Source organism: Amblyomma americanum, chromosome 5 (genome assembly GCF_052857255.1).
Source record: "Amblyomma americanum isolate KBUSLIRL-KWMA chromosome 5, ASM5285725v1, whole genome shotgun sequence".
Classification (NCBI taxonomy): Eukaryota; Metazoa; Arthropoda; class Arachnida; order Ixodida; family Ixodidae; genus Amblyomma; species Amblyomma americanum.
The window spans coordinates 72,398,299-72,470,387 of NC_135501.1; the positions used below are offsets into that span (position 1 = coordinate 72,398,299).

A 72,089-nucleotide genomic window follows, 5' to 3' on the forward strand; every position below is an offset into this window, starting at 1 on the left:
TTAATTACAAAATTTACGGGGACAATGATTGATCCAATTTGTGCCCACCTGGCCTCATCACCAACGTGCAAAAGCGTTATTAGCATACAGCGTTTCACTTTTTCTTTTTAAATCAGGAAAATGTAATTCTGAACACTCTGTATACATGCTTGGGCTTGTGAAGATGAAGAGCGACACAGCTGCTTCTTCTCCTTCTTGGATATACGTTCATATGGATCAGTCGGGCTAATATGGTTTGTTAAGTATCGGTGGCCATATACCCGCTCTGCAGGAATGTAGGCTTACTCTTCATGTAGAGGTATTTGAGAAGCCGACCGCCTGTTTTGCTGTTAGATATTCCTGTATGTGTGGAGAAATTAGCCTTGACAGGTCTCCTGTAGAGTGCCATGAACTCCTATTTTAAACAATTTAGCGATGCTGGCGTTCTCTGGTAGGCCTCGTGCTGTCAGACCGCTTTTCGTATAATTTTTGTAAGTTTCTTTTCTCCCGTTCATTCCACGTTAAGTACCGTGGTGAGTATGCGAACCTACTAGGGGTGGTTGTTGTTGTTGCCTCAAATACGATGGCACACACCCACGGTAGGGGATTGGCCAGTGTTTGGTGCAGATCCAGACAGAAAAAAACTTATCCACGTTTATCTTAACGGCTATTAAATATATTTTGACAGGAAAGTAAAGGCATCTAGAAGTTAACAAAAATCTCCCGGTTTCAATAATATGCTTGTAAAGAAGCTGCCACACCTGCCTAATGGCATGACCTTTGATGTTTCCACCGAAGCAGAAGTGCACCGGAAGTGTAAACGGCAGCGCTTATTGAGTGAGAGGATTTTGTAAAAACTGAATTCTCAGCGGTGCAAACCGCCGGCAGTACAGGATGAAATGATCAATCGTTTCAACGTACCAGCAGGACGAACTTAGATTCGACGGCGTATACACAGAACGGCATAAATATAGATTAAGGCGAGCAATCCTGCAGCGCAACAGCGTTATGGAAACCTCACATTGTCTTGATGCGCAAGAACATATGTTTCATGGGAATTTTAAATGTTCCAAATCCGTTGTGTCAAGGATGGTCTCGTGGCTCAGGCAATGGTGTATTTGATAACGTTCATAACGGGACGTGGTCAGGAGGATGAGGTTCGGAACGATATGGGCAGCAGGCCTATTGATGGTTGATTTCGCTAAGAAATAGGCCGTCGAATTTGAAGTAATGCCACAGTGCCTTGAGGTCCACTGAAAACGCACCTCTTGGCTAATGTCGTGGCACAAAGCAGATTAGGGATTGGTACAAGAGACTAGTTGACGAATTTTGTAGTGCTGCCAAAACTGAGAGGCAGTCCGAGGGAATGATAACTTGAGAAATAATGTGGGGAAGTTTTTGAACTGCACAACAAATAGCGATAAATTCAGCCGCGAAAATTGTTGTATAATCAGGGACCCGCATAGAATAACTCCAACCTAGTGTGTGGGAATAAACACTTACTGCTGCCTTTTCGCCTTGTTGAGGGGCATCTGGGAAAATTGCAGCATGACTCGAATACTGGAACATATATTATTCCAGGAGACCATTTAGCACATTGGCAGATAAGTGCTTTGCATTTAGCAGCAGCATATTTTCGAAGCAAACAGCTGGTGCAGCCTGCAAATTGCTGACGCATTTCACGGACCTAAGCGACACTGAAATTTTAGACAAGAGGCCCTAAGTAAACACAAATTGAGGCAGTTTGTAAAGCGGCCCATGTTTAGCTAGAAAAAAAGCTGGGCTAGTCAAAAAAATTGGAGGAGCCACTCCAGGCATTGGCTCAATTCTCCGTAAGAAGGTGCGCACTGTGAGTAGCTGTAAGCGAGAGTTCGTCTAGTATGCGAGCTTCTAGGAAGAGGACACAATTTGCCACTGATTTTTGTAAACCCAGGCCAAGGCGTATAGCGCGCCTATCCAAAAGGACCAAAGGTTTAATTTTGTACCTAGGGCAACCGGAGAACAGAACGCAACCAAACTCCAAAATTGGTCTTACGTAAGCCTTATAGAGAAATAAGAGAGTGTCTCTGCGCATAACGAATTTCTTATTGCTGATTCGCGTCAGGCGACCAAGAGTTCGCTCACATTTGAGGACTATACTTCTGACATGAGTTCGCCATTCTAGACGAGACACGTATATTACTCCTAGGTACTCTAAGGACTGAAATAGCGGCATTGGGGCGCCACATTACTGTAGACAGATGTAAAGAGGGGTCGCTGGAGGCAAAGCGAGAACGGAAGATTTGTTCACGTTGAGAGTTTAATGTAACTTGCCCAGCCGTACCTTCCGGTCATTGAGGTAGGCCTGCAATAGCTGGTAAAGTGAATGAATGTCGCCAAAAGAAGCAAAAAAGGTGATGTCGTTCGCAAACAAATACACTTTGATGTCATCCTGAATTGGTATGTCCCCCCTAAGTATTTTTAAAAGTAAAGGAGACAGGAGCGATCCCTGGGGCACACCCCTAATATGTGAAAAAGTTCTGAAGAAAAGGAACCGTGAGAATAGAAGAAACGTCTATTTTTTAGAAATTCCTGCACCAATGCAAGAATGAAAAAGGCAGTAGAATTTCGTTAAGCTTGTTCAATAGTATTAAATGAGCTACGCTGTCATATGCTTTAGCGATATCCAAAGTGACTAAAGCCGCGACCTCTTTGTTCTCAATTGGAACTCTAATTCTGCTTTCAAAATCTATATGCGCAGTCCAAATTGAGCACCCCCGATGAAACCCTATCTCAGAAGCACTGAAGGCTTGTATTTTAAAGAACGTGGTCTGTAAGACGGCTGTGAACAATGTGTTCAATAATAAAACTGCATTGGACAAGAGGGAAATCACCCGAATAATATCAATCACAGAACAGTGCTTGGTATCTTTCAGAAGTAAGATTATTTTCGCAATTTCTCTTTCAGGAGGTAGCCAAGCAGCCTCCAGGGACATGTTAACAACATGCAATACATCAGAGTTAAATATTCCACAAGAGACTTCAACATACCGAAAGAGATATCATCGCAACCAGTAGCTGCAGGTTAGGGGCCTGTAACAATAGAAAATATTTCAGACAGTGTAACCGCAATGAAGTCTGTGCCCGGAAGGGGATAGGACGAATGGAACCACCAACCGCGCTTGAAAGCGCACAGCAAGGCCTTGTGGTATCTGGTCAAGTTGTGTTTTTCTTTTTGCATCCAGCGGTTGTAACACTACTGACTGTGTAACAAAAAAGGACGTCGTATTAAGGTTGCGTTCCATGAATCGGTAAAAAGCTTTGCGGTTATTTCGCCTGGATGACTGTTCAAATTCGCATTGTACTCCTCCTTCACCTTAACAAAGGTCCTGTTAAACGAAACCGCAAAAATGTGTGACTTATCCAATTCCGCGGGCAGTGGTTATGAGAGAGGCTTTTCCAGGCAGCTTTTCCAAGTCGGTATGCTCTCTCACCCTCATCATTAAACCACAAGGAGGGCTGTTTGTTGTTGGCCGTAGGTTGCACCGTGAACACATAACGCTCAGAGGCCCCTAACACGGAATAGAGAACTTGGCTAGTGCGATCCAAGTTATCCGATGATGAAATGGAGGAGAAAGTGGACTGCAGAAGTTTTTGATACGTGTGTGGTTTACGAATTTTTGTGCATAAGCAGTCGCCCTGAGGGGAGAAGTTGCTCTAATGAAAGTTACCAGAAAGCGATCACTGGAAGTACCACAATCCACTGTAGACCACGAAGAAACCTGCACTCCGTTCACAGCCAATGTTAAGTCAATGACAGACTGAGAATAGGAACGCATGAAAGTAACTCCTGGACTGTTAGAGCAATGCACATTCTTTGCCGACATCCATGACAAAAGATGCTGCCCACATGCATCAGTACGAAAACCCCAAATTACGTGATGAGAACTGAGGTCACCAGCAACCACCACTATATATAGTTAGACCTCTAAAGAACATTTAAATGATCTGTGCTGTGGACACCTGAAGGAAAGAAAACATTAGCAATGGTAAGGGGAGCACACTGTGGAATTGCGATAACCGCCAAGAATTCACTGTCAGGTCTTTGAATTTGTTGTGCAACATGCGCCAAATAAAAACAATTAGAAGAGAATAGTGTTAACAAGCCACCACTCAGGCCTCAATTGCTATCGGCTCGGAATACCGGGAAATTTTTGAGAGCAGATGACCGTATAGGATTAAGCCATGTTTCTTGAAGTAAAATTATCTGGGTCAATTTATGACACGAGGTCTTTTAAATCGTGAAAAGAAGATGCGACTTAACGGCAATTCTACTGTTGTACTTTTATCCCCGCCATTGCTACTGTAAAAGCAGAGAGGCTGTGACAGCCTCATTTAACACATCAATTTTATGTGGATTACTGAGGGAAACTTTCTTTCGTTTGTTGCTTGGGAGGGCAGACATAGACGGAGAGGTTGGAGCTCGGCGCTTCTGGGAAGGATATGCCATATCGACGTCTGTAGTGCCAACGGTAGAGAGGCTGGTACCCCGGCGCCATGTACAGGCAAAGACGAGGACTCAGCAGGAATAGGAGCCAGGGGAGAGACACCAGAGAGGCTATGGGATGGACTAGTTAATGGAATGGGAAAGCCAAAGTTGAATGGGCAACCTGATTTGAAATGACCTGGGATATAGCTTCACTGAAAGCAGTCAACATACGGTCCACAACACCTGCAAGCGCGTTCTCGACAGCTGACTCCACAGAATTTGTCAGCAACGCCTCTGCCTCAGACCCAGATGGCCTAGCAAGACCGCATAAGATTGCCTCTTCCGGTCGAATTGTGCATAAGCAACAGCTTCCTGCTGAATGAAGTCCAGAAAATTCTGCTTATCTGAACTTTTCGACAGTCAGTATCATCATCCGGATGAACACCACCACAAAGACTACATATGGGACCCTCGGATGTGCAGAGGTCTGCCGAATGGTTCTCCCCAGATAGTCGGCAACGCGTCGCAGATTTGCAAGCTCTGCTGCTAGGACGAAAGCGCCAGCAAATCCAGCATTGCAACGGACGAGAATGTAGCGGCTTGACTCGGTACACAATGCACCAAACCTTAGGCTCAGACCGGCAAGATAATGCAGATGTTGCAATCACACTCTGTGAGAACATGTGAGCCATTAGCATCTGTGGTACAGCGGTAAACTGATGAGATGCCAGCACCGGCGCCTGAAAGTCGTCAAGTAGTTCCTGAGGAGAGGCCAATGGGTCCACGCCACGGATGATACCTCATGAAAATGCGAGTTGCTGTGGAATGAAAGGCTTAACTGGAAATGAGGCAAATGATGTGCAATGCAGCAACTCCGTCACGCACTGCACGTCCGAGGGACGGCACATAATGCTCCTACGGCTTAAAGGGCGCAATTCAGAGATTTCCAGGCGGCGGCTGGTAATAGCCTTCAGCTTCTCCTGGATCATTTTTGAATTTTTCAATTTTAGGGCCCCGTCTCCAATAGGTACAAGCGCCACTTGGATGCCACTGACGCCATTCCGACCGAAAGAATTCAACGGCAAACTTTGCCCGGCAGGCTGGTGAACCAGGGAACCGGACCCCCACCCGGGGAAGCTGAAGACATTGCACGAGGCCGAAGGGGCTTTGAACCTAACTCTCGCTACAGGAATAAAAAACACCTGGCCAACACACAAACACGCGGAAAGGCCTCACGGCAGAAGGAAGAAGAGGGAGTCCTGAGGAGGCAACAAGATCAAAGACAAGAACAGCGGCAGGAACTGACAGGCAACATAGCAGCACCAGCAGCAGCAGCAGCAGACGCACTGGAAGGAAGGAAGGCCTCAGACGTTGCTGGCAGATGGTGGTGGCGTGAACTAGCCTTTCACTTATTTCTCCTTGACCCCGAGCCTCCAGCCCGACACCAAACTGACCATGCGTGCTGCTTGACCCGTTGTAGTTTTTAGATTCCTATTTCTACGTTGCTCTTTTTTTATTAATAGCCCTAGAACGTTATTTTTTAGACTTCAGCGATCACGCATACTGTTGAAGGATAAGTGAGCATGATTGTATTTTTCTCTAAAATTAATCAGTTTTGATTTATCAGGAATAATTAAGGATAATCTCAAAGCAAACATTACAGAGTACGCAGTAGTAGTAGCCAGTAGGAGGATTAGACAGGATCTCTGCAGCTCTCTCAGGAGACGAAAGATCTGAAGAAGCTTCAGAGCACAAAAGCTTTTAAGCACACAGGAGGAATATAGCAGGCAATGCTTTCAAAAGTAATCGGTTAGCGTAAGGTAACCGATACAAGGAAGTATAGGTTGAGTATCGAGCATGCTCTAAAGAATGGCGGTAGACTACAAGTGGTCAAGAATATGTTTTGAATTGCAACAATCAGACGTGCTCTAATATGTATCAAATTAGAGAAGATCAGACAAAGAAAAACACATGCGAGTGGAAATAGTGAAGAATTGGACTTGGGCAGGGCATTTAATGTCAAGTCAGGACAAACCGATGTTTGTGAAGGGTAGTGCAATCAATTCCAAGGGAATGCACGTGGTTCAGCAGTCGGCAGAGGATTCGGTGGGTAAATGACATTAAAAAGTTTTCGTGGATAAATTGGCTGTTGCTGTCAAAAGACAGGGATTACTTTAGAGGTATGGGCAGGATTTACTCCTAGGCTGGTGATGATGGTTTTAATCGCTTAAAAGCCGCGTGCAGTATTCTAAATTAGAAGTTGTTATTTGAGGTGCCTTTCTTCTATAACCGCTTTTCCGTACCATTCGTGCGCGCCCCTTCAGACTAGAACGATGTCTGTCTATCCATATACTCTCTTGCCTGCATCCCTGTGCCTGTGCGGTTTGAAAACAAGACAGTTCTAGAAGTGAAATTTTACCATTAGTGATTGTTCGAAAATTCGTTACCTCTATTGGTAAAACCTCGCTTGTAAAACAAGACATTTTCAGGACAAGTGATAGATTTTTTCCTATATTCGTTCTTCAAAAATTCATGATCAATATTAATAGGCTCGGTAAACTACCCACTTCAGCATAGATGTGGCCGCAGGTTTTAAACATGCGTACGGCTGCAAAGGCGCCAGAGGCCTGCGGAGCGACATGTACGGCTACCGAAAATGGGTTAAAACAGGCCAAATACATCATGTTAGCACTAGCTCTGACTGGTCAGAAGTTGCAGTAGTTCGTTTTTATTTACCGTGAGCAGGAATGTATCCTCTTGCTAAAGCCTGTAACAGTAATGCAGTTTTCCCAGCTGAATAAAAACCTACATAACATCATATTGTCACGTGCTGCGCATGGGCTCTGAGGAATAAAGAAGACGTGCGGCGGCTGGAAGTAGAAGAGAAAGTCAAGTATCCTGCCGCCGGCGCACCAGGCTCCTCTCGACCTGCCTTGTAAATATTATTTGTAAATAGAACCTGTAACAGTGTGGTGGAGGTGCTGGGTTGATCACCACGGACCCCTCTCGCAACCGCTGCAGCCGAAGAATCGCCGGATTGCCACCGTTGCCCGTGCAAATGCCGCTCGCCTTCCCCCCAACGTCGTTCCCCACCGTCCCCGGGAAACTAGCGTGTGCGGCCGATGGAGGTGCGGTCGCCGGATCATCGATAGTGCCAATTCCTCTGCCCATTGTTATGTTAAGGAACCGCCTTGAAGTTTTAGTGGACGGTATTTGCGTCATGGCCTTAGTGGACACTGGTGCCACGGTGTCAGTGATGAGTTCAACTTTTAAGAACCGTCTGGGTCGTAAAATAATGTTCGCTTGGGATCGTGCTGTTATATTCCGGGGTGTAGGGGGAGAATCATTGGTTCCGATTGGTATTTGTTTTGTGAATGTAGTGATCGCTGGCCACATGTTCCGAACTGAATTCACGGTGCTCCCTCGTTCTACGCATGACATCATCCTCGGTATTGACTTTTTGCACCAGTGCGGCGCTACTCTCGACTTCCGCAGTGGTGGCATATCGTTAAGTCCTGGCCTTCGGTCAGCTCTCATGGAAGACTCGCCAGTGGTTGCCCAAGTGTTTTCTGTCTCTGAAGATAGCGTCGTTCCAGCAATGTCTGCCATATTCGTTCCCGTTGTGTCCTCGAGCACGATTTCTGATGCCTTCGATGCTGTGGTAGAACCTTGTTCCCTTAACTGTGCAAAGAAAAGTGTGCTAGTACCCCGCAGCGTCGTCCATGTGACCAAGGGCCATGCCACTCTTTGGATTGTCAATCATTCCAACGAACCTGCAGTATTGCCATGTGGTTTAAAAGTTTTTCTGTACCAGTTGCCGCGATCACTGACAACGTGTCTCGTCCAACTAGACGCCGCGATCTGAGCGACTCTCAATTCCTAGCCATGGTCAACAAATCCCTACCCACTAGCGACCGCCAGGTACTAGTGGCCGTTCTTATGAAGCATGCGGACGTGTTTGACTTTGGTCGCGACCAACCGCCGATTCCAGCTTCCCGTACCCATCACATGATCAATACTGGATCTGCACAGCCGATTCGCCAGAAGCCATACCGCGTCTCGCCTTCCGAACGTCAGATAATCGATGAACACGTCCGTGACATGTTGCACCGCGGCATCATTCAGGAATCTTCAAGCCCGTGGGCTGCTCCAGTGATCCTTGTCAAAAAGAAAGATGGCACTTGGCGATTTTGTGTCGACTACCGCCGGCTTAACACTGTCACAAAGAAGGATGTTTACCCGCTCCCGCGCGTTGATGATGCCATTGACTGCCTCCACTCAGCCTCCTACTTTTCCTCGGTGGATCAACGGTCCGGGTACTGGCAGATCCCGATGCACCCGCAAGACAAAGACAGCATTCGTGTCACCTGACGGGTTGTATGAATTTAATGTTATGCCTTTCGGCCTTTGCAACGCTCCTGCCACTTTTGAACGATTTATGGATACGCTTTTACGTGGCCTGAAGTGGCAAGTTTGCATGTGTTATCTGGACGATGTTGTTATTTTTGGTAGGACCTTCGCCGAACATAACAGCCGCTTAGCCATTGTCGTAGACTGCATAGAGAGAGCGGGCCTCGTGCTGAACTCGAAGAAGTGTCGCTTCGGTGAACGCCAAATTACTGTGCTTGGTCATCTCGTTGACAAGGATGGCCTCAGACCCGACCCGCAGAAGGTTGAAGCTGTAAGCAGTGTCAAAGAACCCAAATCAGTGAAAGAGCTCAGGAGTTTCCTAGGACTTTGCTCATATTTTCGGCGTTTCGTTCCCAAGTTTTCTGATTTAGCCTACCCGCTTACAAGTCTCCTGCAGAAAGACACCCCTTTCCACTGGACTCCCGAATGCGACTCCGCGTTTCGGCAGCTCAAGTTTCTCCTCACGTCGCGGCCAATATTGCGTCATTTCTGCCCGACAGCACCGTCTGAACTCCACACTGACGCCAGCGGCATCGGCGTGGGTGCTGTGCTTATCCAACGCCATGAGGGCAATCAACACGTTGTCGCTTATGCAAGTCGCACCCTCAGCAAGTAGGAACGCAATTACACTGTAACAGAGCAAGAGTGTCTCGCCGTTGTTTTCGGCGTACAACGGTTTCGTTCGTACCTTTATGGACGTGCTTTTACAGTCGTCACAGACCATCACTCTCTGTGCTGGCTGGTCAATCTACGCGACCCCTGCGGTCGGTTGGCCCGCTGGGCGTTACGCCTCCAATAGTTTAACTTCAAAGTGTCTTACAAAAGTGGCCGCCAACACGCCGACGCAGATTGCCTCTCGCGGTTGCCGCTCACGGTTACTACTTCCGATGATGAAAACTTCGATGACTATCTCGCTGCCGTTTCACAAGAGTTTCCAGATCTTGGCACCTTCCAGATGGAACAACGCAAGGATCAGCACTTGGCGCCGCTTTTTGCCGAAGCCCGTGACCCGACATCCGCAAGCCCTTTCTGCGTTCGCGACGGTTTACTCTACAGAACGAATTACTCGCCTGGAGGTGCGCGCTTTCTCCTCGTCGTTCCGGCTACTCTGTACTCCTCTGTTCTGCAGGCAATGCACGATGACGTCACGGCTGGGCACTTGGGGTTTGCCAGGACCCTTAACCGCATCAAAGAACGTTTTTACTGGCCAAAATGCGTCACATGGTTCAGCGCTACGTGGCCACCTGCGTGCAGTGTTAGCGGTTCAAGCTTCCCACGACTTCTCCGCCTGGACGCCTGCATCCTTTGCCACCTCCAAGCACGCCATATGAACAAGTTGGACTCGATCTGCTCGGCCCGTTTCCCCGCTCGTTCAACGGTAACCGCTGGATTATAGTGTGCGTTGATCACCACACCCGTTACTGTGAGACCGCCGCCCTACCTTGCGCCACCGCTGCTGAGGTCTCGCTCTTCCTTCTTCGTGCTATCATCCTCCGGCATGGACCTCCTCGAGTTGTTATCAGTGACCGCGGTCGCCAGTTTACGGCAGACGTTGTGGAAGAGCTTCTGCGTCTTAGTTCATGCCATTTTCGCCACTCTACGCCGTACCACCCCCCGACTAATGGACTGGTTGAACGTACCAATCGGACACTCACGACCATGCTGGCCATGTATGTCGATTCCCGCCATAAGAACTGGGACGACGTGCTTCCCTTCATTACATACGCCTATAACACGTCGAGGCATGAAATAACTGGTTACAGCCCATTCTTCCTTCTTTATGCCCGTCCGCCTCGAAGCTCCCTCGACAGCATCTTACCTTTCTCTCTCGACACCGAGCCTTCTATTGCCAACACTCTATGTCGCGCTGAAGAAGCCCGTCGGATTGCCCGGATACGCACCTTGGCATCACAGCATCGCTCTAAGCAGCGTTATGACCGCCGGCGCAAGGATGTCTCCTACCTGCCCGGTGACGTTGTATGGTTGTGGACGCCCCTACGCAAGCGTGGCTTATCAGAAAAGCTGATATCCCACTACACAGGCCCGTTCATCGTTGTTGCTCGCCTCAATGACCTCAACTATGTCATCTCTCCCCAATAAACGCAAGGACGCCGCTCAAGGACAACCCAGGTCGTGCATGTCGCACGGCTGAAGCCATTCCACTCTCGGGACCCCGATTGATTGACTGGCCCAGAGGGCTTTGTCTGCGAACGGGGAAATGTCACGTGCTGCGCATGGGCTCTGAGGAATAAAGAAGACGTGCGGCGGCTGGAAGTAGAAGAGAAAGTCAAGTATCCTGCCGCCGGCGCACCAGGCTCCTCTCGACCTGCCTTGTAAATATTATTTGTAAATAGAACCTGTAACAATATCAATACTACGGGATCCAGTAACATTAATGCACAGCAGTTCCGCCTCTGTAAGAAGAAAGGGAAAAAGGTTCCGGTCTTCAAATTGAAGCAAAGTACTTTTAGTTGATTTCCCTCAACTTGATAACAGTGAATTATTTATGTGAAAAAGGGGCCTCAGAGATCCAAGCATCGCGTTTATTTCAACTCCTGAAATTTTAGTCGAAAGGGTAGAGGGTGTAATATGAGCTTGCAATGCATTTTTTTCGAATAATATGGTTAAATGCGCCACCACCTATCAGTTCCTCGACGCCAAAGGTGGCAACTCTCTTAGCCGAGGAAATAAGTTATTACCAACATGTTTTTTTTTTATTTCTTGCATAGACAGCACTAGGGCGGATGCTACGGCGTCTCGTGGACGGAAATAACCGCGCCGAATGAAGTTACTGACCTCAGTGCAGTAAATTCGCCAACGTCGGTTTAAGATCGAGTGCTGCCAGGAAGAGGCCAAAAAACAGGAAACGCCTGCACGTTGACGTCAGAAGAACGGTCTCGGAATGCTGTTTTTTCGCAGTATCTAAGGTTAAACCTGTGAGCCATTTCCTTCAATAAAGCTGTCCTCGCATCAGTCCATTACTTTTTTTTCGCGCTTTTTTTGTCGGCACGCAGTGGGTAGTAGAGAAAAAGAATGGGCGAAAGTCCTTTGTTGTTTGATGCCGCGTGGCTGGATCGCAGCGCATGTACTTTTATAGATACATGACACAGCGTACTGATGGCCGGAAGCGGGCTTAAATTTCGCACAGCTGCTCTCGGCTGGATCGGCGCAGCTGGACAAAAGTGAGACAGGACAATGCAACACAGACCGGATGCGCAGCTTCACCCGATGTGCTCTAGGATTCGAAATTGTGCTAGCACTGTATTGAGCGTTAACGTTCCTGGAATAGTCACTGGCAAGCCAACACACACGCGAGGGGAGAAAACAAGACAAGTCCTTGCTGAAAATCACCTTTACTTCATAACAAGGCGCACAGGTAAGGTACGTACTCAGCCATGTTTCTATCTGCGAATGAAGCTTCGCGTAAATCAGAAAACACGAAGAGTGAACTGAACAACTAAGCATGATAAACATGGCTCGTGTGCTGTAGCATCAGGCCTATGCTACAGGTGCCCGTTCAAGAAACCGAATTGCAGTCCACGAACGTATTTCCGCACGGATGTAAACAGGGATGTGGCTTTTTTCCCTCTCATTTTATCATACGTGAGCATGAATTTCTCTAAAAATATCGTGGTAAATTATGCACTGTGAAGACAATGGCCAGCGCGTTTCTTTAAAGCCACAGTACCCCAACTGCAATTAGCCAGAAATCGGTCATACCAACCATGAGATCTATGGCACGTAAAGTGTATAAAGAACACCTCTGCATAAAGAACACCTGCGTGCGCATAACGAACCCAGAGGTGTGATGAATTTGGGCACCACTATAGATGCGTTGTGTCTTACATTAGTCCGAGTTCAAGCAAGCGCCTGAACGAAATTTGATGACTGCTCAAGGACACGCGCACAAAAAAGTAGAAACCCAGGCACTGACTGTATACTAGTCAATTAATTGTGGATTACTCAACAAGTGACTGTTAAGAAGTGTACAGTCAGCGCCCGTGCTGGTCGCTCTTTCGGTCTCTCATGTCTTTAGGCTGTATTCAGGTCCAAAGCATGAACCATCTAGCCAGCCTTCATGATTGGCCTTGAGCCCTGCACTCCTACAAATATTGGGAGCGCGTTTTAGTGCACAATGCGGGATTCTTCACTTAACCATGACAATGTCGACTTACTCTTTTTGTTTCTATCGCTGCCACTACGTGCCGCATGGCGTGAACATCGAACACAAGCATCGGAATTAGTTTCTGTTACACCTTACAGAATCCTTTGCACTCAGGTCTGCTAGGTGCCAGCGTAGGAGGAATATTGCAAGTCAGACTTTGCAGAGCGTATGACGATTAGCCAGCTGTTATCATTATGCATGTGAACCAGTCCCTCGCATAATATAACTTTCACAAAGTTACACGTGACACTATACCACCGTTTAGTCACGGGGCGTTGGCTGCGAGAGCCAGAACGATGCAGCTATTCAGTAAGGCCAAGAAGAGCTGCACTCTCGTGCGTTTGCTTCTCCGTTTTTCAAGGCCGCACTTTATAGACTATGTGCTCTCAAGCTGTATGCGTCGCGCACCTTATTTGCTGCCCTACGATGCCTCTCTTTTTTCTCCTTCCACATAACTCCTTCCTATGGGTTCCACATTGGTGGGATGTAGCACATCCTGATTTGACAACGAAGCTATGATTCCAATTTGGGTTGATGGCCTTCTTATACCTTTTGCCGAAACACGTGACTGCAACCATTAGCACAGATAAGTCGAAAGCTCTCGCGTAAATCCGAAACTGTGCACGGAAACTTCTACCTTTCATCTCTTCTACTGTGTCCGCGCTGGTCTACTTGCGTTTTTGTTAGCGCTTGGCTTGTCGACTGTTTGTTAATTCTCGCAGAATCACCGTACACCGATCGACCGCTTCACCTCCTCTCACAACAAACTGAACGAATTTCGTATGCGCAGACCTTTTGTTTCGATCAGATTCGGTAAGTTTGGTCCGCCTAAGTTACAGGCGTAGTTTGAACAAGTGTGCCTACTTAGTCCTGCTGGCGAGACTGATGGGGCCTAAAAATCTGAGAGCAGTGACATCGATTTCAGAATGCTCGAAATGGTATCCAGGTGTCTCGAATCATCTGTTTTCGACGATATTAAGTACGCAAGTAGATATTATCTTCAATACTCTTCCACACCCATATAGAGGGCTATGCGGTGATATTTGAGGGTATCATATTGATTTCAATGGCCTGGCATTCATGACTGTGAAACGAATTTTCACCGCAGGTCTTTACCTGAATATCATAAGTGCTCAAATGATACCGTCGCTTTTAAGTTTGGTATACTTAAATACTTGGGAAATAGGAAACTCTCATATGGAGTCAGGCCTCTTGTCAGGAAAGTATGCTCGATTGATACAGTAATGACAGCTGAGAAACTCCTAGGTTGTTTCTCTAAAGGGATATTTTTGTACAGACGTGACCACAGCTTCATAAAATTTTCACGCGCCGTACTGCGAGACAAATGAAGGAACATCTTAATGCTCTTGCCACTTAGGGCCGGCGCATCTGCCTCTCTCCTTCTACAGGTATGCGAAAGGATGTTCTGATCGAAAGGATGTTCTAAGCGAAACCAAAACCGGTTTAAAAATATTGCAACATTGGCTACGTAGTGCTCAGCACAAGCGCTATCGATTTTTTGCTGGACAGGCATTTTTAGGATACAGGTACAGAAATCATTCCTTCAGAGGCAAATTTCCCTCAAAAAAATTGCAATTGATTCGGAACGAGCGTACTTTTAAGGCACATGGTAACCTGCGCCAATCATTTCGCTCAACCGAGTCTTTAATTGTTGCTGTCATTATCTTCAATGAATTTATTTGCTTATGTATTCTCTTTATGCAAACAGTCTTTAGGTATGACCGCTGGGTATGGAGGGGTGGTGTAACCCAATTGCTGTAAAAACCTACATAATGGCTGGTGTAAACATCTACACCTACACTGATTCGTTCTAACCGGATTACATTTTTGCTACTTGTTTGTTCATATGCAGGAAATATCCAGCCATGAAGTGAGTGCACTTCAGCAGGAAAGAAAATTACGAAGGAAAGAGGATAACTATGCTAAGGGCAGGCTTGGGAAAACCCAGGAAAGCAGTAAAGTAAACTCGACAGCGTGCATTGGGCTCGTGCACTAAATCGATGGTCTGTGAAAGCAAAAGAGGATTTATGTGTCTTTAAACACAAAATATTTAGTATCTCTAACGTAAGGTGAGCGTGCAGCTTTGAGGCCCAGCTGTAAGAATCAAGCTCTACGGAAGCATGAAAAGGTGGATTCGGTTTTTCCTGACTCGCACTTAGAATTGCTGCAGGGCAGGAAAAACTAACAAACAACCGGAAAGGAGTGTGTTGGCCTTGTTTAGAATTTATTGGCTCTTTCCTGTGTTTTGGCGCAGAGCCCACTGTACTGGATGCGTAGTCTTTCTTATCATCGGTGTCTGCAACAAAGCAGGTTGCTTTCCTCCTCAACAGCTGGACTGAAGCACTGCCGTAAAACAACCTTGGGAGAGTACTCGAGGTGGCCTTAAATGTACATGAAACAAAATATTTTACCTTTTCGTGCTATTTGACTGACCACCTCAAGAAGTATATCGCCACAATTGTATCATAAGGCTGTCTGGTACAGTGAGCCTGCATGCATACGCTTCATTTTAGAATCCCAGCTTTCCAATGGCAACTGACGCACACGTCCTGTCCGGCCGCCTGGCTGTCGTGATCGGCGGCGGAGGCGGAATTGGTGGCGCTGTCTGTCAGCTGCTTGCAGAAAAGGGAGCCCGGATCGTCGCTGCCGGACGCCGATTGGAAACGGTTGCCGCTGTAGCTGCATCGTTACCAGGTAATAGACGGTGCATTACCATGGGCGGTCGCTTCTTCGATCCGGATAGTGTTGGGAATTCGTATATCGCTCCTTATTAAATACAATTAAATATTATTTCTATTCCATTGCACATACTTTAAATATAAAAAAATGGCAATAAGTAGACAATTCCGTAAAGCCTACTCTGTCTTTTGTGCACAAAAAGGAACCGCTTTCATAAAGCATCTAAGTAAGTTCAAACATTTTACCTGTAAACACAAGGGATGGACGAAAAAACGGCAAATGGATCTCGATATCTTTATTTTCATTCAAATTTGAAAACCACGTAAAAAATTAGCATACATTGATTACTTAAATCAAGCTCTGAGAAAAGAATATATCAAACAACCTGCTGTCGCGCTGAGTGTTTTATCATACATCCTTTACTGCGATAGTCAGTTAAAATAAAGGAGCGCCGAAAGATCCGGGTTTGAACCTGGCTGCGGCTGTCGAATTTTGATGGAGGCGAATTACTTGACGCCCGTCTAATCTGCGATGTCAGTGAATGTTAAAGAAGTTTAGGTGGTCGAATTTTCCGCACCCCTTCACTACAGCGGCCCTCATAGCACGAATAGTTTTGGGACGTTAAACGTATTCAAACCACAAAAAAGTAGCGCAAGAGCGGCAAGAAGAGTATGCATTTCTGTGAACCAAAACAATCAAGACTGGGCGTAGCCCGCTTCCCTAAAGAGCTGCGAGGTCGCTGTGCACAGAAAAGCATACACAGCCAGTGCATTCTATTATGTTCGTCAACTTTCCTCGTGATGATTTCAATTGCTTAATAATCAATGATCATTCCTATTTTCGCGCTTCATAGGAATAGAAATTGATTGGAGACTATCTGATAGACCTGGAAAGCAGGCGAGTAACTGTGATAAGGTCTTGGGGAAGTAAGGGGCGTTCCACGCAAGTGAATAAAGTGGTGGACCGGCTGGTTCTGGCATGAACTGGAGAAGCACACGCCACAAAGCCGTGCAGCCATACTCCAAGAAGTTTTCAACAAGGAGTGAGCAAAGATATTGTCTGTATCACATCAGCTGAGGGCGTCCGTGAATTTCCTAATACGAGCTGGTTTGTGCGAATGAGAGCATATATTTCTTGCTTCCCTTAACTTGAAGGCATTAAGAAATAAGGTTTTTACAGTGTTGTCTTTAGGTTAATAGGAGTATGAGTGAGATTTCGCCGCTCTTTAGCTAATGGCGTATCGAAGGTTATTCATCAGCACATCACATCCGGCTGAAGGTGTGCTTAATTGCAGGGAAGCTATAGAACTGCATTCCTATTGAACAGCTGTCGGCCGCAGTAGCGGAGCTCTTTGCGCAGCTCCAAGTTCAATGCATAGTTGCTTGGACTTTTGTAACTTGCATCTTGTATCTTTATTCCAAAAAGACCCACATATTATAATGTCTTCAGATGCTTCTGCTTGTGCTCTGTCTGCGATACTGCCCCGAGTCCTATATTTGCCGAATGTTCAAACTGAAAGCTGCATGGAGGTGACAAATACATTTCGTTATCAGACTAAGTTGGTTTATAGTCCGCGGCTAGAAATGTGGAGGCTAGCGAAAATGGTTCAGCTTTAGTTGAGTTCCACGCAGCGAGCTACGGAACAAAAATTGATGGGTGTAACTTGAAGCGATCGGAACAGGGCAGAGAGGGTCAGGGAACAGAAGCGGGTAATAGTCATCCTGATCAATATCAAGAAGAAATGGGCTTGAGCGGACTATGTAATTCAAATACCAGAAAGCGATTTCATTTAAGGTTAACACACTGAATTCCGAGGGAAGGTTAGCTTAGCTGAGAACGGCAGAAACTTTATAAGGCCTGTATTGTGCCGCTGCTGGCATAGGAAAGTGTTAAACTGAAAAATATGGGATAGTTTCCTGTCCTGCAGTGGTAATAACTAGGCTGATGATGATGAATTCTCCTTGGCCGATTAATGTAAAAGCTGTCTTCTTCTTTGATGTCCAAGCAGTTTGAAAAACGCCGTTTAGTGATATTCGTGCAATGTCTTCCAATCGCAGTGGTCCTCTGGCATTGTTCTTTCTCCCATAAAAATGGAGTATCAACACAGTCATACAGGAAAACCATTTCAAGAGTTCAAAAACATGCAGCCGAAATTGCTGAAACTGATTCACAAAGGAGACTTCAGCGCAATATTGCAACATCAGTTCAACGCAAATTTCAATGGTTAAGCGAGAACTGAAGCAGTTCGCATTAGCAGGGTACTCTAAGCAATAGCAGGCCCTGAAGACATAGAAAGTTTGGTTACCTAAGGGTATTATGCCATATTTGGAATTTCGCCTCACTCGTTCCCTCTTCCTCTTTACATCCCTTCATTCCACAAACCCAGCACAGAATAGCCATCTTAGACATCATTTTGACTAACCTTTCTGCTTTCTGTCTGCCTCTATTCTTCTCTCTTCGTTGCGTATTTGGGAAGGTGTGTGAATAATTTTGATCATAAAATATGTATTTTTTGAACTAGTTTCCTAAAAAGTAAAAAAATTTCTCAGTGGAAAAAGATATATCAAAAGTGTTTATCGCTAAGCCAGCAGTTATCAAAAATTTTTCCCTCTCAGTGTGTTTACCAAAAAAAAAACCTGAAAGAAAAAACACAATACTAGAAGTTTAGATTAGTATCATGGTGCTTGCATAGTACTTTTTAGTATATGTGAGAAAAATCTAGCAGACCCATGGTTCCAAGTACAAGCAAACAATCTTCAACTGAACATAGAATACTGTTGAATGAACTTCCAAATATAAGATAATTCTTTAAAACTGCGAAGCAACCAAGCTGCCGAAAACTTTTCATCGCGCGCCTTCGTGGCTCCTTGTGTGTTGACGGTGCCGAATTAAATGCCACACAAGCTAAAAGGCAGGACTGCGCGAATGGGACAAGACTGGAGAAAGAAGAACGGAAACGATAACACAAGCACATTGACGTACTTGTGTTTTAAGCAGTACGCCAAGACACGGGACTGACAGTTGGTCACAGCGACGAGGCCTACACGCGACTACGCAGCGTCGTGCTTCGTTTGGACACACAAAACCGAGCCCACGATAGAAGAAATGTGGTGTAGTAGAAAGTTCGTGCGGGCTGGTTGGTTCATTCCAGATTAAAGGTAGAGTGAAACAGATTTTGCGCTGTTTTATCTCTTACCATTTATCTGGAATGAACCAACTAGCCCACAAGAACGTTCCAAAACTTCACATTTTTCACATTTGTGATGCTACGTTGTCATGTGTGAGCCTCAGCCCTGACACCACCTGTCAGTCCCGTGTCCTAGCGTGCTGCTTGAAACGCAAGATAGTTCCTCCACACCAGCGTCTGCACTTGAACATTACGAAAAATGTGGTGCCTGGCATCACGAATCCTCGGAAGTGTTGCTTGGAATCTCATTCAGTGCAACTAATAATTTACATGGCTGCACGACTTGTGGTCGCGCTCGTCGATAAGTAAGGAAAAGCAAGCAGTTATTTCTTTAGAATTCTTAGTGGGCTTTATAGTTTAGTGGAGGTCAAGACACGCTTTTTTTGCAGAGAGCAGAATATATAAGTGAGCGAATAATATAAATGGTAGTACGCAGTGCTTGTTGCCGTAATTATTGAGTAAATATGAAACCATACGGTATCGCTCAAAATACATTACAAGGAAAAGAAAAGGTAAGATACATACACAGAAAAAACGGCGTGTCAATTTTGTTTTGTTTCCCTCCGCAAGTCGCCTGTTCTTGTAGTGGAGGATAATACTGAAATACACATGAAGGTGAATGTACAGCGGCGATTTGTATTTAGGATCACCTATGGCACAGTTTAGTTGAACAAGCATCGACGACATCTGAAAGATGCTTGATAGAAACAGTTCAAAAGGGGTACATTTTTACAACGTTCATATATATTAAACTCACTCATAATGAATAGAGCGCGATGGTTCAAAGGGAAATAAAACACTCCGGAAATTTACAATGCCAGGCTGTACCTAGCGTGAACAAAATAACCAGACAATTGCCAACCAGAGTTCTCTGGGAAACAATAGAGCGACTTGCCGTTTAGCAGCACTAGCGCATACATTTTGCGAATATTATAGAAGACTCTTTATTCATAAAGCTCCTAATGACGACGTATAATATACTTGCTGATCTTGTAACATAAAATTCATGACTGCAAAAATATTTATTAAGATATCTCTATTCGAATATGTTAAGTAACGCAACAGCGCTAAAGCTGTTTCACCCTTCCGCGATGAAACATAGAGATTTAATGCCCTCTGATAATATAAAATTTTGCTTTTCATCACAAAGACACACAAAAGGAAAGCTGTTCTCCTTTCATCTTTCAACAAATTATAGAAGTTCTAAGGATCACTAAAAAAAGTTTTTCGGAACAGTGCGTAGTGCAGCACATTTCTATGACCTGCAGGATTTCAAACAACTTTTTTCTCGCTTGATATCTCCTTACCTTTCATAACGTTGAGTGTCACAGAAAGCAACATAATATATTTTTTTCCGAGTTTCTTCTTCTTATTGGAAGCAGGAAATAGTGCAGGAAAGATGCCGAGCAAAAAGACGTAGGCTTTCGGGGTTAAAGATGTTCTGCTGTGTTCTCTTTCCTTCGTCTGAAGAATTTATCAAAGAGGCCTAAAGCAACCTTGTTATTCTATTGCACAGCTAAAAGCAAACGAAACAGCCATTGCAGTTTTCCAGACATCTTCAATTTCGAGTTTCGTTACAAGCTGTGCTGTGTAATCGCAAAAATTTGCACGTGTTGCAATGTTCTAGTGTTGATATTTAAACGAACCGGTAGTACATGCATGAGCACAGCGTAATGTAGGTTGGTGTAGAAGATATGAAGCAGTTAATCGTGAAACATGGCACGCAACAAATGCGGATATTGGCGGCGTCTTAAGCAATGTCCGCAAACTCTCAAGAGTTGACACCTAAAGTAGATACTCAAATGCTCGCCATCAATTTCGGACCACATTCGTGTTAGCTTAGAAACCTTATTTATATTTAATGAAGTGTTTTGCTTTCTAGCTAGAGTATAGCCCCTAGTGCAACTAACATGAAATCTGGTCTTGCGCTCTTAATGTCTGAAACCTTGTTATAAATATTTCAGTTTACTCAATGCACTGCACCAGAAGATCATTTTTGATAGGATATGGTTGTAGACGAGATGACATGAGAACATTGTCATAGGTGTGGGAAGGAAACACAGGACGGTAGAACAGGACACAACTGTGCGGTCCCCTTCCACCGTCCCGCGTTTTTTTCGTGGTTCCTTCCATTCATAACATTTAAAGTGGAGTACATCATGCTCTGAAATCTTGGATCTCTCATAGAGATGAGCTTTTTTGCGTTTTTTTTAAACCAAAATATAAATATAAACCAAATTTTGTTTCCATATAATAATATGAAGGAGGCCAAGAGAAAAAAATCAGCATGGGGTCTGCTGGAGGAACCCTACATCCCCTTTACAAGCAACCGCACTGGAGCCACTGGGCGCCAAAGCTCTTCGGCGAGAATGGAAATGTATTTTTATGTAGCTTTTCATAACTCGCAGAGTAATAACGCTGATACATTTATTCTTATGAGAAGGAGCTTTTGCTCTAGATGGAGGGATTTACTTATGATTGAGTGTTTTTTATACGTCAATAAAAGTCTTTCTGTAGCGTAGTCATTCGCTGCTTTCTCCCATGGCTTAGGTTCTACTTGCCCTGTTTACGTTCCTTTCTATGTTTCCGAGGTAGGTTCCTGTCTTTTGCAACGTGTTTCAAAGTTCGTGGACTCTCATTTGCTGGAGCGCAAAGAGCAGCAGTTAAATCTATCGTTTTCACATAAATATTTTTATATCAGTCCATTATGCAGCAAATGGAAGTTTTTTATAGAGAAATGTACTTAGACGGCGCTTTGAAAATCCATCGATGCGCGTCTTCAGCAAGAGGTGCTTTTGAGTTACAAAGTTGCGAACCCTTTCTTCGTAAATTTAATAGCGCTTTTGAAGAAACCTTTTAGAAAGGACTATCGTTTGCGGCTCTGTGCGAACATATACACCTGTCATCAGGGGTTACTATTAAGAAATATCTGAAATAACCAGGGTTTTATAGAAATAAAATTGCAACAATTAGTAATTACACATTCTATATAAGTTTCGCAAAGGTTGTTGAACTGAAATTTATGACTGGTTTCCGAAAGCTGTGATCTTTAAAATTTTTGAAAACAAAACTATTGCCTAGATTATTGCTTAAGTTGCGTAAGTTAATGAATTTTCTTAATCGGATTGGAAATTTTAGAAAGATAAAGGAATATAAAAAACTGGTCTCAGAGTATGTCTTCTTGGATATCTATTTAGGTTAGAGAAAACAGGCAGTCTTTTGTGATTACGCGATAAAGCGTGGTGTTTACGCAGCCTCTTTCTTACTGCATATCACAAGCAGCACAAGTAATTGGCCCAACATCGGAACTGTATTTGCAAAGCTGGCCCTACAAAGGGCCAGGATGGGACTATTCTGCTGCAATATTGGGCCGATAACCTGTGCTGCTTGGGTTATGTCGTTCACACAGTAACCAAGCATAGTTACATATATTTTTGCAATGACGAGACAAGGTTATTTATCTGCGGCTGCTCCTTTGACTACCCTGTAAACAGAGGAACCTTCGTCTTAAGCGCGCACAAGTGTGGCCCCAGACTTTTGCTATAGCGATTAAAACTGCTATTACTACAAAAAGCAATGCAAAGGGCTGTACTTTATCTAGAGAACATTGGTTGCCTAGGAAGGAGAGAAAGAAAAAAAAATCCTTAACCACTGTCGGCTCCCTCCCGGATCTCTATTCACATTTCTCAACGGCACTGTATCGACTTTGCTCAGTTTTCGATATTTTTCAACAATTTAATGACGACAAGAAATTGTTTATACAACAGTAACACAAATAAGAATATGTAAATAACGCAAGTTGTACACAACTTTAAAAATGATATCTACTGAAAGAGAAAAATGCAGAAAAAATAGCAATATAAAAGACTGTTTAATACATTCAGATATAATTTATGGCTGTATTTAGCCCTCCCCCCCCCAAAAAAAAAACGAAATTGTGGCTACAGAAGGTAAGTATTTGTTTTTTTATACGCTTGCACATAACCAGAGTTTATAAAAAAGTTAATGTCACTATCGTGATTATTCAAGAAATCTCGAATCTGACATAATCCTTCTACTGCAGACTGTCTCTATCGTGTCGCCAACAGCTAAGAATCTCCGTACATTGCCTGCAGTCCGAGAGGGCTGTCCCAGCCACCAGGCAGTGCAAGTGGACGTCAGTGATGCAGCTTCGGTGGAGCGGCTCTTCGATGCTGTTACGGGTTTCAGCCAAATGGCGGCAAGCATCGTTGTTAACTGCGCCGGTTTCGCCGACCCGAAAATGCCGACCGCTGTCGATATCAGTGAGGACATCTTCGACAAAACGGTGGGGGTGAATTTCAAGGTGAGGATCCAGGGCCTCTTTCTGTTCCAGATCGTAATTACCAGCCGACATAATTCTTCTGGAATATCACAGGCCTCTCCTATTGCGGTCAGACACAGCTTCAGCTGATATGTACCGGTTGTTCTTTACTATTCCTATTGCAAGAAATAATAGTCAACGTCATCAGAGAGAGTACATACGAGCATATAATTAATAGCATGCAAAGTGAAGCGCTTTGTTTGACGTCCCGCATAAATTGCTGCCGGCACTGTACTGTTAGTCACGTCCCTTGGTTTCTGCACGTGCCCCGCATTCATCGTGTTTGTGTTGTATGTGCACAGTGAGGGTGGCCTAGCTGGTTGTTTCCGCGGCTTCAGGAACCTCCGCAAAAATATGCTATATTTTAGAATGAGAGTTCTCTCGGTTTTCTTCCCGCTTTTTGAGGTTTATACGCGATACTGCGATCAATCGGTTCAAATTTATTTCTGAGCAGCACAACCAACCTATATCGCTACTCTCATTGTCCGACGCATTAAAGCGTTCGCATTCGTCCTCGGTGGAGAACGAACAAATTGAGGATGACGAAACCAAAACGCCTCAAAAACAAAGGGTAAGAGACTGAGAATTTTTTCATTTCACGCCAAGTGCTGCAGTAGAACGATTGGTGTAAGTCGTCCCCGAAAGAATAAAAGGTTCTGTTTTCACTGCTGACGATAAACTCTCGGTAGCGGCTATGCTATCGGGATCTTTGTTTCTTCTGCTGCATAAAATTCTAACGTCAAGTTTCGCTGTGTTATGGATGTGCTCCACATTATGACTGCTCTGATTTCATACTTGTCGCTAGACTTGAGTTCTATTTCTGCGGAGTGCACACCTCAGCCTGTGTTCAAAACGGCACACGAGACCTGTCTTTAAAACTAGGTGCTAATGTCATCCTCAGTTTTTTAAATACCGTAACAGTTTAGTCTGCACAAGAACTCCTCCCCACCCATGGAGTTTTTTCACGTTTATTTTCCTCTTTGGGCAAACGTCGAGGATGCGCTCCACACTAACATGGCATGGACAACGCACGACGTATATTTTCCCGAGTGTAGGAGGTGCGAAGCACCCAAAAATCTCAGTGGAGTGCATGCAAGTGTATGCAGAACGATTCGTCTCGGGCTGTTCATCGATAGTGAGGAATAGGTGACGAATAAAGCAAAGGCTGAGGGATCATGGAATGCGCCATCGCAAAAATACGCGTTTTCGCTTCATATCGCATATGGCGGAAAATATAGGATACCCTTTGTATTGGTTCTCATGTCGCAGACGAATTCATAAGGCTTTCACTGATGTTCAGTGTATTAAAGAACAACTCCGGCCAAAGCCACCTGCGTGGGTCGTCAGCCTCTCGGCTGTTCCTATTGACTCGGGAGCTCGTGTCAGCAGCACGCCTGTGAAATTACGCCAATCGCGTACGAAAATTTTAGTGTTGTACAGCACAAAAAAGAAGAAAAGGTGTGAATTGAGCTACTAAATTTAATGGAAGCCACTTAAAAACTGTATCTGAAGAGAAGACAAACTTGGGGGCCAGGCGGGCTGATGATATCAGGAAGCATCGAGGATACATTGGCCTCAGCTGACTCAGGACAGTGTTAACACAATGTCGATAGGAGAAGAAAGCCTTCGTTGTATAATGGACGATGTTTTGACTATATTAAAGCTGATAAGAAAGGCGTGAATCAAATTTTCTTCTTCCACACAGGGCACGTTCCTTGTGAGCCGAGCTGCTGCGCGGGCCATGCTCGATGCCGGCGTCACCGACGGCGCCATCGTGAACGTCGCGAGTCGCGCTGCCAACGGCGCCTCACCCCGATTGTCCGTGTACGGCGCGTGCAAAGCAGCCGTCATCTCCTTCACGCGAAGCATGGCCGCCGAGCTGGCACCGCGGGGCATCCGCTGTAACGCCGTGCTGCCAGGGCTGACGGACTCTCCTCCCGTTCTCAGCATGCCCGAAGAAATGCGACGCGCCGCGTGCTCGCAGATTCCACTGGGACGCACAGCGCAACCGAGGGAAGTGGCTGAAGTGGTTGTATTTCTCTGCTGTCCACAGAGCTCTTACGTGGTAGGCTCCGCAGTGACGGTGGCAGGGGGAAGGCAATAAAAACAAGGATGCTAGTTTTGCACGCACGAATAGTTCTATTAGCGCGTAAGTACTCACACGCTCACCAAGACCTACTAAGTATCTTGCCGTCTTTGGATATTGTTGCGTTTCCTCGCAAAAGTAACGCCACGTCAACTTAAACAAAGAAATGGAAAAAGAATCCAGGTCTTGGAGTCGAGCCCGTGTCGATTGGAAGCGCTGTGCTTCGCTGGGTGCTGTGCGAGAGCATTAGGCTATCGCCGCTTTTTTTTAACATATAATTTATTACAATGATACGTTGCTTTATGGTCATTACTTATGTACAGACATTAAGAAAACAGTGGCAAATGAACACATTTAAGCACGAAAGCATGACAAACGACTCAATGCAGAGCGCATAGTAGATCTACATAATAAAGCTAATATAACTTAATACGCCACATCTAAGCAAGAAAGAACTAAAAAGAAGGAAATGAGCAACGCAGCGCTAAGAGTGAGTTGTAGTTTGGTTCAAACTCGGTCTGGGCACACAATTGTTTGAAGTCTACAATAATTCTACTGAAACGATCTTTAACACAAACAACAGAATCAATTGTCGGTCCATCATGCGTGTTTTGCACAGGCTGTGTGATCCAAATAAACTATCTTAACTAAGCATTCAACGATAAATGGCAATGTAGTGAGATATTGTACCGAATTTGGGGCGAACTTCAGTTTTTTTTTAAATATTCAATGCTTGAAGAGCCGAAGAGGTATTTCATCTTTACAATTAATGAAACAATGCTCAATCGTTTCAGGGGGATCACAACGGTGATAACCAACTTTAGGCAGAAAAACGCGCTTTCCGTCCTGCCGTGTTTTTACCTGTATTGCCTCAGCGTGTAACTTAATAAGAATATTTTTGTGCATGCCGAGATGAGCGCTTTTAGTGCTGTGTTGAGTACATCACGTCCTGGTAAACCAAAGCAGATAGAGAGATACATTGTCGGAGAGAAGAGCATGCAAATTAAGTCCTTCTACAACCGTCCCTGACAACGGAAAAAGGACCTCAGGGGAACACCGAAAACTTATGAAACGAACAGCCAAACGCACCTTATGTATGAATCTCCACAAAAAAAGACTATCAGAAACATTACAGGACATAGGGAAGCTCATAAAAACATGGGCTGAATTTACTTGCAAGAATGAACGCACGTTTCGGTTCCTAGTGTCCCGGAATAAAATGAAACGTGTAACTATATGTCGAACATACAGCTGGATTAAACCAATGCCGCCAGCGCACATGCCGCACAGGTTTTCACGCGTCACTGACTGAAAAGACGTATCCGCGCAAAAGTTGCGAAACGTCTGCGGAAACGATGAAGATAAAGTCTCGTGCAATCGATAATTTGAAGGACAACATATTTTAGTGGCAACAAACAGATTGCGTGAGGTAGCCCTGAATAAAGTCTACAGACCATGTGGCACAAAATCTGAGCACAGCGCGGAAGAGTTGGCATGATGTCTTTCCAGCAATGTGCACTGTGCTTGCAGGCACTCAAAAGAACACCAAGGTATTAAGGTGTCTTATGTGTCCGTTGCATAGCAGCATATTCGGCAGATGTCATTCTCCACATAACAAACCAGAGACCGCAACTCTTAGAAATATAAATCTCAGCTGATAACACTAAACCGAAATCTTCCGTAATACAACTAACCTAGTGGATGCTTGCCTTATCAGCTCAGAACACGAGGTCATCCGCATAGGCCAGTATCTGCAGCTCTTCACACAATAATGAAAGTTATTGACGGCTGCACGGCTTACAAGTCTTAGACAAAGTGGATCCATGTATAATGCTAAAAGGAGTGGGGGACAGCAGGCCACCCTGTTTCAGACAGAACTGAATGCTTACTGGCTGTGGGAGACAGACATTAGCAATTAAGTGCCTGGAACAGTTTTTGTAACAAAAACGTCTCCTAGTAGAAAGAGCCGAGATTGCCGCAGCCGAACATGCCTCGTGTTGAACTGTAAAGTACTCTTTCGTACTGCATTGCACACCGTCTTCTTCGTCCAATAATATTGCCCGTACTTTCACACTTTAATGGGACTAACCTAGTTAAAACTGTTATACTTACTTAGAGGCTGTGATGAAGATATAGCTGCACCATCCTCTTGAGGAATCAAGCATTCGACTCAAGAAGGCCCTTCCTTTCTTTCCAACATAACTCTTTCTTTCTCTCTAGTATGTACATTCAAAGATTTAGACACTCAAAATTCGTTTAGAAATATGCAGGCAGCCGTCTTTGTGACGGCTCAAAGTACAGTAGCCAGATCACGGCGCCACGCAAGAGAAGTATTCAACGAAAGATAAAGCGAAACATAGAAGTATGTTACTCCAGAGGGAGACACAATGACGGTGCCTAGTTTCCTGTTGGATGTTTTCTTGTGCACATGTGAAAATGCAGCTTGCTATGCCTTGGAGCCTGATGTAAAAGACCCCCCCCCCCCCTACTCCCCCGGGAAGTTAGCGTCAGGGTAATGGTCATAAAAATTCCTTGTAATAAAAGCATTCGAATCAATAAATTTGAAGAATGGTAAGATTGTACTTTTATAATTTCGTTTAATAATTTTTATTTACACTTCACTCCCACACTTTGAAGCTTCTTGAAATAAAGAGGGTACAAAAGTGAGTAGAAAATGTTTGCATGTTGTATACATTACAAAAAACTAGTGAACAAAAGTAGAGAATCCTAAAGTAGCAATAGAGAAAATTATCGCGGAATCGAAATAGTGATCTACAAGATATGGTGGAGGGCTTTGTCAAAGTTTGTACTAAACAATAATTTGCAAAAAGAAAATCATACCACTCGCTAACTATGTCTAGCAAGTAACAAAAGATAGAGCTTTTGTTTTACGTATGTGCTAAAAAAGCTACTAGGAGTATTGCCATTTTATAAAAACTGCTACTGCGGACTGGAAGAAAGAAATAGTTTTCCGTGAATCAGTTGATCATGTTATGCGATAATGTAGTACATTACCTGATTCCTGGAATGGTCGACCAGGCATGTTTTCTCCTATAATTTTATTTAGCGGTCAATATGCCAACGCGTTATTGATTCGGTGCTTATACCAAGGTGTGTACGTAAGAAAAGTCAGTGAGGCTTTCAATGTCATCAGCACAGCTACTTCCAAATGCATCATTATTTGACCCCCGTTACCGCAGTGGCGGTCTAGTCGTATGAGCATCAAACTCCCGTAAGGTATGTAGGGTTGTCGATCCCCAGTGCCGCCGGACAACCACTGGTTTGAAATGGGTACAAACTTTCACCTGCCCTTATGGTCGGCTTATGTTGTGTGAAATGCTTCAGAAAAGGGAATCTGACACATTCCTGAATACCACTAAATGGCCGTATCCTCAATAAAAAAGAATGCCTTGTTCTATGGCGCTTTTTAGTCCAAAGCAGCAGCTTTGGTTAAAGAGCTCCATATAAAAAATCACTAAAGCGATCTTGAGCCATTAATAGTAATCTTTAACATTATATTGCTCATTTAGCCCTGACGCGCACCAGCTGCGGCCATTCCACTGCCAGAGACTTCCTAGCTTTATGTGCCCTGTTCACCCTCTGCGCTGAGTAAGGGGGTCATCTTTAAGGGCACTGGTAGCGATTGCTTGTAAGCACTGATGAGTATGCATAAAACAGTAACAGATAAAAAATTTGAGACGGGTGGATGGGCGGAAACGAGTGCATGGGCAAAAGCAGGTGTTCATTCTGAGGGGACACTTAAGCTCCGCCTTAAGGGTGTGACGCGATATCTTTAGTGGGGTAATGCCCATATATGCAAAATTGGTCATTATGTACTTAACAGTCATAGATCTCGGGCAGTTAATTCTCATAACACTAAAAGCGCTGTGCTGCAGCCGTAATGGGACGCGCCACTGCACTAGCAGGTGGCTGTTTCTATTACCGTAACCGCCAGAGATTGTGCGACCCATGTTGCTCTTTGCGAGCTATCTTCCACGACTAGTCATTATTTTAACTGCCATCCGCCACGGTGGTCAGTTTGCTCACAATCCGGTCTGTAAGTTGTAAAGACGCCACAGCTTACGTTACCGTTGGCTACAACTGGACGACAATCCGAACTAAACCGAGCTTATCCGAGTAACTCGGATAAGCTCGGTGTATTTCGGGGCACAAGACCAGGTACTTGCTCGGGGTTATTACGTCTGTAGTAGTGCTTACGCTCTAAAAGAAAAGACCACGAATCGTTATTATTGGCAATTTGTCACCATTCATGTGTGGTAGGACCGTCTTGTAAGCGTTCGCATGCTGAGCGGTAGGAGTTGAGTCACGCCTTGCGGGCGGTGCTGAGAGGTTGGACAGCCTGATAGTGCTAATGAGCAAAGAGCCAAAAAGCTTCGCCAGAACGTGTACCTTAAAGCCGGAGAGGAGGGCCACTGGCATTGTAGGCGAAAATTGCTGGTTGCTATCACACTTCCTCGTGTGATAGCAACTAAAAGATCATTAGCAGCAAAAAAAAATATAAGCTCATGGCGTTAAGACAGGACTGCAGTCTCAACATGACTAAAACATCTTTTAGTTTGGTTTATGGGGTTTAACGTCCCAAAGCAACTAGGGCTATGAGGGAAGCTGTAGTGAAGGGCTGCAGAAATTTCAACACCGTGGGGTTCGTTAACGTGCACTGACATCACACAGTACACGGGATTCTAGAATTTTGCATCCATCAAAATTCTACCGCCGCGGCCGGGATCAAAATCGCGTCTTTCGGGTCAACAGCCGAGCGCCATAACGACCGAGCCACCACGGTGGGTACCGCCATCTTTTAAATTAGAATCTTTCATTTTCCTCTCGCAGCCGCCTTCAAGTCTCGTCCGCTCAGCTAAATGAGGGGAGGAGGTTACGCTCTGCCCACTTTTCTACCTGCCAACAGTGACAGGCTGGAGCTGGTTCTTCCATATAATAGTATTAGCAGGTGATAGAGCTTTTCTGATGAAAATCACCCGCCTGCCTCTCCAGAGGAAAACAAAATTTCTCTTTCTCCACTTTGACAGTTCCTAGCCTTGTTAGCCTTAAAACCATAACAACTTCGAAAAAGCATCAACTACAAGTGGTTTGGCGTCGAAACCTTCCTGCATGACATGCAAGCAAAGCGGAGCACAGAGAGACAAAAATGCTCAAGAAATGTCCAAATTCAATTAACGACTGGCTGTACAGTGAGTATCATGGCAGAGTAAAGAGCTGAGGATTGACTTGCTCATACCCAGCATGCTACCAGGAATAAAAAGGATTCTCCTAGCGTCGTAAAAAGGCCTGTAGAGCAGAATCGCTGCTGAAGATCTGCATGCACCTAGGCTAATTTTTCTACGCACTTTTCATACCTCCCTAAATGTCCGTAACTCTACATTGCTTGAGCGCATATTTTACCCGCTGTTCATTCCTTTTTCTAAACATAGCAGATGGAAGGTATATTACACAGTATAATAGGATACAAATTAAAAATACACCGTGAAGGGTCCCCCTTCCAGCCAATGGTGTCAGCCAATTTTCATTACCCTGCTAGCCTGACAGTATAGGGGCCGGAGAAACAATGCAGGGAGGGGACCATCCTTTTCAATTGCAGATCTCTGCATTATCTCGATAGCAAGGTCATGAGAATTGGCCTATGCTATTGGCTGCAAGGGGGTCCTTTGATGGGGAAAGGTCGATGTGTTCGAGTTGTGTCCGATTATGGGCAAAATTTCAACAGTTTATAATAGTTAAGAAGTTTACAAGAGGATAAAGAGCCAGAGCAAATTGTCATAAATCCACTACAAAAATATGCATTATATCATTTCTTATGACATACATGCTTGGACAAAGTGTCACATATAATCTTGCTTTGCCATCTTCCGTAGAGGTGCTGGCAGCTGGTGCTTGGCATTGGTTGCTGCACGCAGCTGGTGCTTGTCCTCGGTTGCTGGCATAAAGCGAGTGCTCCATGTCTATAAAGAAACAAGATAAACATGCATTTGGCTAGCAAGGAAGACCGCTTTTACCATACTTTAGCATGAAAAGAACTCGTGTTGAAGATAAAACTCATCTTAGTGAATGCAGCACCGGGCCAGGAGGAGAATGTAGATGCAGTTTCAAACTGATATGCCGGCGGATTCTTGATAATATATGTAATAAGGGAGCAAATTACTCACTGGAATCCACACAAATGCAGCCATAAGGCTACAAAGGAAACATATACAGCTTCTACAGAAACTTCGCAGTTAAATTAAAATTTCCCTGGTCCGGGTTTCGAACCCGCGACACCGCTTCCCCGGAGCAGTCATTCTAACAGCTGAACAAACTGGGACGGTCAGAATTTATTTGGTACGGCGAGCGTGAATTTAACAATAAATCGAAGTGGGAACAGTGCGAACATCGCGAAAAAAATATGCAGCTGAACCACCAGGGCCAGTTTTCAGAGAATTTCTTATCTAAATGCGATTTTCTCGCTCTATCGACTATCATAAGGTCGTCAGATCACTTCCTGATGCACCGAAGATTCTTTGAAGCAAACGATGCTAAACTCCACCGACATAAACGCGGGATGCAACTTGTTGGCACGTGCTTTCGTTGATGACTGCTGAAACACAAGGAGTTTTACAAGGTAGATGAATTTTGGAAGCATCCTCTTTGAAAAAGAGTGTCAGCAAGTGCTGTTATGCTTGGAATTTATTTCTCTTTAATTTCTCTAATCAATCAAATCTATATATTCTCCCTACTGCATGATGATGATGAATATGGGCGTTGGTGAGTGCCACCTGTTGAGCAACTGACAGAGCTCTGATTAAAGTACCCCGCATGTGGCAACGGCACAACAAAATAAAGACATTGATCTTCGACATCAACCTTCTGTCATTTCATCACAAATTTTCTTTTACTGTACGGGTGCTGCGCTATGACATTTTTGTTGCTCGAGGATTGTGCATCTGTTATGCACAACGTAGTGAATGCAAGTAACAGTTTTATTGTTTGGCTCTACACACTTGACAAAACGGGGAAGAGCATCTCAAACTCGGCACTCTGCCCACTTTGCTGATGACGTCACCATAAAGGAGATCTCCTCAAAAGGTAAACATGCTGGGATGTTATCGGTGCACAGCATCTTGGCATACTGCCAAGGTCAGTGCTGGAGACAGCGACAATGTGATTCTGAGCAACTTTTATGAAAAGAAAATTCTCAATGATAAAAGATTGCTCGTGTATGTTGGTTTTATTACGCAAGTAAATGCGGTATCCTTCGAAGATCTCAATAATAGAAAATCGCCCACGAGCATTAACAGAGTCCTTCTATGCTGCTTGTAATTGTGAAACTCCCACCTGAGTTTTATACAGCAAAAAGTCGTTAATTCGAAGTCGGTTAATTCGAACTGAGCCCGGGTCCCGGCATAGCCCTGTGCATTTCAGAAAATTCCCGACAATTCGAACAAGTTGACATCTGCTATGGTTAATTCGAACTCGGAGCCCCTGGCTAATCACGCTCCTCGTAGATAGAAGTTGACCCGTAGTGAGCACAACGCGCTGCAAGATTACTAGAGATGTAAAACAATGGGAAAAAAAGCCGAGGGTACGAGACTGGCGGAGCCTGCGCTCCGGTGCATGCCGAAGCAAGTTTTCGCTTCCGGAGCAGTCGCCTGCGCCACCAATGCTTTGGCGCAAGCCGTTCCAGGTTTTCGTTGTGCCGCGGTCGCTGGGTCGCAATCTGGTGATGTCCACAATGTAGTATGGCGGTTCGGGGGCCAGCGTAATGCATTTTGTTGCCGCGAGTTACGTGAACAGCAATGCGGAGAAATTGGAGCCCTCCGATGACGCTGATATAACAGAGGCAACATGCTGCCATCAGACACCACAGCGCTGACGGGCGGTGAGCACAGCTGACTGTGATGAGTCCGACTGCGGAAACGAGCCTATGCCACAGCCAAGCGCATATGAAGTAGCGTCGGCGCTCGATGTTGCAGCATGCTACTTCTACACACCAGCACGGGGCCCTCCTATCTGCAGCAATCAATAGCCGCTGCGGTTTGCTCTTGTGTCCGCCCTCCGCTGCAGCACGCGAGTGCTGCGGCTTCGGTAGTATTGATTTTGCTATGATACGCTTGCAGCCCACATTAGGAATAATTGTCTCCAGTATACGTGCTAAGGGTTCAACCTTCACTTACTTCACCTTTATCTCATTTCATTCAGAGTATGCTTCATTCGACTCACTTCATGTTCCAAAGCTAGTGTGAATAAAGTCTGTCATGGCAGACTAGATGAATTAGACAAAATTCTCCAAGTGTCAAAGACAATACATATTGCAGTAATTTTCATTTGTGCTAAACTGCGAATGTGTTCGGAATGTTTAAATTAACTGTTTGCTTGGAATACTGAATGCAAACAAAAGTATTGAGAATTAGTGAAAAATCAGGATGACAAATAACTGGAGCAAGCTGTCTCAGTCCTTTCCCATTCACACCAGTAAACAGAGGAACAAGGCCAATCCTCCCTTAGAGCGAAATGTGCAAGGCATTATAATTATAAAGTCTAAACCCTGCAGTTACAGACTCAAAGCCCAGTCACACATGCGAGTCGGAAGAGGCGTGCGACTGGCTGTCGCAAGCAGGGGGCCACTCGACCGTACCAATGTTCACATTCGCAAGGGCGACTCACAGGTCACTTTCTCGAATCGCTCTCGTTCGGAGCAATAGTTGTTGATCCTGACTGTTACTGGCAAAGCGAAACTGAAAGTGGAACAAGCTTCCACTCACTTCTGTAGGACCGCTGACCGGGTAGGTTAGCGATTTGCGACCCACAGTCGCAGAGCTGTAAAATCGAGCTGCGTGCGACTGACCTGCAGCTGTCGCTTTTTGCCCAAAACTCACACATCCTCTGCGATCTGCATGCAAGGATGGGCATTTAAGGTTATAGCATGACATGCTACGATGATGGGCTTTCACGGTTTCTTGCACTGTTACCTGTTTGAGGGACCGTGTAGGCCTCCCAAGCTCCTGAAGATGGCGACTGTTTGTCTCTTCCAGTGGTGACAAGGTTGCTGCCCTGGATTCCACGGCTGATGTTACGAGCACAGGTGCTGCAGCAGGACTTACTTCAGCAGTCCCAGACCGCATACTAGGCTGCGTGGCTATTACAAAGAACGGCATGTATGAGTGGGAAGGCTTACCATGCCTGCCATGCCACTACAGACTAAAAAGTAGGCATGAAGAGGGTCTTAGTTGCAGAACTTCAGATTTGGAGCACCGAACGCCCTTTTAGAAGCATCCTAAAAAGTTCTTTTTGCTATAGTTAAGCAACCAGCTATGCCAGAAAACTGCGGCACAAAAGTTTGACAGTAATGTGAAGGCTTACAAGAGCATCATTACGTGACAACGTTAAAGACCACATTCTCCAGGAAAAACGGTGTCCTCATTGCGAGAGAATAATCCCAAGCATGCCTCTGGCGCGTTGTTGTTGGGAGGTGACATGGCCGGGCACCGATTGGTTCGGGGTTGTGCGACGTCCTAGTCCAGATGATATGGCCGAGTTGGCACGGCTGAGTTGGTAGAACTTGATCCTTTGTATCCCGAGTCGCGCTACTTCGAGGCCACACAGGCATGCTCGTATAGCTTACTTAATGAAGAGTTTTTGGTGGGCTTTCATATACTGTGGTACCTTTCGACTGTAGACTAATCAGTATGTGTGGTATAATAGAGGCACGAATTATTGGATTGCCGATCAAAGGGGTCATGACACTGTCTACCAACAAATCGTGTGTTTTCGATGAAACTACTAGGCAAGACGTCATTATACATATTTAAAAAAGAAGTAGTACTCTACGCCAGCATTTGAGCTACGAATTGTAATTTGAAGTTATTGGCTCTAAGCCCTGCCATCTGGAAGCAATGAAAAATTTGTGATGCATGGACTGGCAGCGTCGTCTGCCACAAAACTGAGTGCGCACACAGCAGTGTGTGTGTGCCTACTCGAGTCTGGCCATAATGAAGTTGCCAATACCGGCAGAGGCTGCACAGAAAAGAAAAAAGGCATAGGCGTTTGTTGTCTTTGTCCTTATTCAAATTCCCCCAGTCACTCCACCGCTCCCTAAGCCTGTACAAAGACCTGTCTTCAGTTGTTCTATCACGAGCAAGCACTTGACTGACAGTCTATGTCGTCACAGACAGATAGACGGACGGAGAGATAATAACGGCTTTACCCTTTGTACCGGACGGTAGGCTTGTGCCGCCTAGTCTATGATTACATCATTGTTTGTTTTTCTCTCTCTCTCTGTATTTCGCTTTTAAAACGCCTGATCTGAATGCAAGAAAAATCAGCACTACGTCTATGTAGGGAACAAAAAAACAGGACATAAAGAAGGAGCATTTATTTGATAACTCGCGAGGCAGTTCATCCCTTTCGAGGCTAGAACAAGAGTTTTGAGAATAAAAACCTATAGATCCCAGTTTAAAGAAGCGTATTTACTATGCTTGGCATGTAGAACCGGAATGGAGACCGCAGAACACGCAGTAATCAGGTGCACGGAACTTTAGCCCACCCTACCAGATGAAACAGCGGCAGATATAGGGGGCGCTGGCATTTTCTGGGGAGAACAGACGAATAGATGAAAATCCAGAGTGGCTTTGATAAAGGAGAGGTTATAAACTCTTCAAATTCTCCCCTTCTTGGCTTCTTCCACCAATCTTCAAACCTCTCCTAGCACATGGTCCGGCACATGAAGTTCTGGCACGTTGTTCATTCCAACACTACTTGGGCTTAGCGCTAGCTTAATTTTCCTTTGCTATCTTCAACATAGCATATATAATTTACTTCCATAGTCGTACCTGCTGTTTAAACCTGTCGCCGCTCACTACATCATAACCCACGTCTACAAAAGCACACACATAAAAGCAATACTTACCTACGAATAAACAATCGATATGACCTCATTGCTGCATCGACGATGAACCGAGAGCCTGCCAGTGTTGCCCGACTTCCGAACTGTTCAGGACAACTTTTAAAAATTTAATTACAAACAACGCACTCGACCAAATGAGCTCATATTTTGCCCAGTTGTTCCGAGATGGATAGCGAACAACATGCGATAAACAACTTGAGTCTAAAAAATGGCGTCATTAACCCTTTGAGCAAGCAGCAAAGAGCATGCATGCAAACGAGGATCCGCAAGGGAGCTGGGAAACGAAAATCATTAACGCTGTCTCACCATACTCTTAGAGAAAGAGCTCAAGTGACCTTCCATATTTTATTTAATTGCGAGAAAATTACTGCGGCAGGTATTGCCCCTTATTTTAAGTTTTCCTGTAACAGCTTGTACTTTGCATATTTTCGCTAGCACATTAGCTAAAATGTATTGCAGTGTGGTTATGCACCTTCTTTTGAAGGCCCGAAAACTATTGCAGATCTCCAGTCCTTGTTTATGTCAGCTTGCTCTGCTATAAGGGTATACCCCACTACATAGCCTGGTGCGCATTCAGTCTACGGAGCTGTTACCCGTTTGGTGGCTCGTGGCGGCCTCCAGTACCAAAGAGAACAGTGTTTTTTGGCCCAATTTCTGCATGGGCAACATCACAGAAAACAGAGGCAAAGTGGCTCATGAAAAAATCTTCATGCAATTTCTAGGCAAATTTTTTTTCTTTATTCACCTTCATTTGCCATTAGCAGTGAAATTTCGAGAAATGTACAATGAGGGGACGTTTCTCGAGGAACGCCTAGTCGAACGAAGTACTGAGCGATGTTTTTAAATCCTAATCGACATCTCGGCAGAAGAGTAGCTGTTTTTCACTAAGCAGAGTGGAGGTGAAGCATCATGTCAAGCAACGCTTGTAAATTCTGTCGTAAGGAGGCTGAAAATGCATCGAATTTAACTCTGAGAAAATTTCACAATTAGATCGCATCACAGTATGCATAACAGGCAGGTTTTTCGGAGGATTCTAAGCTTATTCGCTATATTCACGCAAGAGCTGAATTGTAGGGCCTACCTTTTGCATAAAGGTAGTCTGGCAGCTGCTCTTGGAGCCGAGTGTTTATGCGCCGCAAGTGAGCGTTTTCTTTTTTTAGCTCAAGATTTTCATTTTTCAGCTCTGCCAGCTCCTGTCTGATTGCTTCTTCTCCAGAAAGGGTTTTCAAAATGTCCCTTGCAACAGACTGCTTTGCTGCTTCTCGCATCTTCTTTTTCCTCTTTGAAGACTGAAACTAAGATAAACTTCATTATAAACCCAGTCAGGGCTGTGACGTCTCTGCACAAAGTATCAACGCTTTTTTACTGTCCTGTAAGGCTATATCTAGAACAAATTGAGAACCATGCAGAGAGACCCAGGATCAATCTCCGCTGAAGTGGCCACCTTTCATCACAGCTTCCATAACACCAAGTGCAAGCCCTCTACAGGAAAATTCTGAGCATCACTGAGGCACAAAGATTTTTCACACGCCGACTAAACATCTGCAACTTAATGACAAGCATTATAAAATGTTCCAGAAATTTTCAGAGGTAATGGCATCGCGTTAGCAGCACTGTGCCATAAATACATCTTCAGTCTGCATCTTTTTCAAGTTATGCCGGTGGGTTTTATCTTCAACAAAACAATCCCTTTCTTCTTTTCATTTTGAGGGCAGAAATTCCAATCCAGTATTATTTTCTTCTGAAGAAAAGCACGGTTTCTTTCAAATGTACTGTTTCCTCAGAAAATGTTCGATTGCAATAAATCAAAAAGCCATGCTTAGTACAATGGCGAGGGAAGCTAGTCGTTCATTGCCTGCAGTTTACACACAACTGGAGGCCTTCTAAATTACATTGCACTGGACGCACCTATTATCTGTTCCGAATGACGAGGAAATCACTGCCTATTGTAACTACCTAGTTATTTGCGCCTTACCATTATTTAGCACTTCTTGCCGCAGTATCCGTGGGTGACCATGCTTAAAAAAGAGCTCTTCCCGAATAAACTGCCGAAAAGAAAACAAGCACAGAGGAAAACGTATGTTCGTTCTCAGTATTTGCAGTTGCCTGTGGTAGTAATCACAGGAGCTTTTTTTTCCCAATGACTGGAGCGCAAAAAAGGTATATACCCTGATTTAAAAATCTCTGTGCATACGATTCTTCGTTCTTTCGTGCTATACCACCGTAAACTATATTCTAAATTGGTCGAAACAACTGCAACATTAACGCAGAAAGAAAAACCATAAAGCGCGCGATTATTTCACCACCGAAAACAAAAGACGAATGACATACCGCGTACACATAATTTACTTTGGTCGGGAGGCCTTCGCCCGATTCTTGGCCGATCCCCCAGTGTGGGCATGTGCTATCTTTCGAAAGGCTAACACTAACAACTACTACTTTGGTGGGAACACAAAACACGTGCCAGCTAAACAAAAATAGAGCACGCACTGTAGTGGCGTGCCGACCAAGAAGCGATGTTCGACGATAGAAAAGATACAAAAAACGCGCTGTGCCATACTAGGTCAGAAAGGTTCGCTTACCTGTCATATGCAAAATTTCAGCGTCGTAATACCCTCCTTTTGTTCTGCGGTCACCTTCCCAGAAAACTTCATACACGACACCCGCTGTGAAATCGTCAACATGTTGTGAATGAAACGCTTTTATATTTGTTGACGAGGTGTCCTTTTTCAGGTCGTCCTCCACAAATTTCACAAGCACGAAATAATGCATGTCTGAATGGCAAAACAAAATTTCCCTGGTCTCAAGCGAAAAAACAAAGCACATGGAAAACACGCGGAAAGCAGCCGCGTCGTCCTCTGAGGGAAGCCCAGTTCCTTTCGCTCATGACATTCTGAAATTGACACTTTCTGTCGTGGCGCTGTAATCTAGGTAAATATGCGTGAAGTCATTTTTATGCATTTTGAAAGGCACTTTACGCTTTCACAAAAACGATTTCATATGACATTCGTAAAAAGATACATGATTACTAGGTTTTTTCTATCACAAATCTGCGAGCTCGAATCATTGGCTCGAGCGGCGCATCGTGGTAAACGTACTGTCTTCGTCTTGTGCTGCACTATAGCCAGCTATATCCAGCTGCACTTTTGCTTGTTTGTGAGGGGCTCCGAGCACAACCTTAACAGCACTGTAATTTCGGTCGTCAGAGCATGCCGCCCAAAAAGCGCTACTGTGCCTATTTAGAGCCCAATGCGGCGTCAAAGAAAGTTCCGCGCAAGACAACGTGGAGCCAGCAACAGAAGGAACCTGCGGCATCTGGCCAAACCCTTGCAGTAAGTTGTGCCATTCGGCTCGAACATACTACGTAATTAGGTGACCTATAATGTATTCTTGCAACAAAGAGTTTTTTTATAAAAAACAAGCGATAACTTGAGTGAAATGCGTGTTTTGCTCGTTCGTTCTTTGGCGGCAATGAAGACTAATGAAGACATGAAGGGCGATAGGTGTAGCGGTGTGATATGGCAATCGCCACTGTTACGTGTAGCCACAACTACAATGTGCCATCGTTTTTGAGGCAACAAAAACTACAGTGCCCCTTCTGACCGCCAATCAAGAGCTCCAAGTTTACTGCACTTAGTCTGCGTTCAGTTCGCTGAAATTCCACACTTATTATGTTATGCTTTTTGAAAAGCCAGGTGATATCTAGCTTCATAGTATCCCCTAATGACACCTGGAGCTTGCAGTCACAACTCTATCTAAGCAGCATTCACATTTCTTGTTAAAAGCTATGATGCGTGAAGCATGCAATAATTTCCCAAAACGTTTTCCTTGATAATATGAAGAACCAGTCACTGCCGGAGGCTTTTCTCGAAAAATGTCATGTGGTCCTGTGCTGAGAGAATTTCACCCATGAAATTCTAATTAGTGTTGGTAAATGACACATCTTATTTTTTTTAAAGCAATTTCAGTTCTGTCTTCATTCAATTGGTTTCCTGCCAGCATGCGGCAACTATAGTTATGCAATATTGACATGGGAAACGCCAGCTGCTTTGCTTAAAATACCTGATATGTATCTAATAAGGAGCACCTCATTTCCCTACATTTGTTTGTTCGATGGTTAAGCTAAAGCATACACATGCTCTTGAATCCGTTCTTTGTCATTGAGCTTCAGCTTGCCACTTTTACAAAGCGTTAACCACAGTGAAGCGGGACTGGCCTCCATTTGAGTGCTGTACAGTACATTCAATTATGTATCCAATGTTCCATTAGTGAGGCTTTTGCTTTTAACAAAAGGCATGTAAGTTACAGAGACAGCATGTATGCATTGACTGTGCTTTTTTACCATAAAAGTATGCATGACTCGTAATCTACAAACATTACCGTGAGGTAAGGCATGCTTTTTCAAGTATGCAACACTGTTTTTTGTTTTCGCTTTTTTTCTCGCAGCCATCCGGTGATGGTCTGCTCTCTGCAAATGAATCCTTGCAAAGCATAGACTAAGCCGAGACCTGTCCGCTACTTGGCTGCACCACTCCGGATTCTGAACACAATGACACAGATTAAACCATTCGCTTCTTCGATGAGTGTTTGGTGCACGACGAACATGGCAAGCAAGGGGAAAGAGGCAGTGCTCATGGCCTGGACACCACTGACCAAGACGATGAACTTCTGCAGTTCATAAGGATCAGTCCGGAACTAACGCTTCCAAATCAAGAAACCACAAGACTGCAGGCAGCGCTCTTGGTAATAACCTTCGTTTTAAAGGCAAGCCGGCCCTGTACACAAGTGGACAACTTACTAAAGCACCAAATGCTACTTTGGGACATGAGGTCTTCCCCGCCACAAGACATGTATTTAGGAAGCTGTGGGATCTACAGCGCTTGAAGATGATGGAAGTTAACTCATATTGTTCAACTTGTCATGCCTTGACAAAGAACAATGGACCTGACCATCATTGTTGTGTCACATGTGGAGATATTTCACCCTTGACGCAACTCCTCAAGAAAGGAAGTTTCTTCATTACAATGCATGTGAAGCATCAGCTGCCGTCTTTGTTGAAAAACATGGGGCAGCTCGTCAGGAAAAATCTGGAGAACCTTTCAGCAACGACTGGTCAGAGGATGTACAGGGACATCACCGATGGTGATCTCTACAAGAGAGCTCGTGCTCAGTTGGCATAGAGTGACCTCACAGTAACCATTAACAGTGATAGTTCCCCTGTGTTTAAATCAAGCAAAGGTTCTGTGTGGCCTATTCAGCTTTGCTTGAATTAACTGCCAGTTGCACAGCGCTGGAGGAACAGGAACCTTCTTGTAGGCGGGATTTGGTTCGTCAAGGAACCTTCACCTGCCCATCTTTACCACAAAGCATATATTGACATCTTCAACAAGATTGGTAGCATCGCGTGATCATTTTCAAACAAGATCATCAAATCAACAGTGAGTGTTGTGTGCTGCAGTGTAGATTCACGGGCACGGGCTACAGTGTTAAATGCTAAGCAATACAATGGATATAACGGCAGCTCCTTGTGCTTCCAGAAAGGGACACTTATATGCTGAGGACATTTTAATAGTATACTCAAAATTCAGGCTTGCTAGCATGTGCATTCAACAAGTTATAAATTCAAAGCACGGATTCTTTTATCAAAATGAGGCGTTTTCTTTGCATGTAGCACTTGTTCACATATCGAGCTAGGTGCCGGAAATTTGCCGAATGCCCTGCATGTTTGGAAGAGAACAGTTTCATTTTCAAACTGAGCTGCTGTTGACTGGTTGTTCTATAAAGATCCATTCTGTGCCCCCATCAGAAGTGTGTTGTATTGGCCGTGTGTTGACCGTTTTTTCTTTAGTGCATGCTCCTAACTGCCCATTCCTCTTGATGAAAAAACTCACATGACTTTTAGTTTACAGAAGTGTTTGTGTCCCTTTCAATTTTTATAGTATTCTAGCTCGAGCTAGAGCCGCCGTCGTAGCTCAGTGGTAATGGCGCTCGGCTGCTGACCCGAAAGACGCGGGTTCCATCCCGGCCACAGTGGTCGAATTTCGATGAAGGCGAAATTCTAGAGGCCGTGTACTGTGCGATTTCAGTGCATGCTAAAGAACCCCAGGGGGTCGGAATTTCTATAGCCCTTGACTACGGCGTCTCTCAGAGGCTGAGTCGCTTTGGGACGTTAAACCCCCTAAAAGCAATCCAAATCTACCTCTATCTTGGCCATTTAGGTCTTTCAAAACAGGACTTGGTACAAATGGTGCAACCATGGCTAGAGATTCAGTAGTGTCACAGCCTTGATGTTACCTTTTGCTGCTCTAGAAATGCATTCTTGAATGTGTGATTAATCGAAGGTAACGGTATAAAGAGCTTGTAATTCAGCTTTTGCAGGGTTACTCTTTTTCTGAACTGGCTAGCTGTAGGCTGCAGATGATTGTGCTTATGCCGTATGTATATTTTAGTTGAAAGCATTGCTCTAGAACTGGAAATGCTTTGATGGAGATGAAACATAAAAAGCTCGTATACTGTGTGGCATCATCGCATCTAAAAGAATCCCACAGATGGTGGAAACTATCTGCAGCCCTCAACTACGGCGTTCATCCAAGCCTGAATCACTCAGGGATGTTAAACCACATAAACCTAGCCATACAATTTTAGCAACCTGTCCATGCAATGAATTCAATTAAATAAACCTTGCAGTACCCCCCCCCCCCCCCTCCCGTTTGTTTTCTTCCATCATCTCTTCCTTTTCGTCTTGTTTGCACACTATAAATTCGAATGTAGTAGTCAAGTTGGAAAATATGCCTCAGGCTGACAATGGGCAATATGCCAGCCTATTATGGTGTAGGTCTGGCTAAGAGGGCTTTGGCCTCTATTACCTTGCTAAAGTAGTCATGCATGGCTCATCTCGAAGGCTTGGTGTGACTTTCTTATTTCTTGTGGAAGGAAAATGAGTCCTGACAATGTTTATCAGGGGTAGATAAGAAGATCTTATTTCAGCTTACGGCTAAAAAGTTTCTTTATTGAACTGATCTCAATTACAGGAGCTGCACATGTAGCTCGGTCTGTATGAGTGTTTTTTTAGTTTAGTTCGCTATTACTATTTTTTTGCAGATATTGTACTAGCTAAACATATTGCGTGGATGCTGCGTTACGCCCAGCTGTGGTAAAGTTCTCATGCGAATCACTATTGCTAAACATGGGCTTTTGGGTGAAGGTAAAATATCATTACTTTTATATGTGCAGCATATTTATGACTGTTTGGTTGTTGGAGTCGTCATACTGTGTAAAAACTTTATCTCTACTTTTCAGGGACACTCAGGTAAACCATGGAGGGCAACAACATGCTAGAGCGAGAGCACAGTATGGTACCCAGTGCAATGAAACTGGCAAATGTTCGGGGGCATCCTGTGGTTTGGAGAAAAGGCCGGTCTCCTGCTGCCAGCCTAAAAACATTAAATTTGTTATGGGGTTTCCCTTCAGACTATATGCTTTGTGTGTTGGAAGGTGTGGCTGCTCAAATGGTGGACCTCTGGTTGTCTTCAACAGGTTGTGCATGGTATAATGGAAACCGAATCACACAGTTGAATGACAGCATTCTAAATATTCGTCCACCACTGTTTTTACACGACTTCCAAAGACGCTTTCGGAGAGGTCATACTGGAAGGCACGGAATGGAAGTTTTGGCTTCTATATCATGCAGTGCCTTGTTTGCAGAATATCCTCTAAAAGAGAGGTACCTTATTCATTTCGCCCTTTTGTCACAGTGTGCGTTCACATAGCTCAGTATTGATGAGTCTGAGATTATTTCTGCCGAGAGATTGCTTAAGCAATTCGTGGAAGAAATGCCCATGCTGTATGGAGCAAGCAACTCCACATTTAACCTACATCAGTTAATTCACCTCACAAAATCGGTGCGCATGACAGGGCCAATGTGGGCTACCTCTACATTCCATTTTAAAGGAGGAAGTGGTGATATTTTGAATCTTGTTTCAGGAGCGAAAGGTAATACCTCAGCAAATAGCGGGACGCCTAAATTTGCTAGAAGTGCTTAAATCGCTTAAAAGTTAGTACCCCTGCCCCCTTTCTTAAATCTGCAGCAGGACCTGATATCGGGAAAGCGTACTGAGAGGTGCAATTCAATTCTGTTGCGTGCCCTAATACTCACTCCTGTTCTAGAGGATTGTGTCCACAGGCTAGTAATGCAAACAGTAGGGACTACAGCAGTGAGTGAATACTTTAGGGCACAATTCAGAGAAATAATTGTGCATATTGCATGTTACAAACGAACAGAAACGACATGATCTCAGTATGCAGAAGATGATGACATAAAAATTTTTCAGGTGTGTAGAATATTTTCTGTAGAAAGTTATATGCCTTTCTTGTGCACCATTGAACATCCCCCAACTAACATAGGCCTAGTCTTGCTTCTTCATGAAAAAATTGTTTCGCCATGCGTGTTTGTAGAGCAAAATGACCAGTTGTTTTTTGCAAAGATACCAAATCTCTATGACTCTGATTAGGTACATCACAGCTCCATAAAACCTGCAATCATGGAGCTCTGTAGAAGCTATTTATACGCCTGTGACATGGGAGTTACCATGCCAATTGAGTCGATGGACATCGAACTTGATGGAGATCGGCCAGAGCCACGCGGTGATTTTCAATGGCCACTCACCTCGAGGAGCATTGACTCAGGGGAAGTTTATGAGCGACCATTGGAATCTGAAGGGCCATTGTGAGTGGCCCCGCATTCGCCATACGTTGACAAAAAGGCATAACTCCAAATAAGCAAAAATGTGACTTTAACACCAAAATTTTAGACCAGTTCATCAGCTTATTTATATTCAGCAGTTCAAATTTTAGCACCGCAGAATGTGTGGCGGTTCGGTGCAGTGCCTCCTAACTAAAGGAGGAAACCGAAAACTTAGACCAAGAAGAAGCCCACCCACAAGGGCTGTAAACGATAGCAGGTATGAATGCTGCAAAGAGGACAACTGAGCGGTGGCAGTTTTTGCTTGCGAAAATGAATACTTCTGAAATGTCTCAAATGCTTAAATACCTGAGAAACATTGTAAATATCTAAAAAAATGTCGCCCATAGGGATTCTGCTGTTTCTGTCTGCAGCTTTTGCTTACTTGTTAAGTATCTGAATTCCCTTCTCAAAAAACGCAATTAAAAAAGTGCAACAAAGTCCAGTATTTGCCTTGTTTCATTCTGCTTAACTTTATATTTTTGTTTGTAGTTGCCGCTACTGCCATCTGTAGGAACACATGCTCACTACTCGATCACTGAAATTCACTGTGTGGCACCAGTGCATCTGAATGGCCTTCAAAAATCTCAATGGCTGTTAACTCATTGAGCATTGGATTGCTCGTGTGATAGGGGTATTAGTATCAGGCCTGCCTTCTGCAGTGGAGCTGTTTGTTCACCTCTTCCTACAGCTGTTGCTGCTCCAACCATGGCCACTATTGTCCCTCTGACTGTGATGACACCAGTTTGGAAATTGAGCAGCCATCAGCAAGAGCCTTTGGTCTCCATTTTGGTCTTGGTCTCACTGAAGATTCTGAGTTGCGTAAGGTTGGCAGAGATTGGTTTAAGAGGACATGATGTAGCTTTTACTTGACATAAAAGCACTGTTTCTTGCCATTTAATGCCCAGTGACGTATTTACAATTTCTCTTATGTGAAGTGAAGTGTTCGGGGAACTGAATTTGTATGTACCTCTTGAATTTGTGTGCCATGATAGCAACACCATTACACCATTTTTTTGATGCTCTTTCTTTATTATGAATGTGTAGCATTTTTCATCGCTAAAACAGTGTGCTGCTCTAATAATAAATGAGTGTTCCATTCTTGAACGAAACAGAATGCATGCTCCCCATTTCCTGTGCTGCGTCACACCACAGGTGGTTTTCTTTTAGAAAGTTTTAAACTGAAATTATAAGGTGTACTGAAAGTTACATTATGCAATGTAGAATCGAGGCATATTTAACTGGAAGTTCCACTTGCGTGGGTTACTGAAACACAAATCTTTTGTAAGCGCAGTGGTTGTTCTGGAAAGGGGATCGCATTAATCCCAAGGTTTTAACAGCCGCGGTTGCTCAGTGGTTATGGCACTTAGCTCCTGACCCGAAAGATGTGCGTTCTGTCCCAGCCGCGACGGTCGAATTTCAATGGAGGCGAAATTCTAGAGGCCTGTGTTCTGTGCGATGTCAGTGCACGTAAAGAACCCCAGGTGGACGAAATTTTTGGAGCCCTGCAATATGGAGAACTTCTTAGCCTCAGTAGCTTTGGGACGTTAAATCCCCATAAATCAAATTAACTGCAAGATTTCTTAAATGATTAGATATTTCTCTTGACTGTAGAGTGCTAAAAGTGTGAATTTTCGCAACACTATTGTCCAAACCATTATACTTGGCTGTAGTGATTCAGTGAAGCCATGATATTGGCTTCATATTACTACATCAAATGTTTCTTTACGAAGCTCTATCATCGGTGCTGCACAGTTAAGCATGTGATATGCCTTAGGTGCAACTCTATGGTCATTTTGAAAGAGACTTGTTCTGAAGCAATGAATAGTTTATTACGCCTTGGGTGCTTTCAGATTTCATAATCTATATTATAACAAGAAAGACCTCATGTATTCGGAACTTTGTGTAATAAAATTATAATTCCAGAAAAAGCTTATCACCTATTGTGCTAAATGGGGTCCCTTTAGGCATTCTATTTGTAGTGTTGCACGAGCCCCAGCTGTAGCGTGATTCCATGCTACATTCCCTATCGCCTTATATTAATTTTAGATTTGGTTGGTTTATAGTGTTTAACGTCCCAAAGCGACTCAGGCTATGAGGGACACCATAGTGAACGGCGTCGGAAATTTCGACCACTTGGGGTTCCTTAACGTGCACTGACATCACACAGCACACGAGTCTCTAGAATTTTGCCTCCATCGAGCAGCCGAGCACCATAACCAATGAGCCACCGAGGCGGATATATCAATTTTTATTGACAGCTTTATGAGGCATGCATAGTTGATCCTCACCCACGTTTCCTCTCACAAAGCATTGTTCATTCAGATGACGATCCTAATATAAGCCCATCTAGACAGCATTAAAGATGAACCATAGCTTTAAGAGTGTACGCACTGCACATTAGGGCTAAAATAGCGCAAAGTACCTGAGTGGCTCTGCAGGCACGGCGATAGGTTATCCTTCTTATTCGTGTCAACTTAGGCAAACAGGAGGTGTGTAAAGGAAAGAAGGAGTACTTGAACAAGAATACTAGCGGTCTCTACGGAATACCGAGTAATCTCTGAGAGCTGTTTTCGCAGCAGTTTCATCGGGCGTTTTGCCTGTAGCCAATTTTTTTTTTAGTTTTAAAGGCCGTAAATTGCTTACCACGGTGATTTTGTATTTGATTACAGCAGAATTACACGTATTGTTGATGTCAGTTGATGACAAGTTTCGATAGCTGATGTGTCATCAAACCGTGGCTTATGGTACCCGAAGCGCACTTTTGACTAGGACCGGGGAGAAATGGAAAGCAGTTTGCCGCACCCGCTGTTCTAAATTGTTCACACTCTAGGCGACGAATTTTAATATTAGCTTTCACGCAATCACACGTCTTGCTTGCTCTTTAAGAGTCGCAGCAAATAAACAAGTTGTGCCTCTGGGATGAGTTAATGAAAAAGACCAGAGCCGAGACAAACGTGAAATAAAGCGAAACATTGGATAGGATTCGCAGCTGCACTCTTCATTAAGAAGACGAAGAAGTGCTAAAGAAATTGAGGGGTACATGGGTAGGATGCGACAGAGTAATGGGATAATTCTCCTCTATGTAGAAGGCCACGCTTTACTATGCACACCCCTCCTGGCCCAGCGTCCCAGCGGTTAAGCGACGCGTCACTGCTGCGATCTCAATTGTTTCCAGCGGTTGGCCTTGTGCGACTCAGATTGCTGATCCCAAGTGACCAGTCATTAATTTTTCTGCCACCTGCCATGGTAGGCAGTATTCTCGCTAACCAGTGGCAAGGCTGTGGTGACAACGCAAGGTCACGAGACGTAGGTCGCTCTCTGGAGACCACCTACCATAGCCGTAATTTTTCTCTAACAACGCCCACGCCCACAACGCGAACACCTAATTTTCTGGTGAACGGGGTCTTCAGAGATATCGCGTTAATACGTAGATGATCGCGCCGTCGAAACGAGGCGTTATGAAAAAAAAATTTGGATGACCGGCGTAGCGTTCTCTAAGAATCCTCATAAATAGCAGTAATGGCATACAGACGTATACCAAGACGATTGGCTGATCGACGGGCTCCTGTTTGCGGCAGCTTCTTTTATGTACGACAGAAAGCGCGGATAGTTAAAAGCAGCACAAGTAGACGGCCCAATATCGAAATGTATTTGTACAGGCTGGTCGTACACTGAACCACAGTAAGACCATACATTTGCTACATTTGGCCGATTAACTGTGCTGCTCTCACCGCTTCAACAGTATCTGCCATCAGCAGCTTTTGGTGCTGGAAAGAGCGCTTGGATTCCTTATCCGCATTCAGAACTTTTTGTGCCTGTGTGTTCAGCCGCTTCTTAATTCCGTGATGAGCACCGCGCTTAGTGTCTCTCGATGCTTGCAATCATTGGGCTCATGCAATCACGGTGCGCTCGGTGGCTGTGCCACAACACTGCCATCTAACCTTATGGATTTCGCCATGCAGGTGCTCATCGCCGCAGTGATTTGCATGTTGCCCGCTCTGCTGACTTCGCACTGGAGTGTGCCGTTGAGGCATGCGCCGGAGTGGAAAAAAGCAAATTAGACACCGGCTTCGTGACTGTCATCACCGCTGCAACACGTGCGCAAAGCACGATACGTGGATGCCTGGTAATTCGACCGACGTTGGGCGCCCCATGCGACAGCAACAGCAACCTACCAGCAGGATATAAAAGCACAGCCACCTTCAGCAACTCTCTGCGAGCTGGGTTGCTGTGCCACAATATTGCCAGCCAACCCTATGGTTTCGTCATGCAGGTTAGTAAAACGGAATCACTTTCCAAAAAATCTAGCAATTACGCTTTGATACAGCTACCGAGCCCTCAGATCTGTCTTGTCATTGTGACTGATTCGTTCTTCATTGCTGTTATTATCGGGGGACATTGAAACCAACTCCAGCCCTAACGATAATGCCGCCGAACTATAAGTGCAGAAATTAAATACCGGTCACGATACTCTAATAGCGGAGATACAAGATTTCAAGCACCAGCTAATAGCTACCGATAAGAAATTACTTGATCTGACCCACAGGATAGCTCAAGTAGGAAGCCAGTACAAAAACCTAATGGCTCTGCAAACAGAAATTCACAGCGTCAAAGGCGATACAGCTAAAACCACCCAGCTCATATGCAGTTTACAAAACCGTATTGATGACTTAGAAAACCTATCCCGACGAAACAACAGACAATTTTACGCCATACGCTATACAAACTCATCTGAAACCTCCGCGCAATCGGAACAACTAATCATTGATCAATGCAATAGCCTTTTAAACAAATTTAGAGAAAACAAATCGAACGCGTCATCGCATCGGCCGACACACTGACAGCACAGACCGTCCAATCATTGAAAAACTCACATACCACAAAACCAAAAGCTTATCTTGGGTAATGAGCGCAAGTTGAAGGGTACCGATATTAGTATCGGTGAAGATTTTATCACGGTCTGTTCGATTTGCTCGTAAGCACCTTGTTGCGTTTGCGAAAGACAAAGTAGTTTGGCCCTTCCCTTCAAACCTTCTTCATTGGCCCCATGCATCATTGGCACGATGCATCATCAGAAACAGTCAGAGAAATCTCGTAGCCATCATCTCGTGATGCCAGATTAAGAAACTGTTCCCATCCGGCGCCTCAGCACAAGCTTTCATTTTCCGTTATCTTTACTAACATTCTTGGCTTTCTTCCGAAACGCGATACCGTATTCAACCTCATGTCATCATCAGATAGTAACCTGCTCATCCTAACAGAAATTTGACCAACGATGTTAGCGACCATGAAATACAGACATACTTTCCCGTTTTGACATTTATCGCAAAGATCATAAAGAAACACGAGCTGGGGGGGGGGGGGGGGGGGATTAATAGGAACAAGCCAACAGGTGTCATGTACGCTTTTAACCTTGCTCAGATCTGGAAATTCTTTGGCTTCTCATTCGAGCCTCGCCCCAAACAGTACTGCTTGGCGTCTGCTACCGCCATCTAAACAGTAATCCTAATTTCTGCACAAAATTTAATCAAATACTGTGTGACGTTGCTACATCATGCCCTAACGCAAATATTCCATTATTCGGTGACATGAACTTTATAAACGTTGGTTGGTGTACCCAAACGGCTGCTAACACTGAATCAAATCATATTCTTGACGTTTGCTTTAATTTTAACCTTACGCAACTCATTACGTAGCCGACACAAGTAGAAAAAAACTCCGCCAGTATTCTCGACCTGGTACTAACAAACCATCCGTAAAGCCTAACGTCTATTTTTTTCCTACCAGAGATCGGTGATCACAAGGTAATCCACGCCACATTTTCCTTTGCTCCAACACCACGTGTCACTCACAAGAAAACTATCGCTCTGTACGACAAAGGGAACTATTAGCCCATAGATATTGAACTAACTGCCTTTCTTCCATCCTTTGAAGCATCATTTCATAACAGATCTCCTGAAGACAACTGGATCGATAGATAAAGAGGAGGAGGGAAAGGCAGGGATGTTAACCAGAAAGGGGTTCCGGTTGGCTACCCTGCACTGGGGAAGAGGGATTAGGGGACTAAAAGGAGGAAGAGAGAAGGGACAAAAGGCATAACAACACACGCACAACGCTGTCACAATTTGTCACTCATTCCAGTCGCTCTCAAGTAGGCAAAGAGTGTCTTGTATCCTTTAGGGCAGTCGAGTGCTGTGGCCACGGACTGGCTTATCTTTAAAACCAAGGTACACGAATTAACAAACAAATTCATTCCGAAAACCACTTTTCGTGAAAATCGCCACAAGCTATGGTTCACAAGATCCATAAAACGAATAGAAAATAAGAAAAAAAAAAGACTTTTCCGCGCTGCCAAGCATAGGCCGCATGGAATAAATACTAGGCATCCGAAAAAGCTTATCTAGCAGCCACCGCGACGCGAAGCACTCTTTTTTTTCCGAAATGATTTGCCTAACATCCTACGTCACAACCCAGACAAATTTTGGAAAATAATACACCCCCAACAATCCCATGAAGTTATTATCACTAGCGAATGTGATGAGATAATCGCAGATGCTAACAGTACTGCCATATTCAATCACGCATTTTCATCTGTATTTTCGAAGGATACCGGCATAATTTCTGTGTCTACCCTTTCCAGAAACATAACGAATAACATGCCGGCAATAGCGTCCTTTGTTGATGGTATCGTTTCCCAAGTTCAAAATATTAAACTCTCTTTATCAGCCGGCATCGACGAAATCAGTTCGAAAGTGTTAAAAAATATCAAACATACCTGTGCAAAATGTTTCTGCCTCATATTTTCGCAGTCATTGTCTACAGGTATTTTGCCTGACGACTGGATGGTGGGAAAGGTCGTTCCTCTCCATATATCAGGTAATAAAAATTCCCCTTTGAATTATAGTCCCATCTCACTAACTAGCGTGTCGTGCAAGATCATGGAACATATCATATACTCACAGATCATGAACTTCTTAGACGCTATGAACTTCTTTCACCATTCACAACATGGATATAGGAAAGGATTTTCATGTGAAACACAGTTCGCACATTTTGTAAATGACCTGCATGCAAATCTTGACTGTAGCATCCAGACTGACGCTGTATTTTTAGATTACGCTAAAGCATTTGATAGGGTGTCCCACCGACGCTTGCTGCAATAACTCTCCCTCCTAAATTTACACCTCATGCCTTAAGATGGTTAGAACAGTTTCTTACTAATCATACTTAATTTGTGCTTTTAAGCAGCCAGTCGTCTAGCCCCCTACCCGTAACCTCAGGTGTCCCACAAGGATCCGTCCTGGGTCCTCTTCTTTTCTTAATATACATTAACGATTTACCCTTGCATGTGTTTTCCTCTATCCACTTGGTTTCTGACGACTGCGTCATTTATCGTGCAGTAACTAACATCTCAGACCAAAATGCTCTTCAGACTGACCTTAACAGTGTGCAAGAATGGTGCGATCAGTGGTTAATGACTCTTAACCCTAAAAAATTTAAGCTCTTCTCATTCACCCGAAGTCTTAGACCTTTTCGTTCTACTTACACAATAGACAACCTAACAATATAATATGTGCTAACATTTAAGTACCTAGGCATAACACTATCCACTAACCTATCCTGGATTGCGCACATTTGCAACATCATTTCATTGGCCAAAAAAAACTAGGTTTCCTCAAACGCCAGATACGCCATGCACCAAAAGACTTGAAACTACTAGCATGATATGACCTAAACTTAAATATGCAACCGCCATCTGGGATCCCCATCAAAACTATGTAAAGGGTAACCTAGAACGCGTTCAAAAACGCGCTGTTAGATTCATTCATTCCGCATATTCATAACACATCAGTGTATAGTCCTTTAAAGCTGAAATTAACTTGTCACTTCTTTCTCAACGCCGGCGCATTGCTAGCTTGTGCCTTTTTCACAAATTCTTCCAACAGTTCATTGCACGAACCACCCTACATATACGCCGCATGCACATATCTCAGAGCACTGGTCACCGCTTAAAGTTGTCCGTCCATGTTCCCGTACTACTGTATTCTCGGCCTCCATTTTTTCCCGAGCAGCATCTGACTGGAACGGCCTTCCCCATCAAGTCGCAGCCATTACCTGTCCATCAAGATTCCCCCAAGAGTTAACGCAGCTGATGTTAGATTAGAACCTCATATTATATCCGTAGTCCTACCCCTTATGTAATACCCCTGAATAGGGGTCTTTAAGGAAATAAACTGAACTGAACACACTTCAGCACTCGCCCTATCTTCATTGGGCCGGTGCGTTTAGCAGTACTGGCCGACCTGCCACATTTGCGTGGAGCTGCATAAATCTGCAATTAATGCAATATTCCTGTCCACAACAGTAGCCAAAAATCTTAAATTACCAACACCTTCATCCTGCAGAACCTAATATTCATCCCATCGCCCCTGTTCTCCGAGGGCCACGGTGCGTCACCTCTCGGTAAATTATTTCATACCTCTGCTCAACCGTCTACGTTTCAATGCCTTAGTGCCACCATTGCTCGCTTCGAAGGCTTTGAAGCGCAGATAAAACTGATTAACGATTGTTTTTCAATATTTCAATTGAAATATCTGAGGTGGAACAAGCTTTCAATAAGAGAGCAATTACTCATTGCATCCCATGAAGCGCAGCCTTACGGCTAAAAAGCAAAGCAAAGCTCTACAGCTTCCACAAAAGCTTCTTAGGAGGAAACATAAAAGGGCTCAGTCATGCTACGTTGCTGAATGACTGAGTCATGACTATGATAACGAGGCATGACTGTGCGTACTTTGTACAAACTTCACACCTTAAGTTTTATCTCACGCAGTGCCTGTGATGTCACTCGAGCGTAGGACAACACCCGGAACGCTTTTACGATCAACGGTTGCATCGCAATATTAATACGAATGCTATGCCGCCCTAGGGTCGAGATACACTGACATCAGTCTAGCATTGTGCAGCAAAAAAAAAAACATGCTTTATTGCGGCTTTTTGTACCCAGCCACGGACGCGGAATGATGACAGTGACATTGCCGATGAAGGCGCGATGAAGATGAAGTTGTAGATCCACCACGTCCCCCCCCCCCCCTTTAACGAATCCAGTTGAACAGGTGGGCGTCGCTGTAGGGTCGACCTTCGAAACAGTGGCAGGTTATCTGTCTCAACATGATCAGAGTACTCTCTGCAAGTGTCGCCACGAAATTCTTTCCCTGAATCAACAGCGACCATCCTGAACCCTAGTTGATCTCGCTCTACATCTGGTATCCACCTGTAACTTGTTCACAAATCTCGCATCTTGACTAGGTCACCTGCCTCAAACACAGACCCATGAATTCTTGGTTAGAAATCTGCTGACTTGTATTTAGGCGTGATGCAGTTCAGCTTTGTCCTTATCTGGTACACCGATAAGTGTCCGGCGGACACTTGCCATCCTTGAGGAGCGTTCGGTGATACCGGCATAAAAAACAGGGTTATGCGCACCCTGATCTCTGCTCCTGGGTTTTCTTCTACCTTTGCTTGAGAGTACGCACACATCACTCGCTTAATACATTCGATCGTATCCAGAATTGTAGATGTGTTCACTGCCGAGGCAAATGGCCTAAAGTTTACCTGGGAGATACCACAGAATCATGAGATTAAATACTTTGACTTATTAATAACCTCCATTGAATCCTGTTGCTGCCCTTGATACAAATATAATCCCTGCAGCGAGAAAAGCCTCAATGATAATCAAAGCGCCCATTTGAAGCTAATGAAACGTGGAATTATTACCGGTCTTCTTCAAGGCGCACTCACCAGAAGCTTTTTACAGAACATGAACAACAGCTGTCTACAACAGATTAATCGTCTCGAAAAAGCAGGGTATCCCTCCACCGCCATCAACAGTGTTACAGAAAGTCAACTGCAAAAAGCAAAAAATAACGATAATAAGAAAGCCTCAAGTTTGCCTCGGTCAGAACCGTAGGTTCAAGTGAACCCTTATCTGCACACAGTATCACATAACGTGAAGAAGATTGGCAACAGGAATGACGTCAATGTGCTCTTCTCCGCGCCTACCAAGCTCTCAAGCACCTGCAGAGTGCTAATCAAGAAACGTGGATAGTGTGAAAAGAAGCATAGAACCAAGTTCATCGAACTCTTCACCAACGTGGTGCACAGCATGCCTTCCACCTGTGGGTGCACGTACATTGGTCTGACGAGTATGTATGTCAATGATCGAATCACTGAACACAGGCAGAATGCGGAAAACTACAAGAGTGGCAATCTGTATGGCGATATAGTGTCTAACAAATGCAAACCTGTGTACGGGGGCACTACAGTTCTTGCACTTACTAAAACCAAATTGCGGAGGGAAATAATGGAGGCTTTTTTAATAAAAATATCCGGTGAAATTTGTGCTAGTTCGAGCTCGTTGTCAGTCCAAAGTAAACAATAGCCTTGTTAGAAGGACCTGTTTGACTTGCCATATTGCCTGATCTAGATCTGAATGTTTTTGCATTTTCGACTGACGCGGTTTCCGTCCAGGAAAACCATTTCGACTGTGTAGCCTTTTTGCTGTTTTTATGGGCTTAAGTTGCTTTATTGTTCTTTGTTATGATTTTAGATATGACGGGGCCTTGCCAACAGATGCCTTTTACGTGTGCTTGTCTCCGCGCGCGCGTGTGTGTGTGTGCGTGTGTGTGTGCGTGTGTGTGTGTGTGTGCGTGCGTGCGTGCGTGCGTGTGCGTGCGTGTGTGTGTGTGTGTGTGTGTGTGTGTGTGTGTGTGTGTGTGTGTGTGTGTGTGTGTGTGTGTGTGTGTGTGTGTGTGTGTGTGTGTGTGTGTGTGTGTGTGTGTGTGTGTGTGTGTGTGTGTGTGTGTGTGTGTGTGTGTGTCAGTAAGGGTTCGTAGGCTTGGCCTCGCTTCTTGTTTTCTGCAGCCGTCCTGGTGCAGCGGGTTTTTTATTTGGCTTGGTTTTCTAGATACGATGAGACAGGGGCGCTTTTTCCCCTTTCTTGGGAGCGGTTTTTGGCTGGTTGAGACCGCACGTGTTTACCTCTCATGCCTATGATAACTTATTTCACATTGGTATATAAGCAGCGGTTCTCACAAAAACCATAAACAGATGGACGTTTGCGCTCAGTCCTGTCTTCGCGCATCTGTCGTCATCAATCGCTTTGTGCAAGTCTATTTATAATTGCTGCTAGGAACTAACGTGCCCAGACAAAAGCGCTTAGCGTGTGTCGTCTTTGTGTTTTTTAAAAACTATTAACAAATCGTCAACATTGTCACAGATCTCCCCGGAGAACACTCGGACCGAAAGAATGGACTAGGCGACAGGTGAACGCACACATACGCACATTTAATACAACCTAGGTGACACGCACACGAGCACACATAACTAACAAATCTAGCAAAAAACCCAGACTATAAATACGACCCGGGAACACAGCTACCAGCGTCTACTACACGCGTCCTACATTTAGCGGTCGGCGATCGTGCTCGCGGTTGGTTCGGTGCGGCTGCGGCGTTGTATGAATTCAGTAGCCGGCGTCGTGGCGGCGTTCGACCTGCCTTGGGCTGGCGTCGCTGGCGGCGTCGCTTGCTGCGTCGTATAAGCTCCCGGTCCAACCGCTCGTGGAGGTGACGCCGGTTTTGGCGTTGGGGGCACCACTCGGATGGGTAGCATCAGCGCTGGGGACACCCCTGGTCGTAGCAGGTGGTAGCGTCCTCCGTTGACTCCCTGGAACGGGCTCAGGCACTGCAGGAAGTCGCATCGTGGACTTCGATGCGAAGCCGTAGAACGCGAGCTCACCGGAGCAGTAGCCGGCGTCACTCTCTTCCAGCCGAAACATCCCTGACCCGCCGGAGCCTCCGCTTCTCTGTTCTGCCCCCCTCCCCCCCCCTTGCCTCGCTCTCCCTCGCCCTTTTATAGCTTGAGCGTTAGTTCACGTAAGCTTTGTCGTCGTCTTCTCCTTCTCTTCTCCACCATCATCTCTCTCCACCTCACCGAATGCTTTATCTTATTTAGTCTTCGGTTTATTAACGTCGTTTTTTCACACCTCTTTCCTTCAAAATTTTATTTTAGAGTCCCTATTATATGTGATAAACATACTTGACAACATTTAGTACTCTGTTCCCTGTTAAACTCAGTTCTAGAGCGCGGACAATAAAGGCTAGAAAAATGTAGGAACTGGGGCTACACAGGGTCTGATGCAAATTTCTTGTATTTGTCGGTAAAATTTGTTCCCAAATAAGACAAACGTCCCACAACATAAAATTCAACCAACTTCATAAAATTTCTCATTATCACTCCTACTTGACACGAACGAATGGTACGTGGCGTCTTGTTCTCTGCAAATACCTTCAAGCCCCGCCGCGGTGGCTCAGTGGTTAGGGCGCTCGACTACTGATCCGGAGTTCCCGGGTTCGAACCCGACCGCGGCGGCTGTGTTTTTGTGGAGGAAAAACGCTAAGGCGCCCGTGTGCTGTGCGATGTCAGTGCACGTTAAAGATCCCCAGGTGGTCGAAATTATTCCGGAGCCCTCCACTACGGCACCTCTTCTTCCTTTCTTCTTTCACTTCCTCCTTTATCCCTTCCCTTACGGCGCGGTTCAGGTGTCCAGCGATGTATGAGACAGATACTGCGCCATTTACTTTCCCCCCAAAACCAATTATTATTATTATTATTATTAATAAATACCTTCAAAAGCAGCTAAGTAATCTTAAAGTTCATGACCCTTCTGCAAAAAACAATTATAAAGATGATAAGTTACTGGAGGCAAATGCTTCGATTGAATACATGTTTTCAATAGACGTCGAGGGCTTGTTTTAGTCTGTGGCGCATGGTGCCTTGCTCACGTCTGTAAAAGATACTATAGAAAGTAGCGATAATGTTGAGTTCCAGACGTCATAACGCGTATTAATTACTAACATTATAGAGTTGCTTGAATTTTATCTTAGTGTTACGTTTGTCTTTTTTGAGAACACATTTTTCCGCAAAGACAAGGGATTTGCACCGGATCATGTGTAGCGAGTGCTTACGAGCATTTTCTAGCCTTTGGTGACCGCGCCATAAAACTGCGTTTAACAGGGAAGGGAGCATTAAATGTTTCCAAGTATGTTGAAGATTGTCTAATAGTTAAAAAAAACAGAAAGTTGACCTGCACAGATGCTGTAACCACAGTTTTGGCGAACTTTAAAGGGTTGGTTTTCACTCACGAACTCCCTTTTCTGGGGTGTTTACAATTTTTAGATATGAATCTTACCCTGAGCGAGCGTCATTTGTGCTAGCGATACTCGCCTCGAGCACAGAAGGAGCTCCTGCTTTATACCTCGGCTCATTCAAAACTTAAAACGCGCCATTGATAACCTATGCCTCCAGTCTGCTCTTGTGAAGTCGTTTATGGTTTATGGGGGTTTAGCGTCCTAAAGGGACTCGGGCTATGAGAGATGTAGTAGTGAAGGGCTCCGGAAATTTCGAGCACCGGGGGTTCTTTAACGTGCACTGACATGTCACAGTACACGGCCCTCTAAAATTTCGCCTGGATCGAAATTCGACAGCCGCGGCCGGAATCGAACCCGCGTCTTTCGGGCCAGCAGCCGAGCACCATAACCACTTAGCAACCGCGGCGCCCCGTGAAGTCGTGTCACCATGCCATGCAGGCCTGTTTTGAAAAGCAAGTAGATCTGTTTGTTTCGGTGGGGTTCCCGTGCTCGGTCAACGCTGCAGTTGCTGAAGCCCACCTACGAAAAATAAATGTGCTATGTTTCAAAAGTAGTGTAAGCGAAGAAAGAAGACCAAGGGACCAGAAGTGGTTCCTTATGTCCACGGGGTTGGGCACAATGAGAAAAAGGTGCCGAATCGACATGGCGTGCCAGTCGTGTGTTCTGCTCCACTAAACAGGCACAGCTATGTGCGCGCATTGCGAGCGATGAAAAGAACAGCTCTTGCAACAAAAAGCATGACAAGCAGTACGTGTAGTGCAGCACATGTGTGGTATACGAGATACCATCGACCTGCGGAAAAGCCTATGTGGGGCTGTGTGTGAAACGCCGTGCGGCTTAACTTGCACGATAGCTACAAGAATTAGGACATGCGCATCGTTCACATCATTGCGCACAATGCGCCGAGTGTAACCGAGCGGCAGAACACTCGCCAGGGAAAAAAGATGCATGCACTGCAAGAAGTGTGAACAATGTTTAGGTAGATATATATTCTGGGCAGGAGTAGGGATACGAAGCCTCGGCAGGTTTCGGGTGCGTTCCACATAGGAAAGAGACGAAAATATTGTGTGAAAGGTAGTTGGTTCCGCCTTTTCGAAACTGAGACGTCACATCTTGAACTCTTTGGTTGGTCATTCGTGTTCTTGTTTGCGGCGCAAGCCTTGGATTTTCTGTATATTTGGTGGCTTGGCAGCGAATAAAGTTAGAAGTCAGTGCTTGTCCTGCGTCTCTTATTTGTTTGTCTTCTTTTATGCGATATTAATTTTTTCGTCTCAAATTGAATGCAACGTCTAGCCGAAATTTACAATGTTTTAACGGTTTATGATTTCGACGCTTTAACGTCTAAAAGCAACTCGAGCTATGAGGGACGCCGTAGTGAAGGGCGTTAGATATTTAGACCACCTGGGTTCTTCAACGCGCACTGACATCGCACAGTACACGGGCCTTCAGAATTTTTCTCCAATCAATGCTCCACCGTCGCGGCTGGATTCAACCCGCGTCTTTCGGTTTGGCAGCCGAGTGCCATAACCACTCAGCCACCGAGACTGCCTATGCTATAAAATAGTGGGATACTAACCCCAAGGTGAATATACATGACGGAAGCCAAAAGTCATCGGAACGAAGGAGCACGGCGGATTTTTAAAAATAATATGTGGTTTTCGCCAATACTGGGATAACAGGATAAATATTCTAGAGATAATTGTTTAAAAGCAGAACAAAAAACAGCCAGGTGCCTCGCGTGGGGTCCGAACTCACGTGCTCCAAATTTTGTGTGCGGTGCTCCATCAACTGAGTTGCGGCGATTCAATCTTCTGCTCTGAATCTTCTGCTTTCAAGATATTTTTGTGTGCAATGTAACCGAGTGCTCACTTGCGTCATCCTCGTTCACAGCGACGGACGTATTACGTTCAGATTATAAAAAATGCGTTCATCACGAAGGAAGACCATACTAAGAAAATCACATCTTCTTTCAATCTTATTCAGAAGAAAGGCAGTATGAACCTCTAAAAATCAAACCTCGTTTTTCGGAACAGTGCCTAGGGAGGCACATTTTAATGCTCTGGAGGATGTCAAAGCAATTTTTTTCGGCTTAATATCTATCTTCCTTGACGTACAGTGTCGCAGCATGCAACATATACGTTTTTTTTCATTTTCTTCTTCTTATTGGGAGCCTTACTGGTGTTTCGAAGTGGGGCAGGTACGAAGCGTCCGGAAAGGCGTCGGCTTTCGGGTTTGTAGAGATACTTCTCTTTTCTTTATGCATCAACTAAAGAAGTTAGTAAGAACCGCCATTACCAGCTACTTATTCTATTCCACAGCCAAAACCAAACAAAACAGCTATTTCTTATTTCTAATCATCTTCACATTACAGTTTCAATATGCGCGCTGCTACTGCAATTGAAATTATTTTCACGTTTGAACCGTTATAAACTTGAATAAAAATCATTTTTTCTGGGACAGTTAAATGTACAACCCCCGGTGCATGACTTGTGAACACCATGCGCTCTACCTCCTCTTCAAAGTAGCGGTTACCTTCAAACGATCCGCAGCACTGACTTAAGATGCTTAAGGATATACTGCACCATCGTTTTGCCGCATTCGTTTATTGAGTCTCGGCAGCTGATATACTTTTTTCTGCTTGCAGGCTGTAACTGCTTCGTGTGCGGGCTTATAAAACCTCCAAAGTCGACACTAGGAGACAAAACAATGTAGTGCCTAGGACCTTGAAGGTACTAGCTAGATTTCTCTTGAGTCAACCAGCGTTACTACTGCTTGCACGACCGTTTACATTCGATCACAATACCGTGCTGCTAAATCTACTCTCCAAGTGCAAACGCGCTTTTCCTGGCTTGTACAGATTCCCGTGTGGTTATAGTGAGGCTGGCAGCGCACTCTTCGATGCAATGGCATCTGGGCAAATCGAGCCTCACATAATGTTTCCCTTGAGTACTAGCAGCCTAAGGAGTCGCCAAGGTGGCTCAGTTTTGATTGCGCTCGCCTGCTGACCCGAAAGACGCGGGTGTGATCCCTGCCGTGGCGGTCGAATTACGATAGAGGCGCTCGGCTACTGACCTGGAGTGCCAGGGCTCGAATCCCAGCGCTGCGGCAGCTTTTCGGTGGAGGTGAAACGCAAAGGCGCGCGCATTCAGTGGGATGTCAGTGCACGTTAAAGATCCCTAGTTGGACGAAGATGAAGAAGAAACGCCCAGCGAAAAGGAGTTCCACGCAGCCAGATGTAGCTCTCGTGAAACTCCAGTTTTAACCATAGCTGTACCAAAGACAATTTTTTTTGGCGGTGCCTTGCATTTATGATATTTCAGGTACAGTAGATCATGCTCTAAAGTCTTGGATCGCTTATGCTGATGGGTACAGATTATGACTTTACGATTATAAATTTTATATTGTCTGCACTTTCTATTACCGCGCTGTTAAGAAGAGTGAAATCGCTTTCCCGCCCGCATTACAATAATTCCTAACCGCAGACCTTTTTGTTTCAATTTTTTCATAAATATAAACCAATTTTAATTTCCATATGAGAATATAGTGGAAGCCAAGAGAAAAAATCAGCATGGGGGCAGCTAGAGGAACCCTTAACCCTTTTGCAAGTAACAGCACAGAAGCAACTGCGCGGAAACGCGCTTGGGCCATGACGAAAATGTATTTTTTGTCTTTCCAAACCACACTGACTAAGAACTCCGTAGCTTTTATATTATGAGTAAGAGCATTACTGATTATCATATGGTGATTTAATAATTTTGTTTAGTTGCTTTACTACGCTACTAAAAAAAGAAGTTTCCTATGCTCCTTGGTCTCGGCAGCTGTTGGCTTCCGTCATTTCTTTCGTAGCCACCTTCTCCCGTAGCTCACAGATTCTCTTTTGATGTAATGGATTTCAAATTTCGGGTACTATCATCAACACGCGTTTCCATAATAAATGCTTCGGGTTGTTCACGTTCCTGCGAAGGCTATCTTTGTAAATTTAATAGTGATTTTGGACGACCCTTTCACAATGGGCTTTCATTTGGGGCTCTGTGCGCTCACATACACTTGTAAGCGGTTCATATTAGGAAGTATTTGAAACAAATTGTTTTTTATAAAAATAAAAACGCACCCGTTAGTAATTTCACTATCGATTTCAGTTTTACAAACGTTGTTCTAATGAAAATTATGCAAGGTAACAGGAAGAAGTGATCTACAAAATTATTGAAATCAGAACTATTGCTTGGAATATTTCTTAAGTTCAGTAAGTCAGTCAAACTTCTTTACCGTATTAGAGATTTAAAAATTGAAAAGAAATACAAAAGCGCCCGCATAGTACGACCTTTTACATTCCGTCTTAGATCAGAGAAAACTGGCAGTGTTGTGATTACGGGGCCCTGTATTTGCAGGCGATAGCGCGTGATACCCCACGGTCTCTGGGGCCATTTTTTATGCGTGTAACATACAGTACCAAACCATATTCACATGCTCACATTTGTGAAATGACAAGACAAGCTAATTTCTCTCTCGCTGCTCCTTTGACGACCTTGTGAATAGAGGTTCCTTCGCCTCAATTTCGCACAAAAGTGGCCCCATATTTTTAGTATACTCAAAAACACTGCTACTACTAGTGCTACTATAAATCATTGTCTCAAGCAAAATAAAATTACTTCCTATGGGAAGCATTGTTTGCATAGGATCCCGACAAAAACGCGGAAAAATAAGCCTGGCTCTGTCTTCGACCCTCCACATGCTGCACAACTGTCAAAATCAGTGTATCCGCATTGATCGGTATCTTTTCAACAATTTCTTCATAATGAAAATAAATTGTCAATACTAGAGGAACACAAATAAGAAAACATAAATACAGAAAGGTATTCATGAAAAACGATATGTATTCAATAAAAAATTACAGAAACTACATATAGCAATAAAAAAGACAATTTCAAATAGAGAAATTTTTTCCCATTAATAGGAAAGCCCAAAACATTTATTAGTGTTGTGTGCTCAGAAGCTAAGTGTTTACATCCGCTTGAAATGCTTTTACTTAACCGCATTTTATAATAATCTTCATTGACAAAAACGAATCTGACATAATTCCCACTACAAAAGGCTGTCTCATTGCTTCATTCACGTCCTCAACGGCTAAGATTTTATGTGTATTGCTTACAGTGACACAGGGGTGGCCCTTAACCACCTGGCAGTGCAAGTGGACGTCAGTGATGCAGCTTCGGTGGAGCGGCTCTTCGATGCTGTCAAGGGTTTCAGCCAAGTGGCGGCAAGCATCGTTGTTAACTGCGCCGGTTTCGCCGACCTGAAAATGCCGATCTCTCTCGAAATAAGTGACAATATCTTCGACAAAACGGTGGCGGTGAATTTCAAGGTGTGGCCACAAGGGCGCTTTTTAGCCTAATTGTTGTAATTACAGGCTGCGAAAAATCTACTGGTTTATCACATGCCTCTTCTACTAAAGTCAAACACAGCGCCGCCTGATATTCACCGACAGCTATTTAGTATTCACATTTTAGCGCAGGATGGCCAATGCCACCAGAGAGAGCACATGCGAACTCGAAATGAACAGCAAGTACATTAAAGCGCTTTGTTTGAAGACTCGCAGGAATTGGTGCCGGCACTGTTGTCTTAGTAAGGCCTCGTGGATTCTGAATGTTCCCTGCCTTCACTGTGTTTGTATTGTATGTGTCAATGAGGGTGGCCTCCCTGGTTGTTTCCGCGGCTTTAGGAACGTTCAAAGAAACATGCCTTTCTCAAATGGACAGTTCTCTCGTCTTCCTTCGTCGCTTTTGGTGGCGTATGCGTGATACTGTGATCAGCCGGTTGTAGTTTATTTCTGAGTCGCGCAATCAGCGTTTGGCGCTGCTGTAGCTGTCTGACATACTATAGCTCTCCTTCGGTCCTCAGCACTGCGTTTAAATAGGCACACGAGCGGTGTCCTTGAAATGAGCCACTGAACTAATCCGCACGTTTTCTTTCAATACTGCAGCTGTCTGACGTGCTGAAGAACTCCTTCCGCACCGTGGAGTTAATTCTTGAGGATCTTCGTGTTTTGATAAACGTCGACGATGCGCGCCACGCAAAAATCATTGGGGCGCATATCATTGTCAGTGTCGGACGTGCGAAGCGCTGCAAAGTCTGAGTGGAATGCATGCAAGTGTAAGGCAGAACGATTCGTCTCTGGCTCTCTCGCTCTCCTTCGTTAATAGCAAAAAGCTGATGAAGAAAGGAAAACCTGAGGGCTCGTGGACTACACGCACGCAAAAAGAAGCGCTCTCGATTCACCTTGTGCATGGGGGCAAATATCAGACACATTTGTAATAGCGCTCAAGTCACAACCTAATACATAGGCAATTCACTGAGGTTGACTATATTGAAGGACAACTCTAGCCTAAGCTACCTGCGTGGAGCGCCAGCTTCCAGACTAACACTGTTGGCTCGTGAGCGCATGGCAGCAGCATGCGTGTGGAATTCCACGCATTACGTACGAATCTTTTATTGTTGTACTGCACAGAATCGAGAGGAAACGGGTGTGAATTGGGCAAGCAAATTGAATGGAAGATAGTTAAAAACTGTATTTGAAGTAAAACCAAACATGGGGGTCGCAAAGAGTCAGGCGGGCGGATGAGATTGGGACGCGTCGGGGATACGGTAGCAACAGCTGACTCCGGACGGTGTTAACAGAATATCGATGAGAGAAGCTTTCTTTGCGCAGTGGACCAAGTATGGACAATATTCAAGCTGATAAGAAAAGACTGAACTAAATTTCCTTCTTACACGAAGGGAACGAGGCGCGGGCCATGCTAGACGCCGGCATCACCGACGGCGCCATCGTGAACGTCGCGAGTCGCGCTGCCAACGGCGTCTCACCCCGACTGTCCGTATACGCCGCGAAAAAGCCGCCGTGATCTCCTTCACGCCAACGATGGCCGCCGAGCTGGCACCACGGGGCATCCGCTGCAGCGATGTATTACCAGGGCTGACGGACTCTCCTCCCGTTCTCAGCATGCCCGAAGAAATGCGACGTGCCGCGTGCTCGCAGATTCCACTGGGACGCACAGCGCACCCGACCAAGTGGCCGAAGTGGTCGTATTTCTCTGCTGCCCACGGAGCTCTTACGTGGTAGGCTCCGCAGTGACGGTGGCCGGGGAAGGCAATAAAAAACAAAAATGCTCGTGTTGCACGCACCGATAGTTCTATTAGCGCGAAAGTACTCATACGCTCAAGAGCACCTGCCAAGAATTTTGCCATCTTTGAATATTGGGGCGTTTCCTGGTAGCAGTCACGCCACTTTGAGTTAAAAAAGAAATCAAAACAAAATCCACGGCTGCGAGTCGAACCCGCGGTGGCCCGAACAGCTCAACTTTGCATGCGCTGTGCGAGAGCACTGTGTTATCGCCGCGTTTTTTTTCGACACGATATTTTTTAAGCGAAATTTATTGCATCAGGGCATCAATGATGGGTAAAGGTGTGATGAATAATGTAGTATAAATTATATGAATGGAAAAAATTAGCTGATTTGATGAAGTCCAGCAGAGAACGATGATACAGTCCCTGCGCACAGGCAATGTATGAAGCAGGGTTGCTTGGTGAAAGACCTGCTACCATCAGGTGCCGGATCCTTGTAGGCTTGAGAGCTGGGCAGTCCCACAGTAAGTGATGAAAGTCGGCCTCAATGTCCTCGTGTTTACATACCGGACACCCTGGCCGAGGAAACAATTATCGGTACTGAGGCCACTTCCTTGTGATGGCTGGTGTGAGGGCAACCCCGACCCGAATCCTCCTAAGCGCAACCTCCTCTGCACGGGTAAGACCGCGGGGGAGGGTTACCGCACACGGAGGGATGAGAACACTTGTGCGGTGCCGGAGAAGTTCCTTTCGTGAAGAAAAAACAGTAAAATTGTCCAAATGAAGGAGCCGAGGCGTTGATGAGTTTGTATTCGCAAGGCGGGTCGCTAAATCGGCTTGGCTTTGATAGGTCAGCAGATCCCGTGGGAACCACTCAATACGTACTGGCTGCGGGATGCGTGCCGCGAGCCGGTGGTTGTCCTGACATATCGTTGGACAGCGGCTAACACGTCGTAGCAACCGGACAACTTGAAGGGCGTCAGTGCGGATGACAACGCGGGCCGCAGGGAGCGTAGTTATGTCGGCCACGGAGCAGAGTGCTTCTTGAACTGCAACGAGCTCGGCACAAAAGGACGAAGGGGGTTCTGTAAGCTGAAACCAACAGGTTTTATTCAGGGCAGGTCTGCACGGGCAGTAGATAGCTGTTGTTGCTTTGCAGGCTTGTAGGCGTGCGTCTACGTAGACAACAATGGATCCTTCAGGCAGGCAAGCATCTTGTTCCTCAAATTTCTGGCGAAGCAATGATGCCGAATGAGCAGATGTTGGCCGGCGATTATCTGTTGGCTTGTTGTCGCTGAGGTGTACAAACTTCAATGGGGGAAGAACTGGCGCTGGTAGATGAAGAATGGAGTGTGACGTTGCATAAGTCCTCAGTGCATGCGTGGAGTGCGATAGACCGGCCTTAAGGCTGCGCGCTTCACGGCGCTGCTGCACCAGCTCATCAATGGTATTAAGCTGCGCATTCTCTTGTAAAGCTATGACCGGTGTGATGCATGGAAGGCACGTAATGGTCCTCATAGCCTATCGGTTCACGGCTTCAAGGCGATCCCGTTGGTCTCTTGTAAGATGTTGACACTGGGCTTGATAAACAATACGTGGCTGCAGAACTGCCCACACCAAATGCCGTGCAAAGAACGAGCCTGCGCCACCAGTTTTAATTGCAATTCTTCTAATCAAACCCAAAGTCTGAATAGCTTGCCTTTTTTTCCTGAGAAAGCCATACTGTCGCTGATCATGATTGGTGAATCATTAAGCCAAGGATTTTTACACTCGGACTTTCCTGTAGTGGGGTTCCTGATAGACAAAGACGGATTGAACTTGCAGCCAGTTTACGGCATCTCCAGCGGTGGGCGACTGACGTGTATGTTGTTTTATGCACGGATAGCTGAAGTCCGATGGATGATGCGTAATTAAAGGTAACATCGAAGGCAGATTGAAGGGAAGCCTCCTGAGTACGGAGATTTTGGTCACATGGTATTTACAGCGATGATACGATGCCTTATGTTCCATAGCTCTAGAAACATTCATAAAGCAGTGGCAAATGAGCCCACTTAAGCAACAAAACACCACAAACGAGTCAATGCAGAGCACATAATGCATATGCACAATGCACTTATCAACTTAAAACGACACATCTAAACAACAAAGAACTAAAGAGAAGGAAAATAGCAAGACAGCGATGAGAGCGAGTTCCACTCTAGTTAAGCATCGGTCTGGACATGCATTTCTTTTAAGTTTACAATCATTCTACTGGAATGACACGAACAACAGAGTCCCACTATCAGTCCATCATGTGTGTTTTCAACCGGCAGTTTCAACCAAAAAAAATATAAATTATCTAAGTGTTAAGCAAAGGATGGCTGTCAAGTGAGATATCGCACAAAATGCGGCAACTATTTTTTTTTAAATATTCATTGCATGACGTTCCTGAAGAGTATTGCATTTTTATATTTGGTGAAACAATTGCTCAATCGTTTCAGGAGCATCAAAAGGGCGACCATTGACCGTAGACAGAAAAACACTCTTGTTCTTTCCATGTTTTTTACAGGAAATGTCTGAGTGTAATAATTAAAAAAAAAGTTTTTGTTCATGGCGAGAGGGGAACTTTACGTACCTTCTTGAGTACATAACGTCTCGGTAAACCAAAGTACGCATACAGATACATAGGCGGAGGGAAGAGCATGCAAATGAAGTTATTGTACAACCGCTTCCCAGACACCGAACAAAACAAACTCGGGAAAACACGAAAAAGTAGGAAACAAACAGCCAAATACATCTCATCCATGAATTCCCGCAAACAAGGGCGACGAGAGACCTTACAGAACACAGAGAAGATTGGAAGTGCACGAGCTAAATTTACTTGCAAGAATGCACGCACTTTTTTGTGTGTAGTGTCCCGGAAAACATGAAACATGAAACTATGTGTCGGATATACAGGTGGACTAAACCAAGCCCACCAGCGCTTACAGGCTGGAAAAGGTTATTACGCCTCTTGATTCAAAAGACGAATCCCACACTGCAGTTGCGAAAACTCTGTGGAAACGCTGGAGATAAAGTCTTGAAGTACACAAAACATTTTAGTGGCGAGAAACAATTCACATGTGGTGGCCGTGCCAAAAATCAAGAGACCATGAGACACAAAAGTCAGAGCATAGCGCTGCAGAGTTGGCACGCAGTTTTTCGAGTCATGTACACTGTGTATAATTATAGGCACTGAAAGGAGTGGCAAGATAATTTGGTGGCTTATGTGTTCATTGCATTGCAGCATATTCAGCAGATGTCGGTACCCGCATAACAAGCCATAGAACGCAACTCATAGAACGATTAATCCGCGCTCCTGCTCCGAACCGGTCTTCTGTTAAAAGAATAACCTAAGCGATGCTTGACTTATCAGCACAGAAAAACGAAGTGTCATCCGCATAGGCTAATGACTTCAGTTCCTGGCCCATTATGCGAAAACCACTGACGGCTGCACTGTTTACAACACTTAGAAAAACTGGTTCCAAGTATAATGCGAGCAGAAGTGGGACAGTGGGCAACCCGGTTTAAAAAAGGAATGAATGCGTAGGGGTTGTGAGATGCAGCATTTAACAGTAAACTGCGTGGAACAGTTTTCGTAACAAAGGCGTATACCAGTAGAAAGAATTGAACACAGGTTTCCGCAGCCGAACACGCCTCGTGTTAAACTGCAAACCACTCTCGTGATCATTATCATGATGATGGTGACGACGTCTTCAGGCTGAATTGAACATATCTACAGTGGCGGATGGGCCAAGTTGCCCTGCATTGTACACCGTCTTGGTCCAAAATACTGCCAATGATTTCGCGCTCTGGTCTGTTTAACCAAGCTAGAACTCTGACACTTTTTGGACGCTATAAAGCAGATGTTGCAGCAGCATCCTACCGAGGAATCAAGCAATCGACCCAAAAGGGCTGTGTTTTTCCTTCCAAACGTTCTTTCCAAAATCTCTCTTTTTTATAAACTGTGCTTTAAAATGTTTAGGCGTTTAGAGCACGTTTAGGAGAAAGCAGACAACCGTCTTTGTGATGGCTTGAACAAGAGTAGCCAGATCCCTGCAGTACGCAAAAAAAGGTATTGAACGAAACATAAAACAGTACAAGCATGTTACTCCAAAGGGAGAGATAATGACTGTGTCTAGTTTCCTGCTCTAACATACTGATTTGCGCGAGGCATATTTTTGTTCACATTTTGTTTTAATAGTGATTGCTATTCTTCTTTCTTATGTTGTCCGTTGTAGCCTACTCCCCTCGGTAATGACCTCGGACCCCCAGGGTACTGAATAAATAAATAAATAAATAAAAAGACGTTTTGTTTCGTCCACGTAGACACCCCGCCGCTCCCCCGTGAAGCAATTGACGTTACGGTTGAGGCGTGTAGAAACCTTGTAATGAAAGCCGTTCAAATCAACAAAATCTAGCAATGTTTATTGTGCATATTTAATAATTGCGTTTAAAATATTTTTTTTGCAGTTTACTCCAACTCTTTGAACCTGGTTCAAACAAAGAGGACACAAATGTAGGAAGAAATTGTTTGCTTGCTTTATCCGTTACCAACAAGCCGGGAAGCAAAGTAAAGAATCGTAAAGTAAGTAACATAAAAAATTAACAAAATATGGAAATAGTGATCTGAAAGATATGATCAAGTGCTTTGTCAATGTTTTCACTACGCATTAACCTGTAAACATAAATCATTCCACTCGCTAAATTTCTTTGAGGAAGTAACGAAAACTAGAAATTTTACTGCATGTATGTGTTAACACAATGATTAGGAGTGCTGCTGGTTTATAAAGAATGCAAGTGCGGACTGGGAGAAGAAACTAGTTCGCCATAAATAAGTTGTCGATGTAGTGCGATAATGTAGTAGTTACATGATTCCTGGCTGGTCGTTAAGGGATGCACTTCTGCGAGAAATTTCTTTAGCGGTCAATCAGCGAACACGCTATTGATTTGGTTCTATGTACCAAGGAGGGCACGTAACAGAGTTCGTCACGCTATCAATTACATCAGCACAGCTACCGCCAAACGCATCAGTATTTGATCCCGCGTTACCGCAGCTGCGGCCTAGTCTTATGAGCATTCAGCTATTATGCGGGATGTGGGGGTTTCGATCTCGAGTGCCGACGGATACCCACCGATTTGAAATGAGTGCAAGTTTTCTTCTGTCCTTATGCTCGGTTTATTTTATGGGAAATTGTATGAAAAAGGACGCTGAGCCGGCTGACCCTTCCCTAAATGCCACCTTCTGATCACATCCTGAGCACAAAAGTACGCCTTTTTCCATAGTGCTCTTTGTCCAAAGCTGCCACTTAGGAAGAACAGCGCGATAGAACAAGCATCTACAGTCATCTTGAGGCATCAATAGTAATCTTCACCATCATAATACCAATTTAGCGCTCACTTGCGCCAGCTCTAGCAATTTCACTGCCAGAGACATCCTATGTTCATGTGCCCTGTTCACCCTCTGCGCTGGGTAAGGAGAGTCTAAGGGCACTGGCAGTGATTGCCTGGAAGAACAGATTACTACACCCGAAACAGACACAAAAAACTGTAGAGGTTAAACATAAACGAGAAGACCTGCAAAAGTTTGCGTTCATTCTTCAATTTGAGTGGGCACTTTAGCTCCGCCTTAAGGATATGCGTGTAATCTTCAGTGGGTTAAGGCCCATATATGCAGAATTGGTCATTCTCTACATAACATTCATAGATGTCGGCGAGTCCTCAAACCAATGCTCTAGCGCATTCCTGCAGCGGTTAAGCGATGTGCCACTGCACCGCAGGTGGCTGTTTCTATCACAGCCACCGGTGGAAATTGTGCGACCCATGATGCTCATTGCGAGCAATCTGTCGCTGCCAATCATTAATTTAACTGCTACCTACCACGGTGCTATGTTTGTTCACAATCCGGTCGGAAGTTTGAGATTACACCACAAGGTTACATTACCTTTGGATACAGCTGAGCGACACTCCTCCGAAATTACCCGAGCTTCCTCCACCCCAACAAACCCGGGCATACTCGAGTAACTCGGGTAAGCTCGGGTTAGTTCGGAGCACAAGACGAGACAATATTCTTGCTCGGGACTGGAATGTCTAGAGCAGTGCTTTCTTCATAAAAGGGAAGTGCACTAACCATTATCATTGTTAAGTTTCCACCATTCAAGCGTGCTAGGATAATCTTGCTAGCGCCAGCGTTCTGTGCGACAGGTGTCCAGCAATATCTCTTAAGCGGTGCTGATAAGCAGAAAAAGTTGATAGTGAAAATCAACAGAGAGCCAAAGAGAAAGCACCGTCGCAACGTGCAGCTTAAAGCCGGAAGAGAAGAACACTAGAATTTAGGCAAGAACCGTTCTTTGATATCCCACCAAGAAGCGAGGAGCGGCCCAAAGCATTGCCAAACAGGAAAAAAGAAACGTATGTGCACGCTGTTCTGAACACACTACTTACAACCGGGCAAAACACATTTAGCGACTGCGGCAAGCAGAATCTTTATGCAGTCATGCCTATATTTTGGCCGGTCCTGGAATACAGTTATTTCTGGCCACTTCCGTGCATTGCGAGATAGAATACAATTTATTCACAATACTGTCCACAAAATGTTGCATTTTCTCCGAAGGAAAGAATGCATTACTGGTACTCATAGCATCTTAAAATGGTTCCTCACATGAAAAGCCGCGACCCCTTTCTTTATGCCTACGAATCCAGAAAATTGACACAAAGGCTTAAAATATGGTGCGAAATTTTCTTTTTGT

The 72,089-nt window shown here is 44.7% G+C and overlaps 2 protein-coding genes across 4 annotated transcripts in view; one reads left to right on the forward strand and one right to left on the reverse strand.

The window, feature by feature from the left end:
• The first annotated feature begins 12,077 nt into the window (after nucleotides 1-12,077).
• LOC144134789 (estradiol 17-beta-dehydrogenase 8-like) lies at nucleotides 12,078-25,370 on the forward strand. Of its 3 annotated transcripts, none has more exons than XM_077667621.1 (4): nucleotides 12,078-12,238; nucleotides 15,557-15,737; nucleotides 23,025-23,233; nucleotides 24,957-25,370. In XM_077667621.1, exons 1-4 carry the CDS (start codon nucleotides 12,086-12,088, stop codon nucleotides 25,353-25,355), a joined length of 942 nt encoding a protein of 313 aa, XP_077523747.1. In that variant the 5' UTR covers nucleotides 12,078-12,085; the 3' UTR covers nucleotides 25,356-25,370. The 3 variants fall into 3 exon arrangements, with proteins under 3 accessions (XP_077523747.1, XP_077523749.1, XP_077523748.1); XM_077667622.1 differs by having other exon boundaries at nucleotides 12,165-12,233; XM_077667623.1 differs by lacking the exon at nucleotides 15,557-15,737 and having other exon boundaries at nucleotides 12,078-12,233.
• Nucleotides 25,371-72,073: 46,703 nt separating this feature from the next.
• LOC144134791 (uncharacterized) overlaps nucleotides 72,074-72,089 on the reverse strand; it is a 6,910-nt gene continuing 6,894 nt past the window's right edge. The window contains exon 3 of the mRNA XM_077667624.1: nucleotides 72,074-72,089. This exon is cut by the window's right edge and continues 246 nt beyond it. The gene's annotated coding sequence lies outside the window, so the exon portion shown is untranslated.

Excerpts from the sequence above, each read along its gene's own strand:
- LOC144134789 (XM_077667621.1), top strand. The coding sequence starts at position 12,086 with ATGTGCTCTAGGATTCGAAATTGTGCTAGCACTGTATTGAGCGTTAAC. Across the intron at positions 15,738-23,024 it reads TGTAGCTGCATCGTTACCAG|TCCGAGAGGGCTGTCCCAGC; the intron begins GTAATAGACGGT and ends CATTGCCTGCAG. Across the intron at positions 23,234-24,956 it reads CGGTGGGGGTGAATTTCAAG|GGCACGTTCCTTGTGAGCCG; the intron begins GTGAGGATCCAG and ends TCTTCCACACAG.